The following is a 72,089-nucleotide window of genomic DNA, read 5'->3' as shown; positions in this document are numbered from 1 at the left end:
GTGAATGAGTGTTAAGGGGGCGATTTCGGATTTAGCCAACGTAATTTCCTCATTATTTTAACCTGGGATGTTCTCCTGACAAAGCAGCATGGTGTCTATCAGCTTAATAGCTGTACTTAGGACATAAATGTCTTATTATTGCTGTTAACATAACTGTTGCAAATAAATACATTTTAAACAAAAAAAGTTTTCGTAATATGCTTTATTTATCTGTGTGTGTCTCAACTTTAAAATGAGCTGTTTCATCTTTGGACCCTACATTACCTTACATTTCTTACCTATGAAACTTATTTAAACATAACATTAAATTTTTTTTTACAATGTTACTAATGTATAGATTAATATCTCACCCTCATGTTCTTTTTACATTTTTTATATTGTATATAAAGTTGTATGTCATAAATATGTAATCTCTGTATTTTTTGCAAGAAAACAAAAGTAGACATTGAGTATAAACATGCTCCATCCGGGTTCGTCACATATTGGGTCCCCTGGAAATATTTCCTTTGTGTGCTGTGCCATTTGCAGTGCTTTTCTGTATTTGGTTGTGTTGTGAGTATTTGGTTGTTTTGTTAGACATTTTTCACATCAAATGATCTAACTTTTTTTTTCTGTTATGTAAAGGTTAAATGAAAACCCTGACAACAGCAAGTGCTCCTCAAAGTTCCACGTCATCAGAAGAAGTGGGAAGATGGTGCAAAGGAAGAACTCTGGTCTGAACCCTCATGTATCCTCCTTCATTAAAGGGATAGTTCACCCAAAAAATTAATTCACCCATTAATAACTCACCCTCATGTCGTTCCAAACCCGTGAGACCTCCATTTATCTCCTCTGTCCCTCCATTGAAGCTGTGTGTTCGGTCTGCTGTCCATGTCCAGAAAGGTAAGAAAAACATCATCAAAGTAGTCCATGTGACATCAGAGGGTCAGTTAGAATTTTTTGAAGCATCGAAAATACGTTTTGGTCCAAAAATAGCAAAAACTACGACTTTATTCAGCATTGTCTTCTCTTCCGTGTCTGTTGTGAGAGAGTTCAAAACAAAGCAGTTTGTGATATCCGGTTCGCGAACAAATCACTCCATGTAATTGGATCCTTTTGAACCAGTTCACCAAATCGAACTGAATCATTTTAAACGGTTTGCATCTCCAATACGCATTAATCCACAAATTACTTAACGTTAACTTTTTTTAATGTGGCTGACACTTCTGAGTTCAAACAAACCAGTATCCCGGTGAACTGCTGTGAGGAGAGAACTGAAGATGAACACCGAGCTGAGCCAGATAACGAACAAAATACTGACTAGTTCACGAGTCAGCCACATTAAAAAAAGTAAACAGCTTAAGTAATTTGTGGATTAATGCGTATTGGAGACGCGAACAGTATAAAACGATTCAGTTTGATTTGGTGAACTGGTTCAAAAAGATCCGGTTACATCGAATGATTCATGAACCGGATATCACAAACTGCTTTGATTTGAACTCTCTCACAACAGACCCGGAAGAGAAGACAATGCTGAATAAAGTCGTAGTTTTTGCTATTTTTGGACCAAAATGTATTTTCGACGCTTCAAAAAATTCTAACCGACCCTCTGATGTCACATGGACTACTTTGATGATGTTTTTATTACATTTCTGGACATGGACAGTATACCACACACACAGCTTCAATGGAGGGACTGAGAGCTCTCGGACTAAATCTAAAATATCTTAAACTGTGTTCTGAAGATGAACGGAAGTCTCACGGGTTTGGAACGACATGAGGGTAAGTTATTAATGACCTAATTCAGATTTTTGGGTGAACTATCCCTTTAAGGAGTTTGTGGATTTCAGCTGGCAAAACTATTAAGCTACTAAGAGCAAATACATTCTACACAGGAGTTTTCTGAATTAGTAAATTTTTAAGATTGTTCTTATGACTGAATCTGTTCATGTCTGTTGTTTTAAAATGCTCTTAATATGAAACTTTTATGTATAAATGAAATGTATTCAAGTTTTTGGAAAACTGAAAGTACAATCTGCAAGAATATTAAAATGTTATTTCAAGTATTACAATTTAACTATTAAACCAATAAAAGAAGTTAAACAGTCTTTTGTTTCTTTTTATAGTTTTTACTACTGAGACATGAGACCTGTTGAAATACAATAATTTGTAAAGTTTTACAATACATAATAAAAGTGAACCAATTACAGTAAATTTCACAGTGTAAAGTAATATTTTATTGTATTAAAATATATAAAAGGAGAAAAAAAACATAATTGTGTTTTACAGTAAAAAAATATATTACTGCAAATACATTTACAGCAAGTTAAATGGTACTGTAAATATGAATACAGTATTTTTACTGTAAGTTTAATTTACAGTAAGTTACTGGCAAACTGCTGCCAGTAAGTTACTGTAATTTCTACAGGAAATTTTTTACAGTGTAATTTAAATCAGAAGTACTCTTATTTTGGCTCAGAAACTGTGAAACAAAGCCAGTCTGGAATCAAGTTAAAAATGACCTACTCTCTGGATAGCATCACTCACGGCTTGACTGCGTTCCTGTGTGGGGGTTGTAGTGGGAACAATTATTTAAGTCCAGAACTGCCAGCACTGCCAGACAAAGCTTCCTATTAGATGATACTGTTAAGATAATGACTTTGGCAATAACTGTTTAAGTGTCCCCAAGAGATAAAAAAATAATTTGTATTTGACACAGTGCTTATGCACTGTGACAGAAAAATGACTGTGTGTTCATGCTTTTATCAGATGTTTAATCATAAAACGTTTGATCATGTGTGGAAGCCTTATCTGAAACCCTTTTTGTTTTTAGTAAAAGGCATAGATTCAACATTTGAGTTGGGGTCCCATTGATTTGTTATAGCAAAAATAAATGGCCTTTTTTGACAATTTAAATGCATTTAAAATTATTTTAATTTTTCAGTGACATAAGGGGGTTTGGATAGTTGTAATTAATGTGCACATCTATGACATCATTGAAGATGAAAGTGCAGTAACTTTTTAAAATGCATTGCAATAAAAGTAACCATGCTACATTTATTAGAAAACAATTGTTTGAAAAATTATATTATTAATCTTTTATTATTCATATTTTTTATTATTCATATTTTTCTTTATATATTTTTAAAATATTGCATTAAAACCAATCATTAATCAAATCAAACATTAAATTAGGTTGAATTGTTTTATTCATATACATTTAAAGCTAATGTATAATGGCTGTTTTCAATGTTTGTTATATTTATAAGCATTGAAAATGTGCACACAAGTAAAAATTTTGCATTCAGATCAATAATGCAATAATAATTGCATAAAAAATAAAAACATTTAAAAAATAAATAAGTTATAGTATATAAATAACATTTTGTATACATTTTTAAATTATTATCTAAAATGGTTGCTTTTAATCTTTTGTATATTGCATATTTAAATGTATTCTATAACGATTTTAGTTAAAAAGTAAAAATTAATTGAGGAGAGATTTACACATAAGGGCTTTTTGAAGGTCTCTCATATATTATTTGTTCTGTTCAGTCAATTTGCTTGCAGCCAGACTGGAGGTATTTTTGGCTGGTTTTGTTTTTGCCATTCTGCCATGTCGATGTGTTGACAGACCCCTGCTTGGAAGAAATGTGTCAAGTGAATGTAGACAAAAATCTTGTCACTTTGTATTAACCTCACTAGGCAAATCGAAGGCCCTCCAGCCCACCATTGGCATCCATGGCTTAGCCACGGGGGCACTAAATGCCACGGCATGTTATTGGACCATCACTGTGAATCACTAGTGCCAGATAAAAGCTGAATAGAGGCTCTTTTCTTATATTGTTGGGCAGATTTAAAACCAAGTGTCGGGTTTCCTTCAGAGGGAAATGTCAAGCAGCTTGCTGTGTTTGGAAAGTGAGAGGAAACGTTTTCTTAGGAGCAATCTGCATGAAAAAAAATTGTGAGATAACTGCGCAAGAAGGTGATAATTTTACATGTCTCAATGATAAAATGTTTTGTTGTGCTTTGTTTATCATTTTGCAGTGTTTCTTCCTGTCTTTTTTGCTGTCTGCCAAATCATTGCGTTTCCGGTAAACAAACCAATTTTCGGTGTCTTCAAATGTCAGGAGCCTCGTCATAGACTGAGGCATTCAAACATGTGCGTCTGTGATTTCTAATCTCTGGCAAACTCTGGCGGATGCAAAATCGAAACATTCTGACAGAAATGAAAAAACAATAACATGTTTCTGTGTTTGCAAGCACACTTTATTAAATACTACACTGCTCCAGGTTAGTTTGAAAGTATTCCAGCGTGAAAACCTTCATGGGTTTGGGTACTGAAGCACAGATGCTGTTCAGGGATGGTAGGACACAGTGCGGCTGAGGATGATGAATGGAAAGCCCTGCACAATCCCATTAACAGTCAACAGATGTCTAAAGATGAGAAACGCACAGTGGAGAAAAAAACAACTCTCACCACCATGATTTTGAAGTGCTGTTAAACTGGAAGACAGACTGATGCCCTCACAGTTGTCCTTGTCCACATGCAACCCTATTGAAATGATGGATGCCGGATCACATGTAATGTGTCAGATTTCCACATCAGCTCTAATTAGATTGTATCTCATTCTCACAATCCCATCATGGCTTTATTAAGCCAGACTCCCTGCAGAGGACATGTGTAGCAGATGATTATTCGTTAGACTGCTGCATTCTTTGAATGGATGAGGGAAGTTTTGCATTGCAGGTGCAGAAAAAAGCACAAGTGCAAAATAAGCCACTTTGTTGTGCTTTTGAGTTTTGCTCTAAATGCGTTTTCAATAATTCATATGTGTCTCATCAAGTCTTTTATAGAAAAAACAGTCTTTTCCCCACAAATTGGCCAGCAGCCATTTTGGCTCCAGAAGATAATAGACTTTTGCTGCACTGGTGTTAACAGAGGCAAATAGATGCTACGACAAGTCCAACAGCACCGGCTAATTTACATGATTATTATGTGTCTTTCTGACAGCCGGGTAATTGTTGCTGTGGTATATGAGTTTGTATGAGTGTGCGTGTGTGTTTGTGCATGTGTGTGTGTGTGTGTGTTGTTGGGTCCCAAGCTTAAGGGGATTGAGGTTTGAAATTTTTTCTTTTTTTTTTCATGCTACGTGTACTGTGTTAACCTAACTGAGACTTGTTATAGCACTTATATATCATTGCTCTTTTTGTTGTTTTTGATTGCCTCCACTGTCCTCATCTGTAAGTCACTTTGGATGAAAGAGTCTGCTAAATGAATAAATGTAAATGTAAATGTAAATGAAAAGAGAGAGGTGTGCAAAACAAAAACAAGGGGCACTGACATGGTTTAAGATCAACCAATGCAAGTTTCTTTTAGCTGAAACAGACTTACATTTTCGTCTGGGACAGGCTTCAGCCTTGTTTGTTAAACTGAGGGAAAATGTCAAGTTCACTTTGGCCACATTTTCAGATAATGCCATTTTATTAGGAAATACTGTATATCAACCAAATTTGTGCTTCTGTATTATATAATCTAATTAACAAATGTCACACAAGCAAGAGTCCTTCACTGTTGTCACTCCTCCTTTTATCCGGAGCTTCTCCCTGGTAGGGCTGTAGTACTCGAGTCCGGTCTTGGACTCGAGTCCGGACTCGAGACATTTTTCTGTCGTCTCGGACTTGTCTCGGACTCGTTGAATTTGCACTCGGACTTGTCTCGGACTTGGCCATTGGACTCGCCAAGTCTTCTAGTTGGTCTCGACCGAGTCCAGCAAAAAAATTAAATAAAAAAATTTCTCCTTCAAACCAAAACCACATTTGCATGATGTCGCGAGTGAAAACGTGTGGAAAACGCTAGGCGCGCCGCTCTCCTTATTTCCGAAGCACTGTAGCCGGCGCTTGCGCTCCAGTGGCGTCTGCTGTTGCTGGGCAACCATGACCCGCTCTTCATGATGACGCAGAAGTTTCAGCAAAGAATAAATGGAATTCCAGCACTTAAAATCACTTGCAGTAGCTCTGCTAATAGATTCATTTAAAAAATGGCTATCCTTGTACAACTATGATCATTTGTTTCTCCATCTTGCCTTAGCTTTCAGTATTGTTCCGGGAAAGGATGTGCATGACCAGTGGTGCACTTACTGCGACCTGAAAAGTTTAGATGTTTCTAATTTAATTTTCTACCTGTTAGATTGTGTTTTATTTACGTCTACACCTAGATAGCCTTTTTTTTAATCAATAAACGCGTATTAATGTATAGCCTTATGCAACAATTACTTATGTAAATTTTAAAAACTTTATATATAACATTACATATTTACATTTTCATGTAACAGCCAGTATTTGTATCTGTAACAATCACAAAATTTTTCCTATCTGCATTCGGATACAACATCGTACAGTTACTTGATAAGACTTATGACTTTTTATATATTTTTTCGTAGTTATCACTGAACAAGTATGTCGTGTTAAACTGAAATAATTATTAATTTCTAAAATAATATTTATCATGCAAGCAGAGAGATGTCATGACAAACGTTTAGTGATCATCTGAACACGAGCGAATCCATTCAATGCACACATTCTCATTACGCAGAACACTTTGAGCGAGTCTTAATGTTAATGAACTTCACTAAACAGATGTGTGTGTTCCGCGCAAACCAGCAAAAGGTAAATATGCAAAAATATATGCAAACATGTAGGACAACTAGACGTATCCGTATCGAAGCTGATTATTAGCCTACTCCTGAGAGAGAACTGATTTGGTTTTTGAGAGACTGAGACGCGCAGCGCGGCTGTTTGATTGGTGAGCGCGCTGTGCTTATTCCATTCATTCGTATCATGGTAGCCTAAGCTTTCAATATTTGCCTTTTAAATATATACAAATAATATAACGTGTAGCTATGATGTATTATTATAGGTAAAATTACTCTTGCACTGATTTCTGAGAGATGCACAGAGAGGCGACAACAATGCGGTGTTTGATTTGCACTCTTTTCACTCATAAAGTTTGCATTCATTCACTTCTGGCGCTGATTCCCTGGCTCACCTGTTATCTAGCAAACACCAGACTGTGTCAGCTTCAGCTTCAGCCGAGTATTCAGGCAGAATTATTCCTTGAGCGTTATTCGTTTTTTAAGCCATTATCCTTGCCATTCCGAGGTATTCGGCTTCAGGCACAACCCTAATTATTACATTACATATTTTATTTTTACATGCAACATAGATAAGGTCATATAGTAACAGCTCCACGCAATATTGTAATTCTAAAATTCATGTCCAGTAGAGCCAAACGTATCCATTCTAGCCTTGCTGCGCGCATTTGTCATATCCCGAGCTTTGCGTGTGTCTGTGCACTGTGCCAATTAGGCATAGTCATATACATTTTTGACCACAGATATAATGTCAACAAAAAATAAAGTACATAAAAATTATTTGACCTTACAGTTCCAAACTTTGTTTGTTTATCCAAGTTTAGCTCCCAGGGTCAGACTGGGGGTAAAACCAGTACTCATTAGCAAGGCCCCAAAGGAAGAGAGGGCCCTTGAAAAGTATGAATCTAAAATATATATTTTTTTCCTGGATATTTTCATGGGTGGGGGCCATGGGGGCCCATCAGGACTGCCTATGCATAGGGCCCAGGATCTTGTTTAACGCCCCTGTTAGCTTTAACCCAAATTATACACACTTGAACCTAATCAAGCTCTTACTAGACACACTAATCTTCCAGGTGTTTTAAGGCCAGTTGGAGCTAAACTTTTCAGGACATTGGCCATCCAGGATGTAGTTTGGAGACCCCTGTCCTACAGAGTTGTTACTTTGCACATGCTTTTTGATCATTACAAATAATAATGTAAAATGATTTTCTTAGAATAGGAGATATGCTTTCTCTCGCATCACAAACATTATCAGTAGTTAAGTATGTGGTCTTGAAGAGGACCCTTTTTTCTTTCATTTGGACTCGGTCTTGGACTTGGACTCGAAACTTTTGGACTTGGACTTGACTTGGACTCGAACCTCTTTGGACTCGGTCTTGACTCGGTCTCGACTAGTCCTGGACTTGGACTTGACTTGGACTCGACAAAGCCGGACTTGACTACAGCTCTACTCCCTGGGACTCGAGACCTGGTGAGTGGTACAGGTGTCACTCATTATCATTTGCTCCACTGGCCTCGCTCCGTTCCCACAGCTCTCTGCCCCGCCCCACTCATCACAATAATATTCATAAAACTTTATGTGAAAAAATCCAGATTAACTACTACTATGTTCTGGAGTGCACATCCGATGGATGCTTCACTATCCCGTGAGGCAACAGGAGAAGATTTGTAATTGGCAGTGAAGTGATGCAACTGATGCTGGTTGGTCACATGACAGTGGCAACATGATGGATTTAGTACATTCAAATTTCATTCATACTACCCATATTCATACTATATACAAATTATTTTTTAAAGGTCTTGAAGTTAGTTTCAAACTTACTAGACATGCAATTTCGGACACAGCTAGTCAGTTGTTTTGTTCCCATATGAATCAGTGTTTTTGAACAAATGGGTTGGCTGAATGATTAATTGACTCATAATTACTATCAGTTATTTTGTTCCTGAATTAATCAGTATTTAAATAAATTGGTTCAGTGAATTATTCAATTGTTTTCCCATAAAGATGGTGGCTGCATCCAAAATCACACACTCTGTGAGTAGGTACTTCTTTTAAGTAATCCAAGCCACATACATCGTGTTGTCATTGTCATGTGAATTACCAGCATGAATTGCCTCTCTTCTCTGTGATTCACAAATCCTCCCCGTGGCCTCATGGGATAGTACTGTCCACTGTATGCACACTTACAAATCTCGAATATGAATATTCAGAAGCTGCCAGTCTAAGGCACACTTCATGTGCACTTGCTGTCTTGCAGACTTACAATGACCGTATGAGAGTGTCCATTAAGTCCACGAGACCGTAGGGTGTCCTACTTGTCATTTTAGCTAATATAATACACTCACTGCCACTTTATTAGGTAAACCTGTTCAATTGCTTGGTAACACAACAGCCAATCACATGGCAGCAACTCAATGCATTTAGGCATCTAGATGTGCTGAAGACGACTTGCTAAAGTTCAAACCGAGCATCAGAATGGTGAAGAAAGGGGATTGAAATGACTGAATGTAGAATGGTTGTTGGTGCCAGAGGGGCTGGTCCAAGTATTTCAAAAACTGCTGATCTACTGGGATTTTCAAGCGCAACTTTCTCTAGTGTTTGCAATGAATGGTCCAATAAAGAGGAAATATCCAGTGAATGGAAGTGTGGCACAAAAATGCCTTGTTGATGTCAGAGGTCAGAGGAGAACGGACAGACTGGTTAGAGATGAATGCACAACACGTCGAACCCTGAAGCAGATGGGCTACAGCAGCAGAAGACCACACTGGGTGCTGCTTCTGTCAGCTAAGAACAGGTAAGAACGGAGGCTACAATTCACACAGGCTCACCAAAATGGGACCATAGAAGATTTGAAAAACGTTGCCTGGTCTGTCTCGATTTCTGCTTCGACATTCAGATGGTAGAGACAGAATTTGGCATAAAGAACATGAAAGCATGAATCCATCCTGCCTGGTCTCAACGGTTCAGGCTGGTGGTGCTGGTGTAATGGTGTGGGGGATATTTTCTCTGCAAAGTTTGGGCTCATTATAGTACCAACTGAGAATCATTTAAACCCCACAGCCTACCTGAGTATTGTTGCTGACCACGTACATTCCTTTATGACTACAGTGTACCCATCTTCTGATGGCTACTTCCAGCAGGGTAATGCGCCATGTCACAAAGCTCAAATCATCCCAGACTGGTTTCTTGAACATAACAATGAGTTCACTTTACTCAAATGGCCACCACAGTCACCAGATCTAAATCAAATAGAGCATCTTTGGGATGTGGTGGAACGGGAGATTTACATCATGGATGTGCAGCCAACAAATCTGCAGCAACTGCGTGATGCTGTCATGTCAATATGGACCACAATCTCTGAGGAATGTTTCCAACACCTTGTTGAATCTATGCCACGAAGAATTAAGGCAGGCCCAACCCGGTACTAGCAAGGTATACATAATAAAGTGACCAATAAGTGTATAATATATTGCTGATTATTTTAACATTATCTTGTAATAAGATCTTTTACGATCCCTTCCCCATTCTCTTTCAGAATGCTACTGAAGGTTTCCTCATACCCTGAGTGATGAGTGAAGAGAAACCCAAAAGAAATACATTGCACCATTTGTGTGGATCATATTCTTGATCTTCCTATAACATAATCATAATAGAGTCAACCTACTGCAACTGCATGACCAAAGCTGCAGGATAATTTCTTGACAGATTAATGAAGATAGGGGAGAGGTTGCAGCACCCTCATTGCTAATTGGAAAAGAATACTTCATGCTTTACAGACCAAATTGCTAGCAAATTCCATTGCTTTTATAGCCTAACAAAGAATATACATTTTTGAAGAAAAAATGTGTCATTAGCAGTTAGACCCTGTTTGCACGTTATTGAGATCCATCTATGGTGATCCGATTACTGCTCAAAATCTGTTATATGTATATTGGAATATCTCCATAAAGTGAACTTGGTCAGTGTTAAATTTCATGTGATCTTTAAACCATATACAGTGAAAGTTTCTGACACTAATTCATTATAAATTATTTTAGTTTTGTGTACTTAGTATTCATGTCGTATAGAGCCTATCAATCATTGCAAATACATTATATGGCGTGTAACATGTTCCTTGTCAGTGTAATGCAAATGAGGAAGCATGTTTGGCAGCAAACTCTTCCTCTCGTTCTTTGTCATGCTGTGTTAACAGACAGCCTGGGTGTTACTGTGCAGCAAGAGCATCTGCTCCAACAATGACAAAGCTTTGCAGACATTATCTTCCCTGTTTCCTGCAAACTGCTCAGTTGAAGAAGCTGTGTTTTCTTTTAAAGTGTTCTCCTCTAAACCCTGCAGTTGTGCCCGTCGCAACAGGGGCTGACATTATGGGCATAATGTGAACAAGCAGAACCATAATGTCACGGTATATCAGGGACGCAAAGAAAAACATCATATGTGAATTATCTTAGGGTTAGGGTTTTTATTCAAATTTAAGTCACTTTTAAAATTAAATTTCAGCTAATCAGTGTTACTACAGCTAAACTAAAACTATTTAAAAAACTGGTTGACTATGACATAACTAAAACATACTGGCTAATTATTTATTCATTTTTTTTAAGACGAGATGTGTCCCACCCAGACTTACTGTTTCAGTAGGACAGAAAACTAATCATCAAGCAATTGCATGGCATCTCTAAACCCCAAATCAGAAAATTCGCTTGTGGCTACCTAAACGATCTTTTACTAACTGAGGCAATCAGACAGTATTTAAAATTTATGAAATGATCAAAAGGTATGTGAATAGAAACTTGGAAAAACAGGCTTATTTTATTTCATTAATGCCAAGTCATATGTGTACTTTAGAGCTGCATATGCAATGTAGCTTGTTGACATAAACTACTGTAGATAATACATCTGAAGGTGTTGATTCGTTATACTTCTGATTTTATTTTTATAATAAACTCTCCTAATAGTATAATCTTCACCTCTTTGTACCATATATTAAAATTTCATTCTCCCTGGCATTTACAAAAACCCAATGACTGCCTTTAATCATGTATGAAAACTTAAAACCTTTTGGTCACTTCTTGACATTCCAGCATGCAAATCTAGAATCCACATAATAATTCATTGTCTCACAGATGGCTGTGTTTCACTGCAAAGTAATCCAGCGAGGCATGTAATTAGGGACAACCTAAAAGTGTATGTTTTTGTGTGATCTCAGTGACATGTTCCTCATTGGCTATCTGCTGCTTGAAAAACAAGCCTCTCGTTCAGCGACAGCACAATGTCTGAAGTCTACTTTACTCATCTGTTTACGCACTGAGCCATTTCAGTTCATTAAACTTCAAAACTGTTATATTGTGGAGCCAAACAATAGACAGCGGTCCAAAAGAAAACCGTTATCTCTCTACACAAGCACTCTTGTAATAACATTGCAGATTGAATTGAGTTTGGAGTGCACTCCTCACCAAACCGCAGGCCCACCTCGTAAAAAAATTTGTGAGTTGCGGGTCCAGGTAGATGTAATGTAATTAGAAAATGTGTGATGTACATGGAAAAAATATGGAATGAATGCAATAACTATTAAAACTGGTGCTGGAGGGGGCGAGTAAAGGGTTGGGAAATGAGACCCATGCTGCATGTTAAACAGCTACGAGCAGTCAAAGATGGCTTGTGTGAAGGGAACATTTTGCTCCAGCCATCTGACGTGAATGTAATGTAATGTAAAATGAATAGTTTCTTTAAAATTAGATCTCTGTCCTGCCTGTCATCTGAGGAAAACTTGGGAAAATTGTTTTTCTTCCCATCATTGGCCAAGAGCGATATCTGTTTATTTATGGAAGTCCATTTCTGCCTCAGAGTAAAATAACTAAACTAAAAGTCTTTGTATTACAATTGTGAGCCTAATTTTTTAACAGTTGCTTCATTATATCTCACGGTTGTGACTTTATTTGTCGTAAATTTGTCTTGATATACCATACCCTTATTTTTTTAGTAATTGCATCTTTATGTCTCATAATTGCAACTTCATATCTACTGCATCTTCATATCTCTTGTATAGATCTTGTAAATGCAATTTCACTGCAACTATTTATTGCTATTATTGCTTCTTAAATCATTTTGGCTTTGTATCTCAAAGTTGCAACTATTTTTTAGAATTGCAGCTTTGTATCTCACAAATATATTGTAGAAATATTTCTTAAATCTTATAATTGTACCTTTATATTACACTGACTTTTTCAAATTGTGACTACATTTTTTATTTTAAAACTTTGAAAAAGAAACTGTCTCGCATGTCTTGCCTACACCATAGTAAAATCTTTAGAGATTGCAAAGCAGACATTTTAACTGGCATGTCCTAGTTTTTTCCCTGAGAAGCTGTTGTAATTAGTGATAGGAAAATAGGATTGTGATTGCCTGAGACCAGCAACTCCGAAGACATTGAATGATAGGATTTCAATCCAGAGAAGCTAGTGTAGATTAGCTGAACAATATGGCATTCTGCTGACTATTGCACTCTCTCAAGAAATCAAGAGAACAAAAACACTGCAAAACACTTCGGAAACCTGCCGCACTGGCGAGTTAGTATCATGACTGTGGTGTCTTAAGTTGTCAATTATAGAGACACTGTAAGATTACTTCAATATCATTTGGAATCAGCAGGATTTAGGGATTTCATTCAGTAGCTAAGATTCAGTGGATTATGCATTGTCCTCTGTGTTTCAATGCCTCCCTATTCCTCTCTAAAAAGCACTCGTTCTCGCTTTCTTTGTAACAATCAAACTGCCTGGCTTTGTTTGATCAGGGAAATGGAGCTCTCTCAAATGTTTGTGTGCTTTCACATTAGAGCTTTAATTTGGTTGTTTATTTGCTGTGAATTTAATTGAACTGCCAATGGCAGTCATTGGCTCATGAATATGCTCGCCGACAAACATGTCTGAAGCCCAATGACACAAATCCCCAGGGACACAATAGCTTTGATCAGCTCATGTAGGTTGTCCTATATTGAATCACCTTTCCCCCACTTTTTTCCCCACAGTGCCCTTTTCAGATAATTTTCACAAGTCCATCCTTAACCTTTTCTCCTTCTTTTAAGTGCGAGTGCCAGCCTGGATGGCTTTGTTAAGGGATTGGTATATTTCAATGGGCCTTAAAGCACTCCCAAAACATCTGAAAAATGGGATTTTGATTTTGAGTTTACTTTTCCACATGCTGTATCTCTAAAGCATGAAGCTTCGATCCTCAGCCTCTTTTACTTTGAACCTCTCACTGAATCTCCCAGCAGTCTTCCAGGTACTATCCTATCTGTGCCATGCTCGCTGCCAAAGATGACCTGAGGTGAAGATATATGGCTCATGAGTCATGAGAAAGATGAATGGCATGTCTGGTGATGCCTGACCCTGAAGCCACGACTTGTGAACGCAACTTCCTCATATTGTGGATACAGTCACTGTATTTCCCCTGGAGGGAGAACCTCTCATGCGGGAACTTTATTGTGTCAAAAATGAAAAATTCTGATGTGTTCTTTATTGACACATTGACACATGATGTCATTTGTCTTGAAAAAACAAACTTCCAGGCATCTGGCATGTATAAATTAATTTTACTCAAGTTCGTGTTGTTCCAAAAAGAATTAGATTTTCTTTCTTCAGTGTAGTAAAAAAGGTTAAATATAGTGCTGCTACAATATGTTCTCCATGCAATGAGGCTTTCAAGCTACAAAAAGTCCCAAAGGCAATGAAAAAATGACCTGTTAGACATAACAATTTTCCATGTTCCACTGAAGAGAGTAAATCAAGCAGGTTTTGAGTGACACAAGAGTGAGAAAATAATGAGCATTTTCATGTTCGGCTGAACATCCTTTTAGATAAAACTGAGAACATGCCTTGTTTTCACAGTAATATTTTTTAGGCTAAGAAGACACATAAAATAAATTGAGTAATTAAATTAAAATTCTATCATCATTTTCTCATTTGATTTTATTATATTTCTTCAGTGGAACACATAGTCACTATTTTCCATTCAATAAAGCTTTTAAGCTGCAAAAAAAGTTACAAATCCTCCATAAAAGTGGCCTGTTTGACTTTCAAAATGTGTTTTTCTATGTTCCACTGAAAAAAGGAAATCAAGTGGGTTCTGAATGATGGGTGCGAAAATAATGAGAGTCATTTCCATGTGTGGCTGAACTCCTCTTTTAGATAAAACTGAAGACATCCCCTGATTTCACAATAACAATTCTTTTAGGGTAAGCAGACACCTTTTTCCTCTCTAAATTTAGCTACAAATTAAGGAAAATCAATTTGGTAATTGTAAAAAAAAACTAAATGAAAAGGCAGTTTTACACCACAGTGCTGCTGGAATCACTTTAGGGGCTCTTGTGTATTGTTGCATACATTATGTGAATCAAAATAGCTCTCGTTCTTTAGGGCTGCTGTAATGGATCCAGTTTGAGGAACAAGAGATGCATCCCCGGTGCAGAAGATAGCAGCTGGAGGAAAGTGGTCCGGGGGTTTTACTGCTCTCCTCATTCATGCACTGTGCTCATCTGAATTCAGCTGATATGGGTGATGATAATCTAGACTGAGCGAGGCAGGAGGGAGCCACTATCTCTCCAGCTCGGGTGAAGATAGTGCTGCAGTGTGGTTCAAAACCTACCGTGGACGCGACAGCCTGAGGCTGGGGTGAAATACAACCACTGGAATATTAAAAGGTGGCGTGTCTCACACTTGTTCTCTGTCCATCCGTCTTTGCAGCTGTCACGGTTCTCTATAATCAGTCCAAACTGCATAATCATCCCTTTTCATCCATTGACACTTCCTAAACTCAATCGATCTCCTGCATTCGCTGAATATGTTTGATATTCATGAGGTTGCCTTATTATAATGCATGCACCAAACTTATGCACCACCGCTGCTTTGTTATTCTACTTAGATAACAGCTGTTTCTCTGGTGTTTTACATCTCTGATGTATAACTGCCCCCATGATAGAGAGGTCTGTGCCCTGTGTGTTGTGTATTGCGCCATGCGGTGCAACACCACTGGGATTATGGGAGTGTGGAGTGTTTGTAAGTGTGTGTAGAGCTCAGTGAGGGACCTGCCCCCAGCCTTTCGCCATATCTTGCTGACTGGCTTGCTCTGACTGCCATAGAAACGGGGTGCTTAAGTGTGGTGGAGGCTCATTCTGCCTGGGCGCTGCTGAGCGTAAGCATCACAGGGATCAAGGAGGAGAGAGAGGGAAAGTGTGAGAAGAAAGATACAAGTATTGGTAAGTACAGAAATGCTGGACCTTTTTAGAGTAGTTTGCATTTGTTTGAGCAGCTTGTGAATGGGGTTTGTGCATCAAGGGAGAAACAGGTTGCATGAGCATGCTGCGATGGAGGGAAACAAAGAGGCTTCCTATACACGTGTTGATTTGATTTTAACAATTGTCTGAGTAGTTCCTCCTGGAAAATTCTGATTATGCTAGTTAAATCTACCTTGAAATGTTTTTTATATGGGTTTTACCTGGTCTAAGCTGATTTTTAAGATATTAAACAGCAAAAAAAAGCTCAAGGTGGTCAGACTAAAGCATGGTGACTGGTCAGCCTGTTTAGACTAGCTAAAGACTAGCGTAGACACTTGAAATGGATTTTCCAGCATGTGTATCAATGTGCGCTTTTACTATGTGTGTGTGCACATGTAGCATCGTCCATCACATCAAAGAGGGCATGCAGTTGCTTGTGCGCTCTTTATCGCTTTTATTTCATCTCTCTGGTTGAACGTGAACACTTTGAAAGCAGACGATGACTGAGTGGCACTGTAGGTTCATGTTTTTTATCCCTTGCCCTTTCAAAAGCCTTTGTAAATATTAAATCAAAGGGGTTTTTGCCCCCACCACGTCCTCTGTGTGCGTGTTTGTTGTTGTTTTCTGTCTTTTATGAGTTCTTTCCATCTGCCACAGAGCACATACTGATCGTTTGGCAGGTGAATTGTGCTCAGTGGCGCATAACAGAGATCCTGTATCACTTTGTGTGTTTGTTTGTTTGTGTGAGTAATCATGGCTGCAGGATACATATGCCCCCCCCCCCCCCCCCCCCCCCCATCAGCGATACTACGTTACCTGCTGCACAGGGATCCTAGCTGTGCATTGGGCTCAAGAACAGTGCATGGGGTAGATGTCAGGTTCGGTAAAACTCAGTCTGATCAACTGGGGACAAGTCTCTGTGTTTCACTCTGCTGGAAACCCCTCGTAAATATGTCAGTCCATCTGTGAAGCACAGTGTCGGCACCGGCACACCCTCGTTCCACAGAGAGAGAGAGAGAGAAAGAAAGAGAGAGAGTCTTGCTCCGGCAATGCAGCAGTGCAGTCAGAGTGAGCAAACTTTGGCTCTATTACCTCCCAAATATACAGCACTATCATAAATCAATAGCGTTGCATTATGTATGGAGGAGAAAGTGTTTTAGGTGCTGATGGTGGAACAGTGCAGATCTATGCCTCACAGGTCTATTCAGTGTTTTGTAATGCCGTGCATGTCTGCGGTGTCACTTGTTTCATGTTGTCAATTTGAAGACCATATTATATCTGCAGTGTGTGCAGATGCTTAGTGAATACAGGGCACATCATGTGAAGATTGACACACTTCACTGACATGATGGGGTTTGATTAGCCCCAGTTTTTTTTTTTTTTTTTTCTGGAACTCTTTTACTGTCTTTTTTACTTTCTATCCCTGTTCACTATCAGTTTTTCTCCTAAATCATATTCAAAATACGTCTGAAAGACTTTTCAGACAAAACATATGAGACCCAAAATAAACAAAGGAATTAATTCATATTTTATAAATAAATCATCTTTTTACATAGGAGAAATAATGCTAGTTAGCTTGTCCGCATTAGTCCCTACTGGTAGAAGTGGTAAGTACACTTTTTTTGTTGTTTTGTAAGGGTTTGTAAGGGCACATATTTTGCTAAAATTATTTATAATATTGCAGATCAATTGTCAGTATCTGTATATTTTGTAGTGCTCTTACAGTGATAGTGAAAATTCTGTTATCATTTACATAGCCTAACCACATGCCTTTCTGAACTTAAATTTGTTATTTAAATATACACACACACATACTGTCACAATTTGGTGCGAGAGAGAAACACGTAACCGAGGAAGACTTGAATACTTCACAGAAGGGTGATCAACAGCAGGGTAACAGCAAATACACACACACCAGGATAACACAGACATATTCCATAGACGATACCGGACAACCAAACAATGACTGCAACTTATATTGGGAACGTGAATGAGGATAATTGATAAGACACACCTGAACACAGAGAAAATGAGGAATGAATACATAACAGAATGAGTCCAGACAATGAGTGACACACACACAACCCACACTTATATGTAAAATACCTATATATAATTTTTATTTTTGTGTCCATACACTGAAAGTCAGTGGGGTCCAGTGTTGATTTAGTCATTGTTTGGACAATAAAACAGTTGAATCAGACTTTAAATTAGCAAATTACAATTTCCTGATAATTTACTCACCCAGATGCCATCCAAGTTATCATTACGTTGCATAATACGTTATCACGTTGAAAAGGACACGCGTGAAGGCAGAAGTACCAACTTTTCAGAAGTACTGTTTTCCTTTAAGGAGTAAAATGGGCTATATTTCTTTCCTGCCTGCCATCTTTCACAGCTCAGGGTAGTTACCAGAAAAGAGTTTGTGATTGTTGTTGTGCCATTAGTGGTGTAATGATGTAATTTTTCCTGCAGCTCTAGAGAGTCACAAGACATTTATTGCTCAAAAACGATTGTGTCCAGAGATGAATGCAAATACCACTGAGATTACTTGGAATGCTAATAGATAGTTATAAATAGAATGACCATATTGTGCTGATTTATATTTTCATCTTCATTTGCTAAGTTGATATTTTGAATAGTTTGTATGTTGAAAAAACTCACTGACCATGCATAAAGTTTCACAAACTCTTACTTGATGTACATAGTTTTGTTTATTGTTGCTGCCACGCATTGCATTTGACTTGTTGGCCTTAACAACATTACACATGAGCTCACAGTGTCTGGAGAGAGGTTACCCGGCGGTTCTGGCCCTGCAGGACGCTTTAGGGGTTCACAAATGTCACTGGCAGACAAAACTGTAAAGAATTCCCATGTAACAGCCAGATGTGTGAACCAAGTGAGACACTATTCTTTTTGCAGTTTGTAAAGTCTGTACTGGCAGGTGGCAAATGTGAGTGGCGAGGTGTGAGATGTGTTCAGAATGTGTGTGTGATCCCCGGAGAACTGTTAAAGGAGCAGTCTTATGACTGTAAAACACAGTTGTGCTCTTCCCTGGGGGTGTTACTCTGATCACTCTGGATCAGTCTGGATGAGACAGAAGTCTACACTTTTTAGTGGAAAATTATTGAAAATAAGATGAGGCTGTGAGATGTTGGCTGTTTGACTTGAATGAATCTCATTTTTATGATAGTCACACACACAGACAGAGAAAGAAAGCTCTGTGTATCCCTTTGTGTGCTACAGTAGTTTGTAGTGTGTTCTGTCAATAATTTACCGATGCAGTATTGATTCCTCATGTTATTTTAATGGGAAATTCTCCCTCGAGCAACACTAAAGACACTTGTCAAACCCGAACACTTCAGCTTGAGCAGGTTCTGTAAAACTATCTCCCATGTGGAGAACATCCTGTGGCCAGTAAACATGTTTCTTCACAGATGAGGATCAGCAAATCGATCTTTAATGGGTCGAGGCAAATGAAGAATTCTGCACAGAACGTGCTAAGAACGGTTCTTGTGTTTAAAGGGGTAGTTCACCCACAAAATTGTTGCAAAATCATATGCTTAATGTTGTTGTTGTTTCACATGGATCTTTTTGAAATCTTAATTAGGGTGACATTATCAAGTTGAGCAGGTTTACATAAAATACAACAAAAACATATTTACATGTTTACATAACCATGTCAAAAAGAGATACATTACCAGTATTTATTAAAGGGATAGTTCACCCAAAAATGAAAATTCTCTCATTAATTAATTGACCATTCCAAAACCTTAAGATCTTAGCAAATAATGGCAGAATTAGGGTGAACTAAATATTCTTTGAAACCTGGATGGAGTTTTCATGCATTAGCAGAACATGATTTCCCCCCCTGTTTTATTCTACAGTGAATATGTGCAAATTAGACTCCCCACGCACTTCTTGTCATTCCTAATGCAGTGTGACGTTTCACCCAACAGCCCCGTGACTCCCGCTGTCATGCCACCGTCAAGTCACGGATCAGTGAAGTGATGCATTGCTCTCTCTAGTGCTGATATGGTTTATTTAATGTCACAGACCAAAGACCAGAAGGAACCATGAACCTGAACTATCAAGATCACTGATTAGTTAGCAATTTACATAAAGCATTAATGTTATTTACAAAGGTATTATATCTGCCTGACCTTCAAATGAGCCCTGATCCAGTGCAGGCCTGGGGTTTGTTGGTTGTGAGTAATGCACATGGACAGTTTTGACAAGAAAGGATGGGAAAAGCTCTGATATTACCTTCTACTGTCACTCTAGTTTCTTTATATTGTTGTTTAATTTATATTGATTTAAAACAACAAATTGAACTTTCAGGCATGGCACTTGTTGTTTCAAGCAGAACTAAAAATACATTTCATAATCAATGTTTTTCCTATTTTTATTTTCTCCTTCCTAAAGGCTAAAGACTTCTCTTTTGTGATGTTTCTGCTTACATAAAAAATATATTTTTGCCAAGAGACGCTTCTGACACATGATATTAATGGCTAATCACTGTAGCTTGGCTTTTCAATTTGGTTCAAGCTATTTTTTTGGATTCAATCAAATGCTAAACGAAAGCATCTATCCATGTTCCATATTTTTATAAAACAGCAACTTTCACAAGATCAGGCTGGCAGAAGCATGACTCACTTAAGCAATAACAGAGTGTCAGAGAGAAAATCTGACATAATAGGCTTTCTTTTTCATGGACAGACAGGGCTTACAATTTTAATGCCAGTTGTAGTAAAAAGAAGTGAAACCTTAAATGAGCGTAATCTAACTTTACAGCTAAGAAATGAAACCCTGGTGAATTCATTGTGATATGTGTTCAGATGAAAGCAGCCATAAACCAGCAGGAGATGCGTGGGCTAAACCCTACAAAACTTTATCACGTTTTCCATGTCACATAAATCTCCCCACGCTCCCAGTGTCCATCCGATGGCATCTGCCTCCATGATTTCTGGGAAGTGTTTTTGCTCTCCATGAAAGATCTATAAATTGGGTATATATATCACTCTTGATAGAACCAATTAAAGTCCAGGATATGTGTAATAGGAAGATATGTGTGATGGGGTCAGTAATTAAGGAGATTGTAAATGCTGCGGTGGGCAGCGGGGACAGACAGCAGCTCTTTTATTGCCAGCCCACACAGTTAATTGGCACACCTGAATCTGCTGGGCTAAAAATATGCATAACCAACTCAGTCAACTGTTAAATGTCACATACATGTGACAATACTGTTTTGTAAAAGAAAAAAGACAATAATTTTGTTGAGTCCATAAGGCATCTCAGTTTTCTTTGGCAGAAATGCAAAAGACTGATAGCAGAAAATCAGTATTACAACACACTCTAAAGAAAAGTGACCACCAAAATAGGGGGGCATCTTGAAATTACAAACTTACTGATTGTTTTTTTTTATTATATTAATTAAACAAAAAGTAGAAAGTTGCTGATTCTTTCCCTGTCATTAAATAAGAAAAACATTGTGAAATTGTGAAAGCAATAGAAAGTATTCTATCGCATTTTCAAAAATGTATAATATGTAATTATATATTTATAATTATTTGTAATATAAATGTTAAATATTAAAATTGAAAAAATAAATAAATATTGTGCTAAAACTTACTTCCATGTTTTGAGTCTTTCAAGCATGTGATAGTGTCCAAATTCTGCCGAGGAGTCCTTCACTCTGAGGATTAGACTTCATGACTGACACTGTTGGTGGTAGCCAGATCAAAGTCATTACAGTGACAGTTCTCTTCTGAGTCTGCCCTGGATATGGTCGGTATCAATGCAGAACATTACAAATCTCTATTGATGTTTTATTCCTTCTTTCCCCAGCTCGTCTGTTATTCCAATTAGTGTGTTTTCTGTGGGTATAAAAGCACAAGTGGGTGTATTATAATTGAAGCTCTAAAAATAAAGATGATTATTATTTTACATATCAACCAGAGTTTGAATTGGTAATCACAATTAATTTTATCTTCTGAAATGGTTGTTTTAAATGTAAATGTATGCAGAGACCTGAATAAATACTGGAGCCTCTTCCTATTAGCCACTGGAGTAAAAAGGCTGAGCCTGACACAATATATTTTCCAAAGTGTGGGAATGATGTGCAATTGCTGGTAGTAGAATATAGATTTTTAGTGATCTTAGTGTGATATAGCACAGCACATGTCCGTTTAAAAACTTTTTTTTCTGGTTCTCGAATCTGATTGGCTGAGAGCGTTTTCAGGCGTGAGATATTGTGGTGATAACAGAACTCTAGCCATTTCACCATTTGTATCACTAAACTTGTAATATTTCATATAGCGAGTCTCAGGGCGGACCACTATAATTTCATAAATAACACTGGTTTTATGTCACATAATATTTTAAGAGTTTTTTTAGGCGAGAATGTAATTGTTTAGTCTTAAAATGTGTTGTTTGTTAATAAAGATAAAGTCTAGATGATTTTGGAATTGTGTTTTATTGTGAATATTAGATTGAGCATAAGAATGAATACTGTATCAGATTCAGGTAATCACACTCGCTGAATTTGACTGTATATAATAGGCCTACTCTGTTTTTAAAACAAGCTTTTAATGAAGCAACTCAAGGTTCCTTCATTACCAGTTCTAAAGTGACGTTTTCACATTAGTAATGGAGACTTAAGATCAGCTATTAAACTGGCAAACTGAGATTTGAATCCGTGGCAGAAGGAAGTAGTTCCTCACAAAAGAGGGTTTTTAAAGACATTCCGTGGTTGTCTCTTTTTTTTATTTACACACTTGTGCTGTCTAACTGTTTTATAGATGCAATATCACACTTGCAATATCACACTTGTATCAATTGCTACTCCGGCAATATTGCTCATTTAATACAGCTGGTAGCAATACAAACACATAAATGAGACACAAAAGCCCTATTCGGATGGTAATTGTTTCTCAGGGCGACGTAAGTGATTTTCACCATTTACTGGGGGCAGTTGGTGATTTAATTTCTGTCCGAATCCAGAATGTCTGTATTTTTCTCTCACCACCCCCTGTAAAAATCCGGGACGAATTACCCAATGTTTTTTGACAAACACCAAGGTCGTGTGGTAGTTTAACTGCCGTCCGAATCCGCATTTCTGAATTAACGAGAAGAAATCGATTTAAAATTCTGTGTTTAACCCCTTTTGAACACTCCCAAACACCGTAAGGTAATATTGTTGCCTACTTTGGTGTAATTTGCACACATATTTCTGAAATGCTGCAAAGCATAAAAAAACAATACTTCATAAATTCTCCACCACAGCGACTAGGAGCAGAAAGAGAAGAAAAGAATGTAAACATTTGAAATCGGTCTTTATTATGGCAGCAACAGGTATGCAGTACAATTTTAAAATGTGTTTTATATATATATATATATATTGCGTATAATTACTATTTTCAAATTTTTTAACAGGAGATTTAATTATTCAAATAAAAATAGGATTATATATTATAAAATATAAAACTAAGTATTTTAAAATACATTTTACACAATAAGAATACATTTGTAAATAAAATAAATTTTATTTACAGAAGACATATGGCCACATGAGCAGCGCGTTCCCGGGTTCGTAAGATCACAGAACTCGCTCCTCCACTGTGAATAAATCGCCATCCGAATCCATTAGTTTTATCACTGAGGTGATATGTAAATGTGTTTTTACAGACATCCGTATGAGAAACAATTACTGTCTGTATCGGGCTGGAACTTGGAGGTTCCTGTCCTGTAATAAGATCTCTTGTAAAGTAGCCTACACTACTGTTCAAAAGTTGTTTTTTTTTACAATTTAAAATAACTTCTATTAATAATTAATAATTTCTATAACATATTTTTAATGTTTTTTCAGCAGCCATTACTCCAGTCTTCAGTGTCACTCGATCCTTCAGAAATCATTCTAATATACGGATTTCAGTGTTGAAAACACTTTTTTTTATATGTATAGAAGTTATAGAAGTTCAATAGTCAACTTAATGTTAAAAAAAGGCAATTTACCTCACTCGAATGTTCACTTTTTGAAAACAATAATTACAACAAATGTTTAATTTGACCATTTTTTGCTTTGGTTATATGGTGTAATTTTCTTATATGAAGGCATATTTTACTATTCAAGATGCCAAACAATAGATAATAGGATATACTAGGATTTCTAATCACACAACTCAATTCTAAACATGCAGCATCTTTTGTACAGATGCAGAATACAGAATAACCACTGTTTTATCAGTTGTCTTGTCACATAAACACCTAGCTACTGTTGAACTGATCTGTACTGGCATGTTTTTGCTAATAGTGCAATGTGCATGTGAGGGTGCACAGCAGCTGAATGTGATTTGTAACACCTTTCACACTGAGGTCTGTGTGGTAGATTCAGATCGATAAACACTTCAGACAATCAAGCTGTGTCAAATAAAGGATGTGAGATGTGAGGAATTTAATAGCATGTGTGTGTGTGCATGCAATCTGTTGCTAAGCCTGTGAGATATTCGGGTGGGGGGTGAGCAGATTACTTAGCATTGTCATGGGACTGGCTATGACAGCGCTTAACATCATGCTTCACACATGAGTATTTGTTTCATTTAAAAAAAAAAAAAAGAATATTTCTCCAAATATTTTTCCAACTTCCAAACACTGTCACTGTCACATTGCCAAGTTTTCAGTGAATAAGTGAAAAATGCTTTCTTGTAATCTAAATTGTTATGGCTGGATTGACAAGCTTTGCTAACTAGGGATTCAGTGCATAAAAAAAAAAAAAAAAAAAAAAACATTGTGTGCTTTCCTCGCGGTCTGGAGGTTTTCAGAGACAGCATAGTAATCAGAAAGTTCCTTTCTGGAAAGTCTGTTATCTTAGCGGCCAAAATGCCTCCGGTCAGCTTTTTTTGGCCACCCAAGACCAAATCCTACCTATTTGAATGGGGAAAACCAAAAACTTAAAACAACATATTTCAAATCAATGACCCATAAATGTTGTTGCTTATACTCAAATATCATTAAAAAAGCTTATATTTAAGGCTGATCCAGCCGATGCGCATATTCAGTTCTACAGTAGCATGTGTCTCAGGACATCCAAAATTGCATGGTCTCTGATTAGATACTATATTTGAATTTTATACTGTAAAACACTTAAAAAGTATGTTCTGAATAGTATGAGTATAAGTAGTGTAAATTAAATTCATACATACTATAAAGGCTTTTACAGCATGAACAAAAATGAAAGCACACTGTGTCCTGATTGGCTAATGATCCAATCTGCTCGATCGGATCACGGTGATCGCATGCATGTTAATGCACCCTAAAGTCTTGGGAAAGCATTGTACTGAACAAGCTGTAAGAATTATCACAGCCAAAATGTGTATCAAGATGTGATAATATGTCTATATTTACACAACAGGCACTGGAGCAAAATTGCAGTGATCATGGCTAGAGGCAGTGAGTCATATTTCAAAAGAGCACTTATTTCCATCAATAAACAGCTTTGTATAAATAGTACTTTTGAAGTAGACCATGCACACTCGCACAAAACAAGACTCCAGTAGCCTGAAAGTGTTTGTTTTTACGTGGAGTGGTTCACCTCACGGTGGCTGACATGTTGAGGTCACATGACCTGATGTACTGATTTTATCTTGGTAAACCTGCTTTTATCCTTCATTTTCACTTGCTCAACAAATTAATCATGGGTGACTGTGAACAGCACATTTCAATGCCATTGCTTACAGACAACTTACTCTTATGTGATGCTGCATTCACGGCACTAGGTGTCATTATATATACAAGGCGACTAAATATGACTTTTTTTACATGAACACTTATCATCTGTACCCTAAACAGAAACTTGAATGTATGTAGAGGCTAAAACCCTTAATTTTTTCCTTTTATTTTTGTCCTTTCTACATTTCTTCATAATTTAAAGTGCCTGAAGGGAAAAAATGGTCCTTGAAGATGTTTTATTCAGTGCTAAATTACAAAATCACTGCCTGTCTGTCTGGTGTATTTGATTCTGAGAATATATAGGATTTTCATTGTCTTTTGGTTATCATTATCCTTAAGAGACTGAGTCTGGAGATCTGAGGTTTCAGATGTTTTCATGATAGGCTTGCAGATCTCTTCATAGACCCTTGAGTTTATCTTAAAGTCTAATATGGGCAGGATATTTCTCAGATCGCTTTCACTTTTATGGGGAAAAAACTCTCTTCTCCAAATCTTCTTGGAGTCTGTCAAGCTCTGGGACTTAGAAATAACAACTGTGTGTCATTGCTAAGAACATGGTCCAGATGCAGCAGACAGTGCTACAATGAATTTATGAATATGTGCCTGAAGCTGAAAGGCTGTTTACCTTTCAAAGTCTTAGTGTATGAGTTCTGCATTGCTCCCAGCAGTCCTTCAGTTTGAGAACCCTGGCTTTGTTTGCTGTGGCGCTCCGCCATTCTGAGATCCAGGGAATTAGGGGATTTGAGATTGCAGTGGAGAAGGAGCTATGAAATAGAGGAATCTAAAAACGGCCCGGATATGCCGATATTTTCCTCTGTGCAGAAGCGAGGAGAAAAGCTCCACCTAAAAAGCTTCGGATGTCATGCAGCATCATGTGCTGTGATTTATACAAGCGACCAGCTGAAGAATGACCCCGAGGCTGCATCTTGATTTTTACACTTGTCCAATTCTCTTAACACCTGGGTAGCATTTGTCCTGTATTCTATTTTAGATGCTTGATCAGATTTCCATTAGTTTTATATAAAATGAGAATATTAAAATATTTAAAATGAATATTATATAGTAAATATTTATGAATTAGCAGTTCATATTGGCTCTGTAACATTTGTATTTAGAGTCCTTTTTTTAAATTAAAAATAAAAAAAGTAGGTATTTTATCCTCTTTAAGAATGCATTTATTTGATCATATACTACAGTAAAAACTGTAATTTTGTGGAATATTGGCAAATTTGCCACCATTATTACCATCTTCAATGTCACATGATCATTCAGAAGTCGTTCTAATATGCTGGTTTGTTACATTTATTTTTTATTGCAATCAATGTTGAAAAACAGTGATGATGCTTAATATTTTTGAGGAAACGGTGATGCATTTTTTTCAGGATTGTTTGATTAACAGAAAGTTCAAACAAACAGCATTTATTTGAAATATAACATCGTAAACGCCTTATTATTGTGATATGCATAGTTAATTAATCCTTGCTGATTAAAAGTGGTAATAAAAACATACTCCTTTTGAACAGTAGTGTATTGTATGTATGTTTGCATATATATGGTATTATTACTTAAATCACAGAGCGCTCTATACTGAGCTGTCACATTGATTTATTCAAGCTGATGTAATTGATCTTGAAATATGTAGCAAGGCTTTGGTGGACTTCTGTGGTTATATTTACATAGATCCTCAGGCAATAGGCCCTATAGGAGACAGATTTATACTGTGCAGTGCATTTTTCCACCAATTCTGCCATCGAAATTAAATGTAAATGTGTTCACATGGGAACGGAGATCTTGTTCAAAGGCATGATATGACAACCCCTCACCCCTCTGAGCTCTCTCTAATGGTGGTCACTGATTGTGATGCCAGTTCCTATCAGTGTGACTCCCTTTGTCCTGAAAATATCAGCTGTCAGAGATGCGTGGGAGGAAGAGAGACTGTGTAATTGAGGGCCACTGAGTTGGGTTAACACACAGTATCCCTGTCTTCCTGATTGCTCTTTGTGTGTGGCTAAATTAGGACGTGTTAGCACAGTTTTCTATTTTGCTGCAGTTTTACCCTGTAATTAACAGAAGGACCATGATTTAATTGGCTCTATTTCAAAGTTCAGATGACCCTCTAATGTTGTTGTTTGTCACCTGGCGTTTTATGTCCTCATACATTAATTCTTTATCTCATGCTGTCCTTTGAGCACACAACAAGGCTCTTTGTTTTTGCTCAAGATTGGATGATGAGAGCTGACAGGGCGCACGTCGCGTCTTATGGCTGGGTTTCTATGGAAACCAGGTTACATTGGAAGACATTTGAAGGGAAAACCCTTGGGCCCCAGTTTGTTCTCTGACTCAGTTTCAAAACAAATCTTAATTGAATTTGTGGGCCTCCTGATATTACTCATGTGCTCCAGACGCGGCTCTACCCCGGTGAACCGTGTGCCTGTGGAGGAGGGGGAAATGAACAGCCCCCTCCTTTCATGTGCTATCTCATAGAACAGCATGTTCTCCTCTCTGCTTCTGCAGCACTGGGCTGGAAGTTTCTCTGAACACCAAGAGAGGCGTATAAGGATGGGATACAGGTTCCACAAACATAAATGCTGGATTCACTGTGCATCAGAGATTCAAGGTTGTTTTTTATCAAGATGATAGATAATCAATAAAAGCTTGACAGCATATCTATATTAAAGGGGAAGTTGCAAATCCGATCAACTTACCTGTGCTTTAAATATATGTATGTATATATATATATATATATATATATGTGTGTGTATGTATATATATATTGACTCACTAGGTCTATTTATAGGAAGAGAGAAAGAGAGAGGCCTAGTGGATAAATTGAATTTTTTATCCTGTTCTTTTCAAAGATACGTAAGATTTTTTATTCCAAATCCAATGACTTTAATACACCTCTTCTATGATGAGGATATATATATATATATATAGATTATGTGATATTTATGAATTAATATTTCATGATTTTGGGAAAATAATAAAATTTTATAAAAATTGTGTGTGTGTTTGTGGTCAATTTCATGTGGTATGACTCCTCAAAGCACATACTACTAAAATATAAAGGGTATATAAAAACCTTTTTGTAAATAATGATTACACATCATATAGTGAACATACAAGGAAATTCTTGATCTTAGTCTTGGCTTTGATGTTAGTCCAAGAAACAGGTGAGGCTTTTTTCCAAATCATCACTCAAAACTTTACAACCTCTGTCCTGGATAGCCGAGAAAAATATACTTTGACTGCATGATTACATTTATGGACCATTATATGCATGGCTCATTAGCTGATAATTATAGCCAGTGTTGTGGTGAATATCATGCTGGTTGGCAACCAGGTCTATGGAGAGTCACAGTGTCACAATGTTTGGATTCATTATCCATATCTCAGTGGATGGAAGAAAACCCCAGTGATTTACTGTCTTCTATACTGCTGCCTTCATGCTGATAAAAAAACCAATTCATCATTAATGTCCAGTTTGCATACCATAAATTCTCACACAGGGTAATATAGCCTCATTATTTCATTAATTTTGGACATGAAAAGGATTAAGCTGGCATTCAAATACATTTTATCTCAAATTTTATACATGATTAAATGTATTATTTATCCACGCCTGTCCAACACCTGTTTAGCATGTCCATCTGCACAAGCTACCCAAACTTATTAGAAATCAAAAGACAACAGAGGCAGACCAGTGGGAGCCACATTTCAGAGTCGGGATAATTTCAGATGACAAAACAGCCGCTATATGGCAGCGTTTGAATGTGGAAATCCTCTGAACACATAAATCCCTGGACCTAGAAATTTCATATCCACTCGGGATAAACCCTGAGCCCTTCAAATGGACACTTTAGAGAAAGCAGTTTACAGAAAAAACCTTGACAGCTTATTCACATGAAATGGGGGACTTCAGCAAAAATGCGGCTTGTAACATCAAAACTATTAGAAACTTTGGAGAAGCTATATCAGTACGTACAGTATGATGCATGCATGCATGAAAAAAAATTAAATAAAAAAATAAAAAAGATAATTTTACCAGTATTTCCATCTTGTTTATTTTTTAGCAAATATTTAAACATCCTTAAAGCAAGATTAATTTACTTAGGAGGAAAACTGTTTATGCCTAGAAAAGAAGGAAAATACAGTTACCATTGGGGTTAGCCACTGTATCAAAGTTTCCACAAAAAGAATAAGCAATTTGATTAATTTCTCCAAATCTTCATTCTGACCTTAAGTCTTCTTTACTTTGTATTGTGTGCTTACAGTAGTCAGGTAATGACAAACGACTTGGCAAGGAATGAGGAACTGAATGAAGAACAAAAGTTCTAAAAGACTCTAAATTACATAAGGCTCCAGGGCCCTTTGAATTGTCAGTAGATTTATATTCCATTTGAACAAGGACACATTGTACACTCCTCAGGAAGCCCAGCCAAATCCTAGCATGCATTATTTCAAATAAATCAAACCGGTCAAAGCAGCGGGCGTTGGGATGAAAAAAAAAAAAACCGTAATCAGTATTTCGAATTGTGCAAACACATCTCAGATGAAAAAATAGAAATGAATTCAGCCGCCTCAATATTATCACTATAAAACCTTTAGAAACTGTATTCCATAGAGCTCCCACACAGAACGACAGATCTCTCTTTTCTTTTAAATTAATGTTTACATGGTGCTTGTCAGCAGTCTTGGAGCTTCTCCAGTCCATTTGTTCTATTGCAAGCAAATTCTCTGTAATCATGAAGAAATGAGTTTGAGCTTGCTTTCCGCCTACATGCATAAGAGCCATTGATGTGCGGAAAGCTTCGCAGTGAGAGCATTTGATATTGCTGCGACATCTTCCGCTAGCATTGTTCCCTTGGAAATGGATTACAGGCCAGTATCTGTAATAACTTTAATTACATTCCATCATTTCTGCTGTGTGTGAATGTGAGTGTTTGGTTTGCACAGGATTACAGTAAACAAACCCATAGATAAGAATCATTGCTCATTTGACCCTTCTAATGCACTTCTCTTTCTGTCTGCCTCGCTGTTTTGACCATCTGTTTCTCCATATTGTGCGGCCCATTGCTTCCGCCCGGCTGTAGACATCGCTGTTGGCTTCCCCATCGGTGTGATAATAGCGTGTGGCTTGGCGCTGCTGTTGCTCGCTGCATTCGTCTCCTGGAAGCTGTGCTGGGTCCCCTGGAGGAGCAAAGCCCTCTCGTCAAGTTCTGCAGCCCTTGCCCCTGACGACTGCCCCTCATTTCATTTACCATCTCTTCTGCCCAGTCCTCAGCCGTCTGAGGTCACTATGGCGACTGACAAGGAAAAGTATCCTATGGCGTCAATGGGCTTCCTGGAGGCAGCTGTTAAAATAAGTCACACCTCTCCCGACATCCCTGCCGAGGTGCAGCTCTCCATGCGGGAACACTTCTTGCGCCGGACGCAGCGCATGCAAAGACAGACCACAGAGCCAGCGTCATCCACCAGGTAACAGTGCCAAAAAACCACCCATGAACACACACATACACCACTGTTCAATAGTTTAGGGGTCAGTTAGAATTTTTCAATATGTGGTTCAATAAAATATTCTAAAAACAGTAATATTGTGAAATGTTATTGAATTTTAAAATGATAATTACATATTTGATTTTAATTTATTTTAAAACTCTTACTGATCCCACAATTTAAGCAGAACTATACAAGGTAATATGTAATTCTAAATTCTAAAAATTCTAAATTGTTGTTACTGGATAATGGTTAATTTATTTACTTTATGTTTGACATGAAAGATTTTGGTTGCACTTTATTTTACAGTATGTGTACTAACGTACTTATAGTGTACTTACAGTGTATTTAAGAAAGTTCTGGTAATACAAGGTAACTACATGGGGTAAGGTTTAGGGGTAGGTTCAGGGTTAGTACCTAGTTATTACATAGTTATTGTAATTACTATAATAAGTACATACTATGTACAGTACATGAGGAACAGGACTGTAAAATAAAAAGTGCTACCAAGATTTTTATGTCTAAATGTTAATAGGATCTTTGTGGAAAAAGTAATTCAATATGTAAAAAATATATATATTTTATTTTGAAGTAATTGTTGGAATTTTTATATTGTATTATTGTCATTTATTTTGATATTTTTCATTTAATTGCATTTTTATTCATATGATTTCATATTTTACATTATTGTAAAAATAATTTAAAAAATGATAACAGATATATTTTAGATATATTTATTACAATTCAAGACACATTATTTATATAGCACTTTAAACTATACAGTGAAGGAAGTTTCAAAGCAAGAAGATAAATATGAGACAAATTCAATTTCTGCTGTAAAGTAGCTCTATTAAGACATTAGTGTGTCATTGTTTAGTTTTAAATAAGTTCAGAGTTGAAAAAGTTACTGAAAAGTTAATCAATTATGAAACAAGTACGTTACAGCTATAAGCAGCAATAGTGTTCGTTAGTCAGCTCAAGTCAGTTTAATGTTGATTTAATTCATTTCAGTAATGGTGTTAAAATGTTTCAAAATGCATAATTTATTAAACAAATTGAATTGAACTATAAAGCAGCTCTACAGAAGAAAATGTTGTCATTATCTACAGTAGTACAACTTTTAAGTTTAAGTTTTGTTCTCATCCAGTTTTGTCCATACAGTATATAGTATATATATAGCATTTTGGAATTCTGTGAAAGATGGAAATGAAACACGTTTAATAAGGAAGCTTCTTACCCAAGGTATGGGCCATTTAACCCCTTCCATGACTTTTGAGAACAAAATTACTGAATATTTTCATTTATTTCCCATATTTTTGCAGTCATTGCTAAATATAATACAATTTAATATTAACTATGCACTGTTCTTTAAAGGGACATCTTTTTATTCATTTTCAGCCTGTGTCTGCAGCCATTTACAGACCTGGTGCTGCATACACATTTACACATTTCATTAAAAATATGCAGCATTGTATATCCCTGAAAGAAATGAATACTATGAATCACACTGTCAGAGCATTCACAGTAGGACACAAAAGACATCATCAATCACAAATACTCAATAACAGAATCTCCCAGAGGAGATGAACACTGACACCAACAAGAGAAGTGTAAAAATATTTATATTTGAAAAGCATATTGCTGATGATGCATAAATATTTGGAGGAGAGTGAAGTCTTTCATCTGAGACCGCTTTGTCATTTTATGCCTTCAATAATGTATTTCAGAGTCACTTCAGGGTAATCCCTGGAACCAAGACAAGTTCTGCTCATGCATACTTGATTCATTTTGGGTAGTTCCAGGGCACTTAATTACAGCACTTGAGTTGTCCACTTGAAATTAAAAATTTGTCATGTACGATTTGCCCATTACATGTATTTTGCCCTTTCAGTATTTGGCTGCTCTTGGAGATTTTTTCACTGCTTTCTGTTATAAAGCACTGGCAAAGCAGTGGTTTCATTCATATTTATGAGTTAAATATAACAGCATTAATTTAAACACTCCTTTTGAGAACAAATGTTGCATAATGAGTGAAATAAATGCTTTTTAAGGTTTGTCTTTTCAAGAATGAAAGGGCCAAACTAGTTCATTTGAAAGGGTAGCAACACAATGTTGGCAAGGTACCGTGTATTTTATGGGACATGAGATGACAAACCTTATGATGGCAAAGTGCATCAAATGTGAAGGACCTCCTTCATAAAATATGGGAAGCTCAGTATATTTTAATGTATGAAAATGTGTTGTTTGCTGTTTGTATGTTCAATAATTGCCTTTTATATTGCAATTGTTATCTGCGTAGACAATTTATTTATTCATTTATATTAGGGATGCCACAATTCTCAATAAAATATTGAGCTGTTCTTTTTCCAGTTTTGCATTTCTGTGAGTTAACACATTAACCCCCCCCCCCCCCCCATATCGTGCATTTAAAAAAAAAACACACCAAACATCTTTCGCTGTAATGAGAAGTGCTTCTAAACTATATTAGGGATACCACTGAAGAGAAACATTTTAAGTTCAAATTAATATTGAAAACGAGTGTTTTTTTTTTCTGTGACCACTATATTATGGAATAAAAATTGCATTGGGCAGCATTTTAGTTTTTTAATCCAACTTTTTCTGAAAACTCATCAAATCCCTCATGCTACTCTCTCTCCTCTTTATCTCATTTTTGCAGGCATAGCTCCTTCAAACGTCACCTTCCCCGTCAAATGCAGGTCATGAGTCTGGACCTGGGAGATGACTATGATGTGGATGAGCAGCCAACCAGCATTGGCCGTATCAAGCCTGAACTCTACAAGCAAATGACTACAGAAAACGATGAATCTGGCAATAGTAAAGGCGGCAAAAACTGTGGCAAAATCAGCTTTTCCCTCCGCTATGACTATGAGAACGAGATGTTACTTGTCAAGATACTCAAAGCATTTGATCTCCCAGCCAAAGATCTTTGTGGCAGCTCTGACCCGTATGTCAAAATCTACCTGCTGCCAGATCGGAAGCAGAAGTTCCAGACACGAGTCCATCGTAAAACACTCAACCCCACATTTGACGAGTCCTTCCAGTTTCCGGTACCCTATGATGAGCTTCCCATCAGGAAGCTCCATCTCACTGTTTTCGACTTCGACAGGTTCTCACGGCACGATATGATCGGGGAAGTCATCCTGGACAATCTGTTTGAAGAGTCTGATCTCTCAAGGGAGACCTCCATCTGGAAAGACATTCAGTATGCTACCTCTGTAAGAGAACCCTGCTGCTCTCTTTTCTCTTGATACAACAAATTCTGCTGGTCTTTAAGTCTATTTTTTTTATTAAGGAGAGAGGTGTATAGCAAGTATGCTCAGATATGTATTGATCACACACTGATCAGTTTATGTACATTAATATACAATAGGATGCAAAAGTACAAGACCACATTTTTAATACAAATTGTTTATTATAAATGTAATTATAAGCATGGAAATGGAGTATAATGTTCAACTGTAAAATTTTAATTAAAATTTCATAACGTTTTAGTATTTGGTTTGAGAACATCTAACCAGTTGTACTGAGAAGTTCACATTATTAGTTTCACAAATTGGCTTATTTGTTTGGCGACCAGATAATTTCCAAATCTTTCTTGTTTATTTCTCAAATACTCCGATTTTTTAATCAAATACTCAGCATTAAAAATGCAAGAAAAAAAAAACAAGAAAGATTTGGAAATTATTTGGTAATCCAAAAAAAGTACAAATAAATAAATATATATAAGGCAAAAATAAATAGGGGTCAGTGTTCATTTTTAAATTTTTGGAAAGACAATACTTTTAATACTTTTAAAATTACAGTACATTCTTACAAAAGATAATTTATTTCAAATAAATGTTATTCTTCTGAACTTTTTATTCATCAATGAATCCTGAGGGAAAAAAAATACACAAAAAATTAAGCAGCACGATTTTTCATGGATGATAATAATAAATGTTTCTAGAAAATTCCACTTTGCCATAACATAAATAAATTACTTTTTTAAGTATTTGAAAATATTATATTTTTTATTGTATTTTTGATCAAATACATTCAGCCTTGGTGAGCATAATAAACTTTAAAACATTAAAACATTAAAAATCATACTGACCCTGACCTTTGAATGGTAAGATATTCAGTGTGGTCTTAGACTTTTGTAACCGACTGTATCACAAGATAATATAAACCTGGTGAACTAAGCCTGTTAAATATTGGTCATCTACAGCATTCTGCACAAATAGTTGAATTTTGGTTGGCGAGAGAAGGAAGGATCCTGAATACTCAGCAAGTGCTCTTGATATTGCACTGCTCAGACACTCTGTGCAAATTAAAAAATCCATTGACTCTAAATAACAATGCCATGAGATTCAGCTAAGGTACATGAATTAGCTTGTTGCATTACTGACATGGTGTTTTAAAATGCAGTCACAATATTCAACAGGTTCTCTGCTGTAAACCTGCTAATGCTAAGACAGCCAAATTAAGGAGAATTCTACCTTACCCTCATTAACTTACAGTTAAGTTAGTAACTGACACATGAAGTTGACTGGCACATGCTGATTGTGCATGTGTGGACAAAATAATTGCCTAATTTTCATAACGGCCACTAATGAGAGGTTATGCCAATCACAGCACAATATCAAATGCTTAAGTTAACCTCCAAAATAGGTTTTGAGGTCATCTGAGGTTAGCTGATCACTCCATAATGGCAAGATAAATGAACTTCAACTGCTCCTCGATGAGTCTTATTTCTCTCTGTTTTCTATATTTATAGCTATTCTCAGAGGAGCAATTCAATAAACCTGTGGTTATTGGTTTCGTGGCAGGAGGCCGGCTGCCCCTTGAACAAAAGCACACACTCTATTACACTTGGCAAGAGATTTGAATCTGGAACTCAAAGCACCTCTTTGCAAAGCAATCAGAAGGGGTAGATCACTCTAAAATTAAAATACGATCATAGTTTATGCAATCTAAAGTCAGTTCACAAAAGTTGAACACAAAAGGAGATGTTAGACAAGATGTTAATGCAGCGTTGTTCTATAAAACACAAGTTCATACTGACAAAGAACTCTCAAGATCAAAAAAAATGACAAAAAGAACCATAAAATTTACTCATATGCCATATTCAAGTCCTCTGAAGCAGTACAAAAGCTTTGTGTTGTTATTCAATCATGCAATTTAGATATTCAAATTTGTATTGTTATACAAATACAACTTTCATGTAGAATGCAAGTTAAATAATGACTATAGAGTCTCTCAAGTTAAAAAAAAACGATAAAAAGCACATTCTTCTTCAATTGTTATTCAATTATGCAGTTTAAATGTGTACATTTATTCAAATTTGATGTCGAGATTGAATTCAAGACACAAGAACCAGTGAGATTTGAAATCACTGTCAAACATGGTGTGAAACATCTCTGAATTGCAATATTTTAATATATTTACAATTTCAGACCTATATCAAATGAGACGATTATATGTAAAAAAAAAAATAAAAAAATAAAAAATTCTAATTTGGCTCCAGAAGACTTGGGAAATTTTTCTACATTTTAGTTACATTTTGATAATAGGGCACCAATGACTTTAAATTAAAAGAAAATGGCATTTAAATACTGCTATAATTTTGTTTTTGTATTTCAAAAGCACAGGTTTGAAATGATGACAGAATTTTAATTTTGGGGTGAACTGTCCCTTTAATTGATGCCAACAGACAGTGACCATCGCTGACATTGCCAGGTGGACTTGGGACAGAAGGACATTTACTAACTCATTTAGTCACATAATGAGCTCAAGGACCAAAATAGAGCAAAGCTTGATGGAATTTGGTTCTTGCCAAAGAAATCTGACCTAAAACATTCACTATGGTCCCACATCATCACTCTTTTAGAAATTAGGCTTAATTTTGCAAGCTTAATTACTTGAGTTTATTTAACAAAATCACTTTTATCCTGTGTCATATTGTTCAGTAATGTCCAATAATTTATTTACTTCAAGTTTACTTGCTTTACAAATACTTTTCTGAGACATTTTTTTATGGTCAAGCTTGCATTTACCCATCCATCAATCCACTTTAAGCATCCCTATATGATACTGAAGCACAACCTGCAAATAATCACCTTAGAGGGCTAGAGAGACATTAAGCCACGAGTAGGGGAGTCATGGGATATGTCCATCAGAGACAGGCTTACTGAGCTCATATAAAGTGATTCATATTTACACCAGTCTTAATACCGCTGAGAGGGGGATGCTAACACACTAAATCCAGCACCGTCAGATAGCATACTTCTCCTTTGCACTGCACACACTTAACGTTCAGACAAAGTGGGTGGTCTTGAAGTCTAAAAATGCCATAGCTCTCATGAATTGCGGTTACATTTTTGGGGATTAATTTGTTTCATCTTGATAGACCTAAAAGAAACCAGCTTGGATCAACTATGAGTAAAAAGCTGAAGTGTTTAGAAGGGTTGAAGTTTAAATAACAGTTTGCTGGAGTGGTGTCCAAGAGATTCCCAACAACTAATCGGTCGCTGTGACTGTATCTTTCCAAACAGGACTCCCTTAGACCTCGATATTGAGTCACAGGCTTATTAAACCCAACCTTCACAGTCAAAATGCCAAACCACATCCTCAAATACCAATTAAGAACTTCTCGCAGAGATAGCTTTTAGCATAAATCTGACATCATATTAATATAGAATCTTTCTCTGTTCAAGGATCATCATGATTTATTGACAAAAGCAAATAATTAATGGTACAATATCAGTACTGATGAAACCATTCCTCCACTTTAAGAGATTTATTTAAAAATATAAATTTTTATCACAAACTTAACACCGCTGAGTACGAGTAACCATATCATTGGTACATTTATATAGAAGCCCATTTCCACAACATAAAAAGCATGCTTTGGTAAATCTTGATGTTGACTCGAAAACATTGCAATTATGAGATAAAAAGCTAAATTATGAGATAGGAATCGTAGTTATAGCATAAAAAGTCATAATTATGACAGAAAGTAAATGAAAGACTTTTTAATCTTAATTTCAACATGTCATAATTTGGACCTTTTATCATTTTTGCTTTTAATTTTTCTCATATTTTCAACTTTTTATGTCATATCTATGAAGTTCTATTTCATAACTACCACTTTCATCTCATACTCATAATTCTTTATGTGGCAGAAATGGGTTTCCGTACTTAGATCTTGACCAGTGACGCTGGGGGAACAGTGTCTGCCTCTGGAACATTATTGCACAATTACTGTTTTTATCTCTATTAAAGTGACCTAAAGGTGACCTTTTTAACAAAATGTGACAATACATCATGCTACATTGATTTGTGTGTATCTATCTAACAGGAGAGCGTGGACCTTGGGGAGATTATGTTCTCACTCTGCTATCTACCCACGGCAGGCAGATTAACACTCACTGTCATCAAGTGCAGGAACCTAAAGGCAATGGACATAACAGGATACTCAGGTAGCATTTCATCAGCTTTACTACCTTTGACCTTCATATTACAGACATGGGATTAGAAGTAATAATTTATTTCAAAGCAAATTTATTCATGTTTAAAATATATCACACATTAAAATGATAACATTATTGTTATTTAATGAAGCATTCTTCCCAAAATGATGTAAGTTATGTTAAATAAATATATATTAAAATATTCCCTTGTCAGGTTTAATGGTTTATATTTTTATTATGTTCATATTTTGATATGAAATATAAATCCTCAATGATTCAAACCCCTTGACACATCCTGAAATATAATAATTTATATTAGCTTTACCTCTGTTTTATGGTTTCTGGAAACTTTTTTTTTTTCCCATATATTGTTAATATATGCACATTCCAGCATGTTCTAATCATTGTTTCATGTTCCAAATTGGCTTCTGTTCAGTCTGTTCAGATAATCAGGAGCGTCACTAAGCAAATTAAACCTTAAAGTCTGAAGAAGAGCTCTGAATATGATGCAGTGAACAATTTTAAGCACCAATAAAATGAATTACTCACACTTTCATGTTTTTTTTCCTTATAATGACACAGTGTGTCTCACACCAGACATATTCACTTTTATCTGCTGAAGAGTAAACATTTTTCATTTGCAGTAAAATTGAATTCACATGAACTGGATAATATCTATTAAGAAGCGCCCCGAGCAAATTTGATGTCAGGACATCTGATTTGTTCTGCCCAAGCTGGAAGTAGTTTATGGCTTACTAATTTACAAGCATAATAGATCAGACAATTGTGCAGTGATGGAGAGGGATGGAAATGAGTATGCATTTCTGATGTCAGAATCAGCACTCGAGTCATTCCATTAAAGCCCCAAATCTCAACGGCTTTCCATTCCCACTGAATATTAAAATATCTCAATCATTTATTTGCAGTCTTTTCATCTGACAGTCTCGTCAACTTCATTGTTATTGTTAGAGCTTTAATTGACAAGTGCATACAACAATAATCAAAAATAAAAGCTCAAACTGCAGATGTGAAATTAATAACAGCTACACTATGAGCTGAAGAGATAACAATGTTCTTTCTGAGCAGATCCTTATGTGAAAGTATCCCTCATTTGTGACGGAAGACGTCTGAAAAAGAAGAAGACCACAACAAAGAAAAACACCCTGAATCCCACTTATAATGAGGCCATTATCTTTGACATCCCTCCCGAGAGCATGGACCAAGTCAGCTTGCACATCTCGGTCATGGACTATGACCTGTACGTAACACAAACAGCTATTTTTCTCATTTTTATATTGAAATTTAAAGGGACAGTTTAACCAAAAAAAAGAAATAGAAAGACAATTCTGTCATCATTTACTTATTTATTGATCATTTACTGTAATTATATATTTTATGGCTTCAGAAGGCATGTATTCGACTTATAGGATACTTTTAAGATGATTTGCAAGCTGGAAACTTCAGTCCTCATTCTTTGTAATTGCATGGGATGGAAAACTTTTATTATTATTATTAATATTATAATACATATAATATTATTATTAAATTATTGATATTAATTATTAATTTAACATATTTTATTATTTTTTAAACAAATAAATAATTTTAAATTTATGCTTTAACCATACCAGTTTGAAATAGCTTGAGAAAATGATGACAAAATTTACTTTCGCAATTCGGGTATCTTGGAGGGAGCTGCTTTATTCAACATGGATTGGCTTTTATTATATATATATATGTATTTCTCTTTTGTTTTCATCTTTCTAAATATTTATACACACCTAACCTAAAAATGCTTTAACAATGCTATTCTTCAGTGTCATGCCTTAAGCTGAACTAAATTACAAATAGCCTGTGACCCTGGACCACAAAACCAGTCATAAGGGTCAATTTTTCAAAATTGAGATTAATACATCTGAAAGATGAAGAAATAAGCTTTCCATTGATGTATAGTTTATTAGGATAGGACAATATTTAATAATAGAACTATTTGTAAATCTGGAATCTGAGGTTGCAAAAAAAATCTAAATATTAAGAAAATCGCCTTTAAAATTGTCCAAATAAAGTTCGTACCAATGAATATTACTAATCAAAAATTACGTTTTGATATATTTATGGTAGAAAATTTACAAAATATCTTCATGGAACATGTTCTTTACTTAATATTGTAGTGATTTTTGGCATAAAAGAAAAAAACTATCATTTTGATTTATACAATGTATTTTTGTCTAATGCTACAAATACAGGTGCATCTCAATAAATTAGAATGTCATGGAAAAGTTCATTTATTTCAGTAATTCAACTCAAATTGTGAAACTTGTGCATTAAATAAATTCAATGCAAAGTGTATATATATATATATATATATATATATATATATATATATATATATATATATATATATATATATATATATATATATATATATAAAATCTGGGGGAGCGCCAGTAGGGATTTCGCCTAGGGCGTCGAATTGGCTAGAAATGGCCCTGTGTGTTTCTTGGAGAACATCTGGAGAAGTTTAGCTTTACATCACATTACATCACCAATAGATACTCTGCAGTGAATGGGTGCCATCAGAATGAGAGTCCAAACAACTGATTAAAAACATCACAATAATTACAAGTAATCCATCCATCCATTCCATTCCAGTGAAGTGAAAAACTGTTTAAGAGAAACAAATCCATTATTAAACCGTTGCTTCTGGCCAAAATAGAGTTCATAAAGCATAATAATGCATCCTCCTCTGACTGAGCATTGTCATCTCACATCAAAATGCACCAATATATTTTTTTGCTGATTATTGTGTATCAGCTGTTTGATCTCTCATTCTGACGGCACCCATTCACTGCAAAGGATCCGCTGGTGAGCAAGTGATGTGATGCTTATGTAATGCTAAATTTCTCAGAAACAAACTGATTAAAATCTTGGATGACCTGAGGATGAGTAAAAAAATTGTTTTATTTTTTTTAGGTGAACGATTCCTTTGCATTAAAGGGATATACCAATGTATAAATAATTCCGTAACAAATGATTCATTCTTTCAGAGTGGGGCACAATGAGATAATTGGTGTGTGCCGTTTGGGCAGTGGTGCTGAAGGCTTAGGTAGAGACCACTGGAATGAGATGCTCGCATACCCCCGTAAGCCAATTGCACACTGGCACTCCCTGCTGGAACCTAAGAAATTAGAAAAAGAGGTAAGTAACCTCACTCCAGCACATGTATATACAAACATGAGGGGGAGATATTATAACCCTCTGAATTTGTGATTATATAGAACTAAAAACTTTAAAAAAAAAAAAAAGTTTTTAATATGCAAATTGCATTTCCAGAATTAATTTCTGACCAGTCACCTATCCTTCTTTGTAAACATTCAAATCCCTCTAGTAACATCCTCACACTTGTACTGTGCTTCATGGATAAAACATGAGTAGAATATGTCAGTGTTGATTTTAATTCAAACACACTGAAATTCTGTCCCCTTTCTGGCCTGTATTCAAGAGTTAATCATGAGGGTAAAAATTTTTTTTGGCCTTATGCAAATGGTGCAGGTTACACATTTTGGTCTCTTTTGTTTATTTTAATTATGTTTTAATTATGTAAGATGTTTATTAATATGCAGTTTGAATAATGACTTTGTTTTGAAAAAACTTACATAATTAATTAAAAATAATTTGAGGTCCTGTCTGGGCTTCTATGAATTGTGATTGGGCATGTGGCCACATGATCTTTTACCTGAATATTTAATTAAGTATGCCTGAGCTAAACAAAGGTTTATACAGACTGTAAATCATTGTTTTTGGCAATTAAAATGGTCTATAGTTGTGTTTTCAGTACAGGTTTTTGTTATCTACACTGTTTGGAGTAATTAATTTCTTTCTAACAGTGCTCACATTGTCAGTTTTTATACTGAATAAATTAGTGTCAGGGGCTGCCAAGTCTGCAGTTTGGAATTGGATGGTATTGGGTACATTTAAACTGTTGTCATAGGTTAGAGGTTTGACATATCACATTAATTGTATTTGACTGCCATGCTTGTATTGAAATTGAAATATTTTTATATTCCAGCAGTGATAAAACTAGTGCTAGATGATGAGTTTTGTCTGAGACCAGCATTGGTAGGGACCTTAGAGCTCCTTCATGAAAACTGACTGTGTTTCTGTTTGCAATTGCATAAACTGCATAACAATGACTGTAAAATATGTATTTAAGGTATGGGAAGTGACACATTTTGAGTTTTGATATAGGGTAATTGGGCTAGTTTGGTCTATTTTTAATTGGCCATTGTGCTAGTTTTGTTACATAGACCTGGCAACTCTGAATAGTAATTCTTTGTTAGTGGTCAACCGATATATCGCCAAAGGCCAATATATCGGACGATATTTGTAAATAACAAATAATAAATATAAAAAAAATACATTTTTTTTTTAAATACTCAAAAAAATACTCAAAAAAAAAATATATACATTTTTCTGCTTGGTCGATGTGTTCGAGGGAGGACTTTTTTGTTTTTTATTTTGTTCTCTGTCAAATACGGATAGAAGTCTGTCTAATAATCAGATAGAATGGTTAAACAAATTAATAAATGTATACAGAAAGAATTATAATGATAACTTATATAATATTATTAGTAATAGAAAGGCAAACAGTATAAAACTTTCTCATTTGCTGTCAGCGTTAAGCAAATACGCATTTATATAATTTAAACAAATCTTTGAATGACTAATGAACATTTAATTTCACAAACCTTGCAAACTTAGTTTAATCCAGCTGTGAGATCTTTTGAATAGTGCATTTTTATCCAGCATGATCCCGTGTTCTCTGTGTGATGGTAGGTCCGTGTGAATTGAATGCTTTTAACTTTAAACTCGTGATTTCAAATTTGCCCACTGTCATATTCATGTAATTTTCACTGTGTGCTGGTATGTAAAATGAGGGTTACCTTGGCTTTATTTGAAAAATATGATTTCCCAGAAAACTGAGTGCTCTGTTGGTTACAGTGTCTACTTCCTTTTTAATTATATTTTTATAAAAATATTTTTTTTTTCGAAAAATACTTTGTCATCTAAAGCATAAGTATGATTACATTTTTACGTTGTCAAATGATTTCAAATTTCTTAAATATTAATAATTGTAAAATATATTATATCGGCTATCAGCCCCCCTGCTTTCCAAGATATCGGCATCAGCATCGGTTGACCACTATTCTTTGCTAATAAAAAAATAAATAAAATAAACAATATTCAACAAAGGCTAATTCTCTTCTTGCAAATTTGTTACATAGTAAAATGCTAATAATTGCATGTAAAACATGAAAAAAAACTTGTGTTTGTTAAGTTGGTTAATTTGTAGCCTTGTGTGCAATATAGATGATAAGAAGTAGAACATAGATGTTATTGGATTTGCTTGCTTTGCTTTGTATAATTGAAAAAAAATATGTATTATTTCAAAATATTATTAGTGTTTTTGTTTATTTATTTTAGAAAATAATTAGCTTAAAAATAATGAGTAAGTTCTTTAGATGCATAAATTTCATGTAACCACAGTTTGAAATCCACTCTTCTCAGCAATTTGTGCTATCTATAAGACGCAGTTCTTCTATAACAATAAACTGCTCTATAATGCTCTCATTGATGGGTTTTCATATGTCTTCTCTTACAGTGGAAAGCTAGAACGGCCAGTTTTGACAGTCAGGGGTCCTGTCCCTCCCCCAAACCTCCTGCCAGCCCTTGATCAGAGCCATATGTGAAACTTCAGGCTTGGCATCCTCCGTTTGTCACTCTGATGAAAACGAGAGCCCTGCTATTTCCATTTTCTGCTATGGGTTGTTTTAGATGGGTCCCAAACACTGATCTAAGATCTTTACCCTGATGTTCCTCATGTTCCAGTCTGTACAATCCTCTGTCAAATCTTTGGGAGTGCTTTACAAACCTCTGTACCTAGAATATTCTACAAAGCCAGCGTTGTGTTCTTAGAATAGCTTGGTATCGTCAGCAGAGATGTTTCCTTCCTATATGAATTTTCCCCTAGCATCTAAATTCCGATCCAATGTTCTGCAAGCGGTCTACATGCAAACAGAGGTTTCTGCACAACACTGCAAGGCTCTTTGTAGATGGCTCTGTTCAGATCTTAAGATCAGCTATTGGAAGTACTAAGAATGAGGTCAGAAAGATAAAATATTGAGGGAAAGGACAAGTTTGAGTGAGAAAAGGGAAGAGAATGGATTTGTCATGTGCTGTATACTGAGAACAAACCATTTTCTCTGTCAAATCCTTATGTGAAACCTATGTGAAGGTACACGTTTTAAGAAGAATATTGAAATATTTATCAGTTTATAGATGTTATATAAATGTTATGTGTAAAAAGAGTCTAAATTTATCAGAGCACAACACATTTTTCCTATCCATTCATTTCTTGCCAAAACAAAAGACGGTTTACATGTAAAGTTCCTGTTCACACACAAAAACACTTCACATGTAGCTTAATAAATTTATGTGATTGAGATCGGCGAATACAAAAGTGCTGAAATATTCATAGAGATCTGATTTGATTTATGTGGGTTTTATTCACTTTATGAAACAGCATTTAAAGAAGTACAGACTGCTTTCAATAGCCATTCAACTCCTCTTTGAATCCTCCTGCTGTTTCTAATGTTGACATATCGTTCATCTTTTGGCATGTAATTTCATTGTGAGTTAAATTGGACTGTCAAAGTTTTACGTATTTTGACATATTGTCTGAGAAAATGTCTTGAGTAAACAATGTAGGCTCAAATGTATCAAATATATTCATATTCTGTACTGTATAAAAGAGCAGGGATAACTTTACAACTAATATTCATCTTCAGATTCATATTTTTCATTTGCTTGTTTGATTTGACATAAAAAAATTATGTGTAGAAAACAGGGATATTTGAAATGATGTGAATTTATATCTGTATAACAACACAATTTAATGTATAACTGTCAACTGATCAGTTTCTTTAAATACAATTCAAAGTAATGCCATTTTACCCAATAATAATTGTTATAATATTTAATGCTCAACAAAGCTAAACAGAGCAATCAAAATAATATTATTTCTCTTTGAATTTTGTATGTCATAAATGATTGAACAAAATTCAAAGATTTCATTGCCCGCAATATTTAATTTGTTTATCCCTGTGGTTTCTATCTTGTTGTTTTACATGGTTATTCATTCGTAACACAGTTTAACTTAGAATTTCAATTTAACAGAGAACCCCTGCTAAATTATGATTACTGTAGTTAATATTTCTCCTGTCATTACAAAATCAAACATAGTGCAGATTCTGGAAATTAATGACATAAATGCACAGAAATGACATTGATTCAGAACTTCCCTTAAAAGTCCTGGACATACAGTATGTCTCAAATAAAAAAGACAGAGAAGTCAATGCATGTATAAGTGCACAGGAGATGACCCTTGATAGGACAACCTACTATGCAGGAAGTTCATTGTCACAGATGGTGGGCACAGCTCAAGATACCAGAACAATGACTTTACAATGATCTCCATTTAGTTTTGCTGAAATATCTTAAAACATACATGGTACTTGGGCCCCTTTTTGCATAATGCCCTCCATCGTCTCATTGGGTATCTGTTAAGCTTTAAATATTTCTATATAGTAAAATAGATTTAATATTTTGACAGAATCTTAAAAAAAAAAATCCAAGTTAACTTGTTAAAGAAATGGTTGTGACAAAATACAACTTTTTGGTCCTGTTTTTAGAATATCACCAATGTTGTAATACTCAGATAAAAGTGTTTCTGTAGGTGAATGTAAAGTTAATAAGGTTTAGATCTGGTTCTTTACCTCACTAACTCTTGTGTGCTGGTGTTTTAACAACCTGTTTTTGCCCCCTTGTGAATCTGAAAAACTTTCTAATTTTGTATTGATCATTTGTACATGCAATATAACTTGTAATGTTTGAAAGAGTTCTTGTATTTCAAAAATGCCAAAATAAAATGTTGGTTCAGCCATTTCAAGGGTAGACTTGCTTCTTTTCACTCTTGTCAACAGCAAATCACAAAAAGTGTGTTAGCATTGATTAGTCAATTATTGACTATTTTAATATGTGCAACAAAAGCAATCTGTGTATTTTTAAAGGTAAAGGATTAGTTCACCCCCCCAAAAATAAATATGTTTTATCATAATTTCCTCACCCTCAAGATGTTCCAAAACCTGTACGACTTGATTTCATTTATTTCTTAATTTTGCTAAATGCTGTTGAACATTTAATTACAACGGATGGGTGCAAGGACGTAAAACTACCATAATAAAAGTGGTTGTATTGTATAGTATTATAAAAGAGATTATATTTCAAATCTTCTGTCTTCTGAATACACATAATAATTTTATGTGAGAAACAGGCCTACATTTAAGTTATTTCTAATTAATTCTGTACTGCCGAATAAGAGCAGGATTCAAATTAAAGCATAAAATTACAGGTAAAACTAACATACACACATATTTTATTAATTTGTTTCCTTCAGATTCATGTTTTATTAAAAGACATATTATAGGCATAGCTTGTGTGAGAGAAAGACCAATACGATCACACAGCAATTCGTACATTTTTCACGAGGTGACTTATTCGTACGACAACACTCGTACAAATTCATACGATTTTTGCCAAATCTTACGCATTTTACGAGTTTCACAATTCGTATGAATTTGTACTAATGACCTACACTTAACCCCGCCCCTAAACCTAACCATCACTGGGGTTTAGACAAATCGTATAAAATCGTATGAGAGAGGTAGTACAAATTCGTACTAATAAGCCACCTCGTAAAATACGTATGAATTGGTCGTGAGATAGCGTTGGAAAGACAGAAATTAAAGTTGTTTATAATAAGCAGACGATCTTTCCCTTCAGTGAGCAGTCAACTGCTGCAACTGAATCACTAAATCAGTGATTTGAACTTGAGACCAGGTTTAATCATAAAGAAATCATTCAGACTGGTTTTGTGAACAGGATCGACCAATTCATTTAAAAGTTCTGACTCACAAGAAAAACACTAGTGGTGGTTTTGTGTTCCTTTTCAAACACAAAAAAAGCCTTAGAAGAAATGAATCCATACAAACTTGACAACTTGAAGGTGAGTAAATAATGGCAGGATTTTCATTTTCAGTAACTATCCCTTTAGGAAAATCACAAACGTTTTGTACCCAGGAGCACACAAGGCCTTTAAGTGCTAAAAAAGAGACACTATTCTTCAGGTGGTGGCATAATTGCCCATAACTTCTTCTTCAGCACTAGTTTATACAGAATCTGGTACCCATCATCCCAGGCATAGAGCTGCCGCTCCTCAGGATTGTATTTAAGGCTGGAATGGGCCCCGTAGCGCCTTGGGAAATAAATCAAAGGGGCCTCTCCGCTGCTAACCATGTCATTCACATCAAACACACACTGCACACGCGAACGGCTCGGTGGCTTGGTGTTGTAAACCACATAGACCGTGCCGCAGACAATAAAAGCAGCTTCAGCATTGTTTCTTGGACATGCTGTGTCCCACATCTGCTCTATATCCAGTGAATCTATATCCATCTTTGCAAGATTAATAGTGTCTCCAGCCGGATACAGTGCCCATAGCCCATCCTCATCCGCCACCAGGTCCACCAGTGTCTCTGGATTGAGCTGGTACACCGGGCTGCGATCGTCCATGGGAAGGACCGCGCTGTCTGCAACCAAACCATTCTTGAGGTCATACTTGATAACTTGGAGTTCTGAGCTTTCACTGACGTAATAGAGAAAGCCATCGTAGACTGCATGACCGGTCCCGTTCCAAGCGGTGGGCACAGTGATCTGCTTGCCTTTAGATACGCCTGATGATGCTGAGAGCTCTCGCACGGAGTTGAACTCGTACAGCGTGTTATCGGACGTGCCGTTGAAGACATAGACTTTTGCTGACCTGGCATCTTTGGTCCAGACACCTTTTGGGCTTCCCAATCTCTTAAGGATCTTCATTGCTTTTAGACTGGATACAATGTTCAAGCACACTGATGATGAAATAAAAAAAAAAGATTAATGTCAACAGGAAGCGTCCTATGATTAATATGGCAATCTTTGAAAGCATTTATACAGACTTCTTAGTTTGCACAAACACTGAAGACCAAGTTTGTGAGTTTAAACCCTTTTTCTACTTTATTAAAGAAATAAACACAGAAAAATGACATTGTAAGCCTCCAGCAGTGAAAGATCCACCCTTAAATGTCACGTCTGCTGTTATAAATGTGTAGGCCAGGGAGGATTGTGTGCGGCTTAACAAGGATAAATTTTAATAATACTCTTCATTATAATACACAGGCCATTTGGGAACTATTTTTAAGACACATAATTTCAAAGAAATACAATTTATTGAAACGTTTTGGGCTCGAACAGATTCCTCTGTCATGATTTGTCACATCAATAAATTAAATTGAGTCATGCTGTTAATTTTTTTTTAAAATAATAAAGCTTATAACAATAATCCAATCAAGGATATGTTAATATGTTTTCCTTTTTTATAAATTCTTACCTTCTTTTGTTTGGTACAAAAAGGTATTGATAAGATACACTACTGTTAAAATGTTTGGAGTCAGTAATACTACAGTATCTATTTATTTATTTAAATGAATATACTACATTTGTTCTGCAAAAATACAAAAAAATCCTGTTTTTATACTTTTCATTCAACAATCCTGGGAAAAAAAGTATCATGGGTAACTGTTTTCAACATAGATGATATAAAAAATGTTATTAAGCACCAAATCAGCATATTAGAATGAATTCTGAAGGATTGTGTAACACTGGAGTAATGCAGCTGCTATAAATGTAGTTTTGCCATTACAGGAATAAATAACTATATATTGTATTATTATTTTTATTAATATAAATATACGAATTTATCATTAATATTACAGTTCTATACAATCTTACAGATTTATTGTATTTTATGATCAAACACGGGCAGCCTTGGTAAGATCTTACAACTTTTGAATGTTATTGTATGGCATCCTTTGTTGTCAAAGAAATAAAGAAATAAATTCAATGGATTGGAATATTGCATTCAACTTTCAGTTTTAAACTGGATTCAGCCTTTGGGGAAAAAAGTTTTTTATGTTGGATACATACAGTGTTTTCTCTGGAAACACTGGAAAATCAGACTGGGAGAAGAAATAGCTGCAATGCAGGACAGAGAGTGTGAACAAAGAGCGTGTGCTTTGATTTAGGACATTTCTTTTTTTTTGAGGACTAGCATCCCAGTTAACCTCACCCATACTGGGACTATTCTCACCCGAAGAGTCTTTGCTTTGATGGTTGAAACCCTGCTTTCTACTAATGATTGGCTTATGCTGGGGATTTATTGATTTAGAGGAAACATGTGTTGTGTTCTGTTAATTAGGAAACAAGGAACAAAGAATCAAGCCAATCAGTTCACTGGATTAGCCATTTGGCTCTTGTGGTTTAGATGTTACACAACTGAGTTGTGGCTTATTTTTTTATCCAGTATGTTGGAATCAAAGCAGAGTGTACAGAAGATGTGTTTCATTTGGCTCTTCATCTGTCTCCACTGAAGTACTGTGTTGTTAACACTACGGAGAGTCCAGTAAATGTCATATAGGAAAACTACAAACCTTTCTCCCAAACTGGTCTAATGTGTTATATGCTAAATTTGCCTACAATCCCTCAAATTAGTCTATGTCAAGGCTAAAGCTAAAAGTATAAGATCAAAAGTTGAGCTTCAGCTGTCAAAACTGAATTCCCCCGACTCACCAGACAACTCAAAGAACTCTTCCTTCTTCCCCTCTTTGACAACCACGTCTTGTTCCACCATTTTGTCTGCTGCTTTCACACAAGGCTTAGGGGGATTCTTGGTTTCTATGTAGTCCATCTCACGCTCCACGCGGTCTACCCTTGCTCCTGCACCCTCCATGTCTGAACGCAATTTATCATGTTCCTTGCCCAACTTTCCCAACAGATCTGCAGCCTGCTGCCGGAATTCCTTTAGGTCGGAGCTGTAGCGGTTGTTCTGTTCTTGCCACAAGGCAATGCGCTCCTGGAAGAATGACAAACAGATTAATGAGTCACGCAATTGTTTAAGATGATCACAGAGTGTAGCAAATTCTTTCCAATGACGAGTTTTCTGTGCATTATTAAAGGGCTGTTGGTAATAAAGGTGAAGAAGTCTTGAGTAATTCTGGACAGGATGTGTTGGGCCCTTTTGCCAAGTCAGGAAAACTGTAGAGTAAAAAAGCTCATTAGATATTTAAAAGGTTTACTGCAATCATCATCTAAAGCCAGGAGAAAGAGAACCTTAGTAATGTATTGTATTTTAAAGTATTGTATTTTCGAGCATTTTCAAAAGGACTTGAAAGAACTCATTAAAGAACAATACAAAAAAATACAAAAATATCATATTCCACATATCATTTATCATTACGAATAAAGTTTGAAAGTACAGAATTTATTTGACATTTTGTATTTATTTTTTTAACATTATAAATGTCTTTAATTAATTTAATGTATCCTTGCTGAGTTTAATATATATATAGCCATTAAATATGTAAAGCATATCACTGTGGCCACCCCAAGGCTCTTTTGCTCCAGGCTCTAGCTGAATTTAATATTACATGATTTCTAATCCAAACAAACTTTGTTTTGCATATATTTTGCATTAATATTCTTTTTTTTTTAAGTCATCGTGTACTTTAGGCCAAGAAAAACAAACAAACAAAAACACTTTTTCCTTACTAGGAGCTTCTAATCCTGTTGTACTCAACCTTCCACTCATTTTATTAAAAACAGAAATAGTTTTTTAACCGTTGAATGGACTCCTGCTAATTCAGGTAATCAAGACAGACCTGTCTGCTTATAATATATGTAAATTGACTGAATAAATTCATTTTTATAATGAAGTGTCTACTTAATCGAGACTAATTAATTTGGTTAATGAAACAGTGTTAGAATTTTTCAGCTCAGCTTCACTGAGAACGAAAATGCTGAGCTAAACTATTTTGTCAATCGGGGGGTGTTTCTCTGCTATGGGATACAACTTTACTCGGACAGTTTACAAAAAAAAAAGACTGGTAAGTCTTAAGTAGATGAGTGACAACACTGGCTTGAATAAACTCTTTTTAATCTCCACTTTTTCATGGTTCTTTGATCTGCAAAGTCACTGCTGTTTTGGGATGATATGTCTGAGGGACTACTGCCACTGGAACAGATTTCGCATTTTCAAGAGTCTTTGAGTGGAATAGACATCGTGAATGCTCTTAACTGTCCTAATATCACTGTTTTATCTCAGAGTTTTGATGTATGTATGGAAAAGTGGATGTCTCTTTAAAATGGCTGAAAACTAGCAGAAGTGCAGAAACTGAAAAAGCCAGAAGCCAGACAAGCCAAATGTCTCTTACCTCCATAGCAAGCATCCTGTTTTCCAAGTAGTTCATCAGACCCTGATAGTGGTACTGGCCTCTTGAACGAGTCACAGCGGTCAAGAGAATGAAGAATATGGTGGCTTTCATGGTGGTTTTGGATAAGGGCCACTTTCAGGTACTCTACAAAACAAAAGAACTCTCCAGACTCTGTGAGGCTGATGTGCTGCAGCTGCTTATGGGCTGTCCTTGTCCTCTAGGGAGCATGTGAGTGCTCACAAGGAGAAGGACCTGAAACACAGACTTCCAGAGTTTCAAATTCGCTGGCTCTCTCACTTGACTGGAATGTTTTTACTGACACCGAGGGAGGAGCCATGTATCTCTGGCCTCTCTCTGTCCTCAAACAGAACCGTGTACGTAGTGTGCTTGAAAGATGAAATCAGTGAAAAACAGTAAAAAAAATAAATAAATAGTACTAATTATATAATGTAACATTTCCAATTTCTGCAGTTTTATATGAAATGTAAACTCTTAAAAATTAATTTTTCATAATAATGCAATAGAAGAACCATTTTGGGTTATTCTTTCCACTACAAAAAACATTTTGTGCAATGGAAATGTTCCATGGATGTTGAAGGTTAAAGGTTCAGAGTCTATAGATTGTTGGCTAGATATGCACAAAATTATGTCTTACTGGCAACTTTTTTTAAGCAAATTGGTATAATGTATAATAGTGGTTAAAATAGTTAAATATGACAAAACCAATTTGTTCTAAGTTATGCAACAACCCCATATCTAAATTTAACAGTAAAACATCCATCGTGTTTGCTTGATCAGAAATATATCTTACATGGATGAGGAAATCCCATCACCCTGGTTATGCAACTGAAAGTTTGCACGGTCCATTTAAAGTGAAATGCAACTGAAGATTCCTTGAATGCCAAACTGAATTGTGCAGAGAGAAAATCATTCACGTATTAAAGTTTTTGATTATTATGATTAAATCTCTCTTTAGGACCAACAAACTAAATTTTCCTCCATTCTCAAAGGAAACGCTCTGAGAACTGAAAACTGTTGTTAAGAAAGAATGTGTGGTTTGACTGGGTCAGCACTTTGAATTTTTTTAAATGCTTTGTATGTTAAATTTTTTCCTACATCATTCTCAGAGGTTTATTAACCTTTTTTCTCTGTGCCTGTCAATTTGCTCTCCAGGTTAAGAAAGACTGAAGAGACTGAATTTTTGTTTAGACCGACTGATGAGTTCTATCAAAAATTCACGCAGCCTGAGCTCAAAACTCTTGTCATTAAACTCTATATTATATGTTACTAAAGAAATCTACCATAAAGTGCAAGAACTTGAAAAAAAAAGCAGATAGGCAACAGAGAAACAAGTATGCAGTGATCAGAATTTTTTATTATAATTTATAGTTCAACCTACTGCTCTAAGATTTTGTAAATGTTTAATTTTTATTTTTTATTATTATTTTTTTATGTAATTTGATATAAGTTAAATATATGACCATACCACATAGCACTTATGCAACATGGCTACAAATATTCACTCAAATGCTGTGATTGAACCATTTTGTCTTTTTTTTTTTTCTGACACATTCATTTGCTTAATGACTAGGCCAGTTGAGCTGTCTGACTGGTTTTATGCCACTGACCCTATTTGCAGTTATGTAGTGTCATGAAGTGTTTGTAAGCTAAATAAAAGTCACTATTAGCTAAAAGAACACACAAAACAAATTTGTTTCTACAAAGCTTCTTTCCTTCTTATCATGTATGTGCACTAGATGGCAGTATAAGCAAGCTGCAAAAATGAGTTCAAAGATTGCCTGTCTTTGCAATCAGTGGCTCCCATTCCATTCAATAAGATTTTATTCAATATGAAGCATCGTCAGTGAGGTCCAATAAAAGACTAGTGAAAGATGCATCAATTCTTCTTTTTTATGTCATTATATTATAAGCATTAAAACGGAGTTTGAATTTCTTAGTAATTGGTTTGTCTCTGTATTGTTTTAATGCAGCTTTCGAGTTGCATGAACTTTTATAAAAAAATTAATGATCATGTTCTCAGTCAGGAACATCTGTGAAAAGAGTCACATGACCAGTGTCACAAATGTACTTATTTGATTAGTGCAGAACTTAAAAATATTTTTATCATTTCAGATCATAACACATTTTTGTTTTGATTTTCAATAACTTTTTGACCCCACTGAATGTCAACTGTAAATATACAAAAACATAGTTGTGCTCTTGTGTTACTGATAGGGTCATAATGACAGAAGACAGTCTGACTGAGATTGCGGTGCCTGCAGAGCAGCAATTCTCTCGTAGAACACTTCTGGCTTCTTAAACACAGCCTAAATACATATGAAAAGAAAGATTTTTATTGGGTCGAAATAATGATTGAGTAGGTCAGAAAGCATGACCACCTAGTGCCAGGTCATATAAAAGAACAGACTGTGCAAAAGCACCATAAATCCCTCTGCCTCTTGTAAATAGCTTTAATACACCCGAGGCGCCAAATCACTTGACCTGTTTTAGCCTCAGCGTTTGGGAACTTTCTGCTTGACTGAATGTTCCGGACCCACCCCCCTCTCCACCCATTATCTTGCTGTCAGTCCAGGTAATAGTCAAGGCATAATTAGCAGCACGCTCTTATTTTGTCTGACTCTAACCATGGGCCCACTTGGTGGACTTAATCAGGTTTTGGGCCTTAAAAGCCTTATGTGATTCATTGAGTGGTCATTGGGGATGGATCTTCAGTGGCACTAAGACGGCTGTTATTTTATTATAACTGGCTATATTGGTGTGATTCATGGTTGGGAACAGATTATATGTGCTTTTAGTTAGGCCTGGTTCTGGGGGAAATAAAAATGTTTTGACTGATCACGCGATCTTCATTTGAACTAATTTTTAAGATTTGTTTGATCTTAAATTGCGTGTTTCCTCTTATGAGGAACAAATGACTCTTATGAGCTCGTTCTTTTTAGTGAATCAAAAACATACATCGCGACCTAAGTATTCCGATTCATATCAAATGACTCTAATGAGCTGGGTTTTTTTGGTGAATCAAAAACATACATCGCGACCTAAGTATTCCGATTCATATCAAATGACTCTAATGAGCTGGGTTTTTTTGGTGAATCAAAAACACACAGTGCTATTTCAAATTAGCCTTTTCTTACAATGCACGGTATATATATATATATTTTTTACGATATGCTATCTAAGCAATGAAATTTACCCAAAATACTTAAAATAGAATCAAACTGGAATCACTTTGGTAGTTTATAAATCAAACTGAATTGTGTAATATGTAACGATTCCCAGCTCTGCAGAGGTGGAAAACTAATTATTGTTGGTCAAAGAAACAGTCTTAAAAAGTGTACCCTTATTAGAAGGTGCAGGTATTTGAAGAAGCATGTTCATGAATAATGCCGCCCCCATATAGGTCATAACGTAGGAACATTTATATAAACCAAACTTGAATTATGCAATGACATTTATATACTTAGAAAACTGTAGCATCTCTTTTACCAAATCCATTTTCGAAATGTCATCACGCCCCTAATTGGTACATTAAACTACGTGTTTTAGGTCAGCTTTACAGACATCAGACAGGCAGAGGACAGTTGGCACGGCTTTGGAAAAGTTCTAACAGAGCAGCATTCATTTCGGAGAGCACACACAGTACAGGCCTCTTGTCCAGCGGGTTGGCCATTGGAAATAAAGACACAGTATCTAGACATGTCCACAGAGAGCTAAATCCACAGGCAGTCGTCCCAGCACTGGAGCTCCCAGCTGCCTGGCGATCTGTACCCCCCACACGGTCTCGGCTGTCCCACAGGCTACGTCAGCGACCAGACTACGCCACCTCTCTCCTCACTGAGAACCAAAAACAAACTCTCTCATCAAAGACAAACCTGTTCCCTCGTACCTCACACATGTTCTCAGACAAGCAAGTGGGCTGAAGCAAATTAAGCACAGCACCTCTTTATAGGCCCCGCTACAGCTGCGAGCCACTTGTGGGTTCATTTGGGCCGTTGGTTAATGGCGAGCCATCATGGGGTGTCCAGGCTCTCTGGCCAGGCTGAGACCTCAATGTCATATTGCCAGTGCTCCGCTTGTTCTCGCTCTGAAAGGCTTTGTGAGGAGCTGGGGGTGTGACTGTGTACTATTATATCACCAAGCACTAATTACACCAGACTCTGATCCACAACAGGGCTCGACAGTCAAACATGTTGTTTCACGCTCTACTCCAAACAGACCAGCTCTCAGCGCTAGAACTGTAATATGACTAATATATGTGGAATGCATCAGAGTTTGTTCAGTGTGTGCTACATAATACAATTAACAATATCGCAAACGCAGTTGTTCTTCAGAAAAGAGATAACGATGGATCTGGTGCAACAAAAGTGGCACAAAAAATGAAGTCTTGTCAGGATTTAGAGATTACTAGTATTTGCAAAAGGAGGTATGATAAACTTTCCTACAGTGCAGTAAAGCAGTTGATGGACATCTTATATAGAATTGCAACTCTAAAAAAGATTTGTGTTAGTCTGTGGTGACGAGTCTTTCTCTTGACAAACAAGCGAAAGAATCGGGAGGGAAACTAAGTATTTATCTTGGACTGCATTTTAATTGTTTTCTAATTCAGAATATGATCAAAGAGGTTGATGTGTTCAGGTAATTTGGCAGTATAACATTTTATAATGTTACAAGCTAGTCAATAGTTTGCTAAGCAAGCTAAGCCAATAGGTGGTGGTGAGTGACTTTATGAGTGAGTCAAAACACAGTTCATACAGTCTTTATGAGTGAGTTATTGAACCATTGATTCAATCGATTCGTAGCACGGACATCCTCTGCCGTGGTTTTGTTTCAATCTGTTTTTGGTGGAGCAAAAATAGACAAAGTAGCAAGTAGCAGTACCTAAAATTTAAGTTACCAATATAAACTTAATCTGTATTAAACCTCTGATTATTCAGAAGTACAGAAATCTTGCTTATATGATATTGATTAAATGCTTTGGAGTTGGCTGCCTTAAATTCGGAAGACTGGCCCATGAGAGTTAAAGAACAGGGCTAAAATAGATGCTTTTAGCTTAGCTTTCACATAACGAAAAATAGTATTATCCAAGTCCACCCCAACACTGTAAGAGTGCTGAAGCCTTTTAAGAGAGTGTGGTGTGAAAGAATATTGCTAAGCAAACACATAGTGATGTTGTTGAGCCTAACCACAGGATGGGAGGGGGGGGGGGGGCAGGCGTGGAGGGGAGATAGAGAGGGAAAAGATGAGGCCATGAAAGTGAGGAAAAGATGCTGCCACACAGTCAGACTGTCTGGCTACAGCAGGATGCCCAGCACTCAGCATCACATGATTCCTGAGGTCAGAGGTTATCCCCGCTAATGAATATCAGGCCTAGGCAGTAGCACTCACTAAAGAAAAGGGGTTGTTTTCACTCCCAGAGCCTGGAAAGTTTATTTAAGGAAAAATATTCTGCCAGCATGAGATAGTAAACCTGTCCCACAGTGGGAAAATAATGTCCTCAAATCTCTTTTCTTTTTTTCTCCAAGTGGTATTATTATCAGATAGAGCATCTGCAGTTTTTTTTCTGTTAGAAGCATAAATGCAGTTGAGAAAATAAAGATAAAAAAATAAAAATAAAAAAATAAATTTGCTTAATAAAATAAAATTTAAAGTTTTCAAAGTTGTAAATAAAATAAAAATTACTGGAGTACGTTTTACAAGAAAATAAAATTTATTTTCTAATTCAAAATGTAATGTTTAATTCAATGTGTTACTCACAGTTTGTGAACTTTACTAGCAACTTTACTTTTGAGTCTTACGTCAAATTTTTGTGTGACTCGATGGCCTTTTCCTGCCAAAAAAAAAAAAATCTGTATCCCTAAAATTAATACCTAAAAATTGAATTTATGTTTAAAGATTTGGCCGGCACTTTGTACAACAACTTGCTCCAGAAAAATAAACATACATGTAAAAAATACATTAAAGAACATGTGATAGCTACAGTATATTTTATATGCAGGTTGATGGTCCTTTTCCCCATATCCCTAATATTAATACATCAGAATTAATTCTGTGTTAATAAAGAATTATTATAAACACTTAAATCAAGGCCTTTCACTGGATTGTGAGGAAAACCCTCTGATTATTGCAACCATGTGGAGAGAACGACCGCATTATGAACTGCAAAGCTGGTACAAATGGTAAAAAGTGTGCAAAAAAAATATAATTTGACAGTTATGTGGTCAAATATTTTTTTATTTTCATCCCTTTATCTATCATGCAAGACAAAGCAACAGGCCTCCTCGCAGCAGGGGCAAAGAGGCGTCGACAGAGGGAAGCTGACTCTCCATCCAAATGACCCAGCAGACACCCCATCATCACCCAACAGAAGATCACTTTCTTAAAACAAGCATAAAATGAGGTATTGCTGTAATGGCTCTGATATTTTTGACATTTATGAGCTCTGTAACAAGGAGTGAATTGAGTGATGGCGCGGTGGCTGGCTGAGAGGCCGAAGGGAGTTTGTGTGTATGGGGTCTGCACAAAACCGTGTCAAACCGCACCACATACCATCACCAATGGGAGAATGAGAAATCCATTTGGATTGTTGACATTGAACTTTATGAACCAGACAAGGCAACATTTCAGATTTCAGATTTTCTCCTTCTGGCTGTCTCCATCTCACTCCTGTGTTACTCCTACTTCTGTCTGGAGTAAATTGGAAATCAACTGTTTCAAAGGAAGAGCTGAGTTAATGTGTATAGTTGATTGCCGTAAAAGTCAGTGTCATTTGAAAGCATAAAATATCTTTAAAAAATAGTGCTTCAGAAACTAATGATGATATCATGATGATAAAAGAGACAGGGAAATGTGATATGAAATAATAATATACAATATAACATAACTTATGATACCTTTATTTTACACATACACAAATGGCATTTAACATGCCTTTGGGAACACTTTTTAAAATGGAAACAAACTATTCAAATTTTGAATTTGAATGATTCAATGACATAGTGAAAAACAATATGTTTCAGTCTAATAATGACAAATGATTCTTGAGCAGCAAAACAGCATAATGATTTCTGAAGGATCGTGTGACACTGAAAACTTTCAGTTTTGCCATCACAGGAATAGACTCCTTTTCAGATAGATGGAGCTTAGGTGGAGGCAGAAAGATTCCCCTGACTGCTTCACTAACGCTAGCTAGCAGGTTTTGTTTGCTTGTTTTTTTTTAACAATTACTGGAGAAAATTGGCTTTTATCTTAACATGTAATGTCACTTACTCATGATTGTAATTTTAAAATGTTGACTTTAACAGAAGTAACCAGACTGGCCGATTCATTCACACTCACTCAATGGATGGATGATCTGACATGAGTGGCACCTAAAAGCCCCGTTCACACTACAGGTGGCAAAGACTGCAGAGCTCATGTGCTAGTTGTCCTCTCAGCCGTAGATAAACATGCGCAGTGGAAAAAAAGTATTCTCTGTTTTATTCATTCATTCATTTTTGTTTGTATGTGCGGACCAGTAGTGACGCCCACTTGCAACCTCACCAGTGCATGAGAAAAAACACAGAACCGATGTGCTACTTGGCCATCGGGTGTCGAGCTTCGGCTTTAAGGCAACTTTAAACCCTCGCCACTGGTAAAATTTTTCATCACCAACTTTTTAGATTTCATTATAAAAAGGTTGGTTTCAGTCCTTGATACTGATTGGTCAACAGTCAACTGTTCCATGTCCTATGTATTTAAGCAAACATGATCTGTTTATTATTTATGTAATGAAGTAAGAGCGAGGGAGTATTACTGTATTTATTAGTTTTCTGTTTCAGGTATGGTAGGCCTACTGCATGACCATCAGTTTCCACTGTAATTACTTCCAAACTCGCACTGTTCTGCAAAACTTTTTTAAACTAAAAGATGCAAAACAGACATTTTCTCATGATGAGAGATAAGCAGATATATGTGTGTGAGAAAATATCATATATAGTGTTAAAAATAAACAACTCAACAGATGAGAACAGCTCCTTTTCTCTGTTTTTATTTTGAGATCCATAAGATGAGGCAGGTTACACCGAAACATTCACTTTACTGTTGCTGTCAGGAACTATTTTGTAGCAGAAGGAACGCATTTAACGACTTTACATCAATTTCAATTTACTTCAAGTTCAATTTCATTAATTAGTTAATATTTTTATTGTGTGGTAACCATTTTATAAAAGCAGTAAGGTACTCGAGGTACTCGTGCTGTATTGTGAAGAAGTCACAGCTGAAGGGGTTGATTACTTTTAAAATATAACCAAGTAATAAACAGCTATTTTAAAGGGGGGGTGAAATGCTCGTTTTCACTCAATATCCTGTTAATCTTGAGTACCTATAGAGTAGTACTGCATCCTTCATAACTCCAAAAAGTATTTAGTTTTATTATATTCATAAGAGAAAGATAGTCTGTTACCGATTTTCCCGGAAAAACACGAGCGTCTGGAGACGTGACGTGTGGGCGGAGCTAAAGAATCACGAGCGCCAGTGTTTGGAAGCTGTGACAGCTGTGAAGGCTGAAACTGAACGAGAGCAGCAGCAACGACTCGCACCGAGTGGGGCTCGAACCCGGGTCTCCGATGGGAGGCGGACGCGCTCTTCCGGCAAACGTGCCCTCAGGACCCATATAAGGAAATTCGGCTCCATCTAATGTCACACAGAGCCATACTCGAAAAAAACTTTCCGAAACTTGTGACAAACCGGAAGGAGTATTTTTGGAACAGAAATACTCCTTCAAACATACAACTTAATTTTTGAAACTTTGTCCATGTTTAGCATGGGAATCCAACTCTTTAACAGTGTAAAAAACTCAGTATGCATGAAATAGCATTTCACCCCCCCTTTAATTGTAATAATATTTCACAATATTACTGTTTTTCCTGTATTTTTGCTCAAATAAATGTAGCCTCGGTAAGCATAAGAGAATTCTTTCAAAAACAATTTTGTCGACAAATTTGTACCCAGAAGTTAAGGAAACTTGACTAAAGTGTATAAAACATCTCTGAATCAGGTGAACCTAAACACATAAGATTACACCAACAAATCTAAACTGGATTGTTAGATTGACACAGCTGGTTAACAGTTACAGGTCTTATGTTGACAATGTGATCATTTTGGAGCAGAATGCTGTTTTTGTCGATTTTGTTTACTCCATCATCCAGACGAGTTCAACATTGCATTGTCCCATCAGTCTGTCGGGGGAACCACAGCCCCTCCACTTGTCCTATCACTCAGAGCTGAGGTAATAGGGGGCAGATTTACTCTGATTAGTGCTATTAGTTTTATCTCCGTCTCCTCATCACAGATGCTTGAGATGTTTTTCATCACGGCCCAGCACAGTGGCGCTGAGCAGAGAGAATGACTGACGGCTGCTCCTGGACACTGGAGGTCTGTGGGAAGTGACAGTCTGACTATTCCGCATTATCAATGTATCACTGGATGTTATAAGTAAAACATCTCTCACAGTTTATACTGTGGCCTAAATGGAGTTGTTAAACAACATAACTGCATATATGAAAGACTGTCGATGACTAAGGCTAGATGGGACAGCATGAGAAGGGCCACGTTTCAACACACACATTGCATCTGGATGTCTGACTCAAATCTGTATGTGCAATTGTCTCTAATTGTGACACTGATTCGGGGAGATCTGCATTCTTCAGGCTCTTACGGTTTTCCAGTGTGGGTCTCCGATTCTGGGGAACCATAACACGATACCAATCTAAACCAATGGCTCCAGTGCGGGCCTCACACAGTCTCAGAGGGGCAACCTGTCCAACCCCAAAGTACCAAAATACCCTCTTCCCCCTCGGTTTTTGCGGACAGGAGGGCATTAACGTGAGCAGTGTGTCATTGACAGATGCATGTCAGAGTCGGGGCAATTATGAGGATGCTCTCAAAGACTCTGTGTCATCATGTCTCGCGGTCGCCATTCTGAAGTGAACATGCCCAGACGCTCTGCGTTTGTGGGGTAATTAACCTGATGATGTTGCTGTGTGATTCATAATGAGTCTTTCCTCAAGGTGTTACTTTGCAGTTTTAGAGTCAGAGGGATTATGAAAATGGAGATGAATGCCAGCTGAAATTGTGGTTGCATAACTATTATAACTATATAAATATAAGATGATTTGTATTTGCTCATGTAAAATCACACTGTGCTCTAAAACAAAGAATATGTTTTATAATTGAATAATAAGTTTAATAATATGCAAATAGCATGTTTTCATTTTTAATATGCACATATTGCTTTAAATAATCTTTTACAAAGTAAAGAATTTGGCAACATAATGATGTTGAATAATACTTCATCCAAAATTATTTGAAACATCCATAATTTCTCTATTTCTCTATTTTTTTTACGGGATTAATCAAATGTCATTAAAGTGAATCTCTGGTAATAGCAAAGCAGCATTGGGTAAACTATCAAAATTAAAAATTAACACATTTTTATTATTACTATTAGAATTTATTATTATTATTATCATTATAAAAGTTATGGAAATATACTTCCAATGTCAGTTGAGAGTAAGAATTGGCTGTTCATATGGTCACATTTTGAGTTTCCCTTGAATTTACCTTTAATCTATTTCTTTGTTATTTTAAGTCACATGTGTTATTAGTGTGACATTAATGTTTGCATGAGAGATTTTTATTTAAACAAAAAATATTTAATGATATAATGTTTAGCTTTTAGTCTCAGTAGTGTGTGTTAGAGATCCTGTTGATGGCATCTTGGGAAATTCATAATTCACGTAAATTAAAAATATGTTACTGGTGTTAGAATAAGAAGAATGAGACTGAGGAATAGACAGAGACAGGAGCGTCGTTCTCATTCCTGGCAGGGATTTCAGTGTCTTTCCGGAGCCTCCTTGTCTGAGCAATAGCTCCCGCTCACAATTTATAGGAAAATCAATCGTTGCTCACTGTCTGTGTACTTTGCTCATTCCAAAGCTTTACAGTGCTGCACATTGTAACGTAAGCTTGGAGAGACTTGTCAGGCTCATTTATAATCCACACCACTAATACAAGTAAATAAAAGAAAAGAAAAAAAGCTATTTTGCCATGTGGGGACTGAGAGACAGGCGGACAAATAATAATGCTAATAACGATAATAAACAAAAAGAGTGCTTTTAGACAAATTGCACAAGGTGCTCCTTAAACTATCCTATGATAAAAAGCCTTAGACACTTTTGGGCATTTTTCTTTGACGGCATCCAATCTTCCATCCCATAGACCGAAACAAGACAGGATCGAGCCACTACCATAGCGACCGTTGTGTTTGGTGGCGACTGGTATCAGTGGGGCTGGGGCTGCGCAGAGCTGTTTAGAGTAACTCGGGTTGCCATGAAAAAATCTGAAGCATGCACAAAACATAATATACAGGGACTCAGCGTCGCCCAGGGAGAGAGTCTCTCTGTCTGCACTGCTCTCAACAGGTGGCCTTGTTTGGAAATGCTGACAAATAGGAAATTTGGAGCAATAGTAGAGAACTATGGCTCAATCCAAACGTCCACTGCGATGGTCTTGTATAATGTCCAGGTCTCTTAGAGAAACACTTTCTGTGTCTCACTTCTGGGTTTGGCCACATGGTCTCACATACATACATAGCGTCTTATAGAAAATGCTGGGGTTAGTTGTCACTTGGGATACAATATATCTTAACTATAAGGTATCAGGTCAGTTATAATGTTATAATTTCCTTAATTTACATTTTTGTGTGACCTAAACAATGGTTTGCATATTTCTTACTCTTTTTTTCTAATTTTTGCTGTTTCATAAGAGTTTTATGAAAAAGAAAATTTGAATAGTCTATATACAGTATATATTAAAGGGGTCATCGGATGCCCATTTTCCATAAGTTGATATGATTCTTTATGATCTTAATGAAAAGTCTGTAAAATAGTTTGTTTAAAATTTCTCGATGGTAGTTTAAAAAACACAAAGTCAGACATTTGAAATTTTTTTTAAAGGCCTAGCTTTGAAAGCTTCTCAATAGATTTGAAAAAGCTGCAGTTGTTATCTTATGAAGGAAAATTTTTGCTTTTTACAGTGCAACAATGAAGGCATAGATTTGTGGAGAGGAAGCCTGTTAAGCATCCAACAGTGCCTCATTTTATCTCTGGAGTCAATCCCTGCACGTCTGTGCTGTTATCTTCACCTGTCTCCTTATTGAGGATGAGGAATCTATTAATTAAAACCTATAGGCTATAGCCATATGCTGTGATTGTTTATACAGTGCTCAGCGAACAAGGAAACTTCACATTCACAATGGAACCATTCATAAACGTTCACTCTCCTCTCTGAAAAAAAAGAAAAAAAGTTGCTCTTAGCATTTGGGCAAGAGGTAATTGGGATCACTCAGCTTGTCTGATGCTGATAATGGGGCAATGGGAAATTCCTGTCAGAGAGTTTGTGGTGCAAGGTGGTTTCGCAACTGCCTTGGCAGGCTCTGAGCGCTCCTCATTGGGATGGTGAATGAGTTGAAACTTGCTCACATAGCTGTCATTTAAACACATTTAAAACAACAACATAACAACAAAAAAGACAAAGCTTTTGCAATGATAGTTCTCCTACTATTTGAGAATTTGAGAACCACCTGAATATTTCTATCGAATCTAATTTTAGGTATTGTGTTTGACACACAGTATAGATGTATTGTGTTTGACAGTGATGGTAATACTGCCTCCTTTGTCTTGCTTGGATTCATTTCATAGTCCTGACACTTTTTACAAGCAACAGTTTTGCATATTTGACAGCTTAAATGGAAATCATGAATAATTAAGATATTATTGAAGTGATATTTACCTTGTTTATTCAAACACTTTTTCGGATTTTGTCTCACAATCTCAACTAATCTGACAAGAATTTCAATCTCACAGTCTTCTTAATCTAAAGGAGATAGTAATTTCACTGGCTTTTGAAAAAATAAAGTGGCTGAAATAACTGTAAGGCAGAAAAATGTAAATAAATAGTTTTCACATAATTATTTAAATGGTTTATGTTTATGTTTATGTTTATGTTTAGTTTAGTTTAGTTTAGTTAGTTGATTACAGTCTTACATGTATAATAAATATGTAAAAAAAATATGCAATGCCATTTTAGATTTTCATACAGTAGATTGACAGTCTGGTTAAAGCAATAAAATACATGCATAAAAAAGGCATTTCAAAAGTAGCAAAAAAATAATATATATATATAAGTTTTTCAAAGAATTCTGTGATCTTTATTTAAGAAAAGAAAGAAGCTGATATTGTTTATGATTAATTTTCCACTGTTTCTTCTCAGTCGATTCTAACAGCTTATAAAAGAGTTAAAAAACAGTTGATTAGTTCTCTTAAAAAGTGCATGGCAACATTAGTGTCCTTAACCACATGTTTCTGTGCTCCAATTAATGTTATTTTAAGAAAATAGCCATGCATCCTTTCAGCCAAGAGTTTTTATGCCAGGCAAAGCATAGTTAGTTTTTAAAACCACATGTTCCAATAACCGCAGTATAAATCTACAACTAAATTGTGAAGGAGTTTAACTGTCTATGTTTTCAAACATTTGACTGAAAAAGTCATGTCTAGAAATCTTGTCTAGAACCTTACTCACACATATTAAATAGCATTGTTTAAGAATAAATAATAATAATAATAAAACAGTATAATGTCTTCCATGGGTCTTTATTGATGTATATCATATTTACCCATATTTTGGATCACCCAAACAACAAAATTACTTATTACAGAATTTTCCAAAATCAACTTATTTATCAGTATTGGCAGGGGAAGTCCTTGAAATGTATAGAATCATTTGTCATTGTCACGGTTTTCGCTGCCTGAAGGAACACGGAGCCGAGGATAAACGAAATAAGGCTTTTATTATATCCAACACAGGAGATATCCAACATGGAGCACAGAGGTAGGCACACGTTAGTAGCAAATGAAGAGACCCGACCAAACAGAACTGAAAGGACAAGGCTTATGTACAGCGGATAATGGGGAAACACAGGTGGATGGAATCACTAAATTAACACACATGAGGAAGAGAATAGACACACCTGGGAACTAATCAAACCAAAACACGGAAAGACAGAAACTGGGTCACGGGCAAGAACACACTAAATGAGTCCAGGTGTGACAGTCATTTTATCCTCCTCATACTGATTAATGAACATTAGCTTGCAAAATACAGTAAAGAAAAGTGATGCAAAATTGTCATAAGCATTGGGAGTCTGTTATGTGTACATTTTTTACATAACATGTGCTTAATTTAGTAAAGATGTTGCAATACTTTTACAGACCTGGACACAAGGGAAGTCGTGGCCTAATGGTTTGAGAGTCGGACTGGCAATCGAAAGGTTGTGAGTTCGAGTTTTGGGCCGGCAGGAATTGTGGGTGGGGGGAGTGCATGTACAGTTCTCTCTCCACCTTCAATACCACGACTTAGGTGCCCTTAAGCAAGGCACTGAACCCCAACTGCTCCCCGGGCGCTGCAGCATAAATGGCTGCCCACTGCTCCGGGTGTGTGCTCACAGTGTGTGTGTGTTCACTGCTCTGTGTGTGTGTGCACTTCGGATGGGTTAAATGCAGAGCACAAATTCTGAGTATGGGTCACCATACTTGGCTGAATGTCACGTCACTTTCACAAAAATAGACTGAATCATAATCATTTATTTCCTGGATTTTCTTTTCTGTTGGCAAAGCATCATGGAAAATCTGTTGTTTATCAGTTACCAAGATACTTAAGCATGCTTCTTGAAGGTACAAACTCACACAAAATCTATTCATGTGTGCACGAAAGGAAATGTGCATTTGGGTTACATCTCAAAAAGACCATTAAGTCCATCAATGAACCCTTAGATTAATTGTTATGTTGTACACTCAGTTTTCACTGTAGTAAACAGAACAGTGTTCAGTGAAAAAAAAAAAAAAAACATTTTAATCATCTTAATTGTGATAAGCTTAGTTATAAGATATACATGTTTTATAAATAAAAATAAAATATAATAAATATTTGATGAAAATCATAAAATAAACATTTTTGCAACACTAAGGTCTTATTTCTTAACATTAGTTAATGCATTAACTAACATGAGAACTATACGTATCTGAACAGCACTTATTAGCTTTTGTTAGTTACTTAAAATGTCCATTTTCTTGTTAGTTCATAGCTCATTAATTGATGTAAACGTATAACTTTTTATCTTAAAATTGTATTAGTAAATGTTGAGATTGACATTAGCTACTGTAAGATTAATAAATGCTGTAGAGGTATTGTTCAATGTTAATTAATTGTTAACTAATGTAATTAACTAATATTAACAAATGAATCCTTATTAATAATACAATTTGAAAAGGCACCTTTTTTGTACCCTCTTTTCTGCAAGGGTTAGTAGACAAGAAAAACAAAAAGGCCTATTGACTAAAGATGAGGCTTGAAGGCACAGTGACTTCTGCGAAACCACAGGTCTTGTAGAAAGAAAAAAAAAAGTGTTATGATTTTCCATGTGACATTCTAAATGACAGTTGATGACAAGGTTAAATGCCACTTAAATGATTGGATTTCATAGATGGGTCTCTTGTGTGCCCAGGTGGCATACTGTATCACCATCAGTCTGTCAGATGTGCTCGTTTACAAAGGTATTTGTGGTATCCTGGATTATTTACAATGCAAATGATGCAAAGAAGCATTTTCCACACTACTGCAAATTAGAATATTTTCCATGAGCTTCATCTTGCGGCATCCTGTTTGCTTTATCGAGCAGAGAATTACAAACGTAATGCAAGATTTCAAAGCACGTAAAAGTCATTTCTAGTCAACGGCAAACATGCCCAAATCCAGATATACTGGAAGGCTAGAAGGCAATAAAAAAAAATATTTGTTTTAATTGGCAGATACATTTAAACATAAATAGTTTGAATGGAATGGAAAATTTTACATATGCTAATATATATATATTATATATGTGTGTGCATCTTAATTTACTGAAGAAGATGTTTGAGAGAAAAGGAAGAAGAACAACACATCTGAAAGAACGCAAGAATAAATTTCCATGGAGATGTGAAAAACATTCAGATGACGTATTTGGCATTGCGGTAAACAAAATGAGAATCGATCATGGCAGTATGCTTTCCAAACACACATTCACACACACTCTTTGATTAATGCTATTGTTTGGGACTGTTAGCTGTTGGACGTAAAAAATCGAGCGAGTCATTCATCTTGTTTCTTTTCTTGTATTTGGCTGTTTCCTTCTTTTGGCCGGGTATAATGGAAAATCTGTTCTTTTATCAACAATCAAGTCACTACAACATGCTTTTCTGAGCTGCATAGTAAATAAACTTTGTCTAGCTTGTTATATTTAAAAATACAGGCATGTTTGAACAAGAGGAGTGCACACTTTGGTTAACATAAAAATGATCATAAAATCTTTAAAGGAATAGTTCACACAAAAATGAAAAAAAAAAATGCTGAATTTTTTCTCAACCTCAGGCCATCCAAGACGAGTTTGTTTCTTCATTGAATCAGCTTTTAAGACATTCAGCATTAAATCACTTGCTTAACAGTGGTTCCTCTGCAGTGAATGGCTGCTGTCAAAGATCTGATTAAAACATGACAGTAATCCACAAGTAATCCATTCCATTTAATGCCATGTAAAGGGAAAAGCTGCATGGTCACAAAAGGGGACCACCACAAAGGTGTTTTAACTTTAAATCGTTAAAATACCCTAATCCATAATAATGCTTTATTCAGTAAGAAAGTCCATCCCCTGTTGTCCTCTCACATTAAAATCCACCGGCATATTTGTTTAGAACTGTTTTTGTTTGTAAACAGGGATTGATGCATATTTCACAGAACCTACATCCATGTTTTTATACAGTCTGTGGTTTTAATCAGCTGTTCAGACTCTCATTCTGACGGCACCCCTTCACTAGTGAGCAAGTGATGTAATGCTAAATTTCTCCAAATTTGTTCAGAATAAACACAATCCCATCTTGGATGGCCTGATGGTGAGTCAATTTTCAACAAATTTTCATTTTGGGGTCAAATGTTCCTTTAAGATAAATCCAAAAGATTAAACCTTAGATTAGCTCTTGTATTGTAGAAAACCTTTCACCGTAGAAACAAACCGTGTGTATAAACATTCTGTATATAAACACTATTAATTAAGAGGAAGGACATAACACAATGTCAAAGTACAAAAATCTCTTTGTATACATCTATAAATCACAAAATAGGACATGGTAAGTGGAAACAGTGAGAACTGATCTTTCTGAAGAGGTAAAAACCTCAATGTAGACGGCACATGAGAGCGGCAGATGTGAATCGACAGTCCTCGGTAAAGTCTTTCAGTTTTGCATCCAACTGTCTCTGCTTTGTAGGTTTTAATATGTCCATGTCTAGTCCATGAACAAGCCGAGAGCTTTGTAAGCAGTCATATATTGTCTCATGAGGATATATGGTGCTGGGTGATAGTCCAAACAGGAGCTATGCAGTCTTACATGGTCTGCCAGATCTAGTCTGGCTGTAAAACAAGGCTATACCCCCAACAACATGCCCATGAAATCTGAACCATTCTGTATTGTGATCGATGCTCCAGCTGCATTGTCCACGAATATGGAAGTGTACTGCCCGGCCTGTTAGAAAGAAAACATCGCATTATTCAAAGTCGATGTCAATCTGCAACGCATTTAACTTAATTGTATGTATTTGAGGTTATTCAGCAAGATATTCACAACTCTTACCTGAAGTTCCAGCATTCCGTGGACAGATACTGTAAATATTTTGCTGTTACTCTCAAAGCCAACAATCATTTCCAAGGATCTGCATAACGGTACAGAAAACATTACTATTTTTTTTTATTGTATTTTATTTGAGCAAAAGATAAACTAGTATATTTGTAAAAAAAAATTAAATAAAAAAACAATTGTAATTTTTTCAAAGATATTCAAAGATATATCACTTTGTTTTGTTACACATTGATAAAAATGTCTAAAAAGTTATAATTTCCCTTTAAAGGTCTATATAAGTGCTTTCCAGCAATAGATTTTAGGGATTACCCTTCCTAAGACCAACAGGGACCCCACGAGTCGAAGATGGCAGTAAAGGTTACTAATGTGACAAGGACCAGACTGAAGGTGAGAGGACATGTTTTAAAGGCCTGCTCCGTTTTAACACAGGAAATGCCTTGCTGGTTCCACACAAGCTAGAACAGACAATGTGCTTTACAGCCCATGCATTATTTAGAAAGAGCATCCCCATTCCCCCTTAACCACCTTGCGTACCCCTAGTAGTACCCTTTTTCTTTTAAGTACATTTATTTTTGTTTGATTTGTGAAAGAGGATTTTTATGACATGCACTCACACGCTTAAGCCACTGAAATTAATACCACATGCCCTGAATGTAAGAAGGAGCTCAAGAAAAATACTAATTTTCATCATAAGCGAAGTATTTCTTAGAGTCTGAGTCATGAATTTATATTGATGTGGATGTGGTCTGTGGACAATGGGTCCAAAATCGAATGTTAATAAATAGACTACTTGAGGGTAAATTATACATAATGTAATCATAATAACTTTTCTAGCAAAATTGCTGGTGTCAGATTTTCTCCTGGATGGTTTTGCACAATACAAAACAGAACTGACACTAAGTGTGACAGAAAGACCTGAAATCAATGAAAATCACAAGAAACTCTCTGGAAACACTGTAAAATTGTAGCACATTAATTATATACCGTCTGAATCCATTCATGAATCAAACATACTTCTCTCAAATATTTTTTTCAGTAAATAACAAAATTTTTGTTTGTTTATCACACAAATGTATTGTTTGACGTCAAACTGTAGGACTTAATATATTTAAAAGATTTGCGTTTGCTTGCAAAATGTTTGCATTCCCCGAGAAACAATGTGTTCACTTGCAAAACTGACCCATTCTCATGCAAAATGTTGCATTCCCCCCTAAGAAACATTACGTTTACTCACAACACTAGTTTCGAGTCTTAAACTCAAAGATGAAAATAATTGCTGTTAGCAACCTACTTCCATGGTATGGAAAAAAATACTAATACTAATTCTATTTTTTTTGAGGGGGGGGGGTGAACTACCCCTTTAATGTGAGACAAAGCAAACTTACGTATATCTGTGGCAGAGTGATTCAATGCAGATCAAAACTCGGACATTGTCTCTGGCTCTCAGCTGGTTCTTACTCTTCTTCACCTCAGTGTGGTCTGCAAGAAAGTACAAAAAAATAATATTTCCTGAAAATACTTTTCAGACATGCATTACAAACTGTTGTATGAAGAGCAAAGGCTGTTGAAATGTTGTTTGACAGAGCTTTGTATGTGAAGCACACAATGCCACAGCCAGTCTTGTTTGACCTCCAGCCACATCTAAATATTGGTCTCTTCTATAAGTCTGCAGTGGATTTGTGAATTTGTTTGGGGATGTTGATTTTCTGCCACAGTCTACTGCAGAGAGCCAATTCCTTTTCCCGGAGCTGCATGTCGGCGCCACAGCTTAGAAGAGTTTTGCATTCAGAGTCCCTGGGGCTTATTCCAGTGTAACTCCACATAAGCATTGCCTCTGAAATGACGAATGAAGGATCACTGGACCCCCTCTTTAGTGCATCAGCCAAAAAAATAAAAATGTGTGGTTGTGTACTTTCAAGCACGGCATTAATTTTTTAGCTTTTTAAACATTCAAGATTGCGCAAGACACCGTCAGTCTCAGCAAACAAATGTAGCACAGTTGGAATGTAAGTTACAGGGGAATGCAATCCATCTGCTGAGAAACTGCCAAGTCTGAAACATCCATTACATGATGGCATCTTCTGATAGAGATGACACTGAAATATTAATTTGTACTCCATGTTTTTGTTTTTATAGCAGAGATACTGAATTTTTTGCATTAATTTTTCTACTGTATTTGGTAGATAATTTTATCCAAAGCATTTGTAATGTATTTAAAAATAAAACTCCATATCCGCCACAGTATGTAACCACATATATATTAATATGATTATTAATAAATTACTATTTTAAC

The 72,089-nt window shown here is 36.0% G+C and overlaps 3 protein-coding genes across 3 annotated transcripts in view; 1 reads left to right on the top strand and 2 right to left on the bottom strand.

Moving 5' to 3' along the window:
- The first annotated feature begins 15,599 nt into the window (after nucleotides 1–15,599).
- LOC113065288 (synaptotagmin-6-like) lies at nucleotides 15,600–46,596 on the top strand. The gene is made up of 8 exons (XM_026236527.1): nucleotides 15,600–15,621; nucleotides 15,689–15,883; nucleotides 30,721–31,105; nucleotides 33,801–34,359; nucleotides 38,484–38,604; nucleotides 39,682–39,853; nucleotides 41,643–41,793; nucleotides 44,258–46,596. Exons 1-8 carry the CDS (start codon nucleotides 15,600–15,602, stop codon nucleotides 44,327–44,329), a joined length of 1,677 nt encoding a protein of 558 aa, XP_026092312.1. The 3' UTR covers nucleotides 44,330–46,596.
- LOC113065542 (olfactomedin-like protein 3B) lies at nucleotides 45,142–52,312 on the bottom strand. The gene is made up of 3 exons (XM_026236872.1): nucleotides 52,017–52,312; nucleotides 50,377–50,659; nucleotides 45,142–48,620 (listed from the first exon to the last, which is right to left on the bottom strand). Exons 1-3 carry the CDS (start codon nucleotides 52,125–52,127, stop codon nucleotides 47,830–47,832), a joined length of 1,185 nt encoding a protein of 394 aa, XP_026092657.1. The 5' UTR covers nucleotides 52,128–52,312; the 3' UTR covers nucleotides 45,142–47,829.
- Nucleotides 52,313–68,022: 15,710 nt separating this feature from the next.
- The window catches only part of LOC113065287 (adipolin-like), an 8,092-nt gene continuing 4,025 nt past the window's right edge, over nucleotides 68,023–72,089 (bottom strand). Inside the window, exons 5-7 of the mRNA XM_026236525.1 lie at nucleotides 71,182–71,275; nucleotides 69,791–69,869; nucleotides 68,023–69,682 (exon numbers count right to left, since the gene is read on the bottom strand). Of these exons, the coding sequence (XP_026092310.1) occupies nucleotides 69,584–69,682; nucleotides 69,791–69,869; nucleotides 71,182–71,275 (272 nt within the window). The 3' untranslated portion in view covers nucleotides 68,023–69,583. The remainder of the gene's footprint in view (nucleotides 69,683–69,790; nucleotides 69,870–71,181; nucleotides 71,276–72,089) is intronic.

The sequence above is a fragment of the Carassius auratus genome, chromosome 48 (assembly GCF_003368295.1).
Source record: "Carassius auratus strain Wakin chromosome 48, ASM336829v1, whole genome shotgun sequence".
Taxonomy (NCBI): Eukaryota; Metazoa; Chordata; class Actinopteri; order Cypriniformes; family Cyprinidae; genus Carassius; species Carassius auratus.
This window is presented reverse-complemented; position numbering and strand designations above follow the sequence as displayed.

Bases quoted from the DNA above. Each gene is read 5' to 3' on its own strand.
- LOC113065288 (XM_026236527.1), top strand. From the start codon at position 15,600: ATGATAGAGAGGTCTGTGCCCT. The intron at 38,605-39,681 runs GTAGCATTTCAT...CTTTCTGAGCAG, and splicing joins GGACATAACAGGATACTCAG to ATCCTTATGTGAAAGTATCC. The intron at 39,854-41,642 runs GTACGTAACACA...TCATTCTTTCAG, and splicing joins TCGGTCATGGACTATGACCT to AGTGGGGCACAATGAGATAA.
- LOC113065542 (XM_026236872.1), bottom strand. From the start codon at position 52,127: ATGAAAGCCACCATATTCTTCATTCTCTTGACCGCTGTGACTCGTTCA. The intron at 50,660-52,016 runs GTAAGAGACATT...TCATTCTTCCAG, and splicing joins ACAGGATGCTTGCTATGGAG to GAGCGCATTGCCTTGTGGCA. The intron at 48,621-50,376 runs GTGAGTCGGGGG...TTTCATCATCAG, and splicing joins AGAGTTCTTTGAGTTGTCTG to TGTGCTTGAACATTGTATCC.